General features: G+C 39.7%; 3 protein-coding genes and 2 long non-coding RNA genes across 6 annotated transcripts; all 5 read left to right on the top strand.

Moving 5' to 3' along the window:
• Window positions 1–32,070: 32,070 nt before the first annotated feature.
• LOC133981126 (uncharacterized) lies at window positions 32,071–32,447 on the top strand. The gene is made up of 3 exons (XR_009925198.1): window positions 32,071–32,137; window positions 32,255–32,279; window positions 32,390–32,447. It is a non-coding gene; the product is annotated as an uncharacterized LOC133981126 (long non-coding RNA).
• A 110-nt stretch (window positions 32,448–32,557) lies between these two features.
• Window positions 32,558–33,759, top strand: LOC133981125 (uncharacterized). The gene is made up of 3 exons (XR_009925197.1): window positions 32,558–32,571; window positions 32,673–32,785; window positions 33,563–33,759. It is a non-coding gene; the product is annotated as an uncharacterized LOC133981125 (long non-coding RNA).
• Window positions 33,760–39,989: 6,230 nt separating this feature from the next.
• Window positions 39,990–43,131, top strand: spa17 (sperm autoantigenic protein 17). Of its 2 annotated transcripts, none has more exons than XM_062419527.1 (3): window positions 39,990–40,057; window positions 41,486–41,687; window positions 43,076–43,131. In XM_062419527.1, exons 1-3 carry the CDS (start codon window positions 40,043–40,045, stop codon window positions 43,129–43,131), a joined length of 273 nt encoding a protein of 90 aa, XP_062275511.1. In that variant the 5' UTR covers window positions 39,990–40,042. The 2 variants fall into 2 exon arrangements, with proteins under 2 accessions (XP_062275511.1, XP_062275512.1); XM_062419528.1 differs by having other exon boundaries at window positions 41,486–41,641; window positions 43,076–43,110.
• A 4,260-nt stretch (window positions 43,132–47,391) lies between these two features.
• Window positions 47,392–53,430, top strand: hepacama (hepatic and glial cell adhesion molecule a). The gene is made up of 7 exons (XM_062419803.1): window positions 47,392–47,488; window positions 49,994–50,368; window positions 50,642–50,923; window positions 52,009–52,099; window positions 52,364–52,431; window positions 52,605–52,675; window positions 53,018–53,430. Exons 1-7 carry the CDS (start codon window positions 47,392–47,394, stop codon window positions 53,378–53,380), a joined length of 1,347 nt encoding a protein of 448 aa, XP_062275787.1. The 3' UTR covers window positions 53,381–53,430.
• Window positions 53,431–57,386: 3,956 nt separating this feature from the next.
• pde9ac (phosphodiesterase 9ac) lies at window positions 57,387–65,096 on the top strand. Its single transcript, XM_062419156.1, has 18 exons — window positions 57,387–57,455; window positions 59,149–59,219; window positions 59,926–60,003; window positions 60,381–60,424; window positions 60,586–60,640; window positions 60,895–60,965; window positions 61,163–61,250; window positions 61,370–61,451; window positions 61,539–61,613; window positions 61,785–61,871; window positions 61,959–62,063; window positions 62,195–62,277; window positions 62,539–62,695; window positions 62,885–62,998; window positions 63,394–63,498; window positions 63,649–63,777; window positions 63,865–63,960; window positions 65,046–65,096. The coding sequence occupies exons 1-18, from the start codon at window positions 57,387–57,389 to the stop codon at window positions 65,094–65,096; spliced, it is 1,560 nt and encodes a 519-aa protein (XP_062275140.1).
• Window positions 65,097–72,089: the final 6,993 nt, after the last annotated feature.

The raw sequence follows: 72,089 nt of genomic DNA, 5'->3' as shown, positions 1-72,089 counted from the left end.
TGACTTTGCCTAAATATCTATTTGTGAGATCTATTAATTTGATTTTTAAAAAAATTAAATAAATATTAGATCAAGATACATAGACTAAAGTGTAGTCTATGTAGGTACAACAACAGTAGCTCAATTTGAAGAGATATTGTTCAATATCCACCTGAATGTTCCTTTGGGGCATGGATTTGGTATAGAAGTCCCCTCAGAACAAAAGAAACCAGGAGGGCATGGGAATCCAGTCAGACTGTCTGATGGTGAGGGTTCAGAGGCTCCTCCAACACAAACAAACCCTGCAGCACATGGGCCACTGGGGAAAGACCTCCCTTTAAAGGAATATCATTCAGGCAAGGTTTTATCACTCAAATAACAGAGCAGCCATTTACCTCTAATATTTTCTGGATTGTACTTCTAAACTGTAACCGTCTGCATGATGGTTATCTGTGAGCAACACAGAACAAGTAACTGATAAGGGTAAAAAACTGTAGATGTATTGTACCTGCTCCTTTGCAGTACATCCCAGGGTCGCACTGTGTGCACTGCAGTTCATCAACCAACCCTGTCGTATTTCTGTAGGTTCCAGCTGGACAGGGATGTTGATTTGCTGATCCACTGGGACAATAAAATCCTCTCTCACATGGATGCGGATGTATCGACCCTGATGTACATATAAAACAAGAAAAAGAACATTTTTCATTTTGGTTGCATACAAAAACCAACCCTTACCTTAATGTTGAGTATATTTATGTCCCCAGCTGCTATATGTTTTTTCAACACATCAGTTTTACCTTGATATTCACAATAGAAACCAGCAGGGCATGTCTCACAGCGGTCCTGGCCTTGTCTGAGCTGGTAGCTACCTGGGAGGCAGGCTGTCTGTCTGACACTGCCCTGAAGCAATAGTTAAAGTGATTTTATTAGACTTTATATATGTGGAACAACATGCATCGTCAGGCATTGACACTGTCAAGCAAACAGGAGGAAAACAACAATTGATTCATGGAATGCAGCAATGCACTTGTCATGACAGAACAAAAGCCAAGGAGGAAGGCATCACATAGAACATTCGACAATGATGACTGACAATAGCTTGAAGTCTCATAATGCATGGCTGACCTTCTCACAATAATGTCCCACTGAGCAGACATGTTGTTGTGGTCTCTCAAAGCTCTGTCCCTCAGGACAGTAGTAGCCTTCTGCACACTGGCCACTTGGCTCAGTTATGCCTCTCTGGTGGCAGTAATGACCTGGAGGACATAGCTGGCAATCCTCAACTGCAGATCCACCAAGGGAACCTGACAGCCAACAATATACATCAATTAGAAATACATTAATTCAATTATAAGCATTTATATTTCTTTAATTGTTTTGTGATTTACTGTATACAAATAACTTGTTGACGTACAAAATCACTGTGTAATCACTGAACACATCATAACTTAACATAATGAAGTCATTAAAATAGATAACAATGTTAATTCAATGCAAAGTATAAACCTGTTCCCTCATCAGTTTCTAATTCATAACCATACAACGGAGCTATAGCACGTTTTAATAGGATTCTGGTTGTCTGCCGCGAGACAAGAATACAATTACACGATTAAACCACTTTGTGACTGAAATTATTCATAAGCGCCCAAGGGCAAGAAAAGGCTTCAATGGAAGTTTTCATATTTCTCTGCATCACTGAACTGCAAAGATAGACACCAGTTCATGTAAGAACATAAGCGGGAAAAACTGTCAATTGGTGCAACAAAGAGGATTACGTGTTGTAATTCAGTGTTTAGTATTGTGTCTGATTACTCACTCATCATTAATTTGAGACCAAAAAAGGGAAGGGGATTACTGACTTGTCCCAAACTGTCTTTCTTTCCAAAGGGAGAGAAATATAGAATACGTAGCATACACTTTTCTTTTGATAATTAAATTATCAATATACAAGATTCTATGAATTTAGCAGTTCCAGCTAAATCAACTAAGTCAACATCTTACTTTTTATTGTTCCAAGTGGGCAGGGCAGAGGGAGAAGGGTTCCGAGTGGGCAGTAATGCCCTGCAGGGCAAGAGGTGGAATGAGGGTCTAAAGAACCTATAGGACAGTAGTATCCTGCTGCACAGGGTCCTGCTGGGGCATCTAGACCAGCTTGGTTACAGTAAGACCCGGCTTCACAAAGATGGGGGTAGGCAGAACCCAATGGACAATAGAAACCTGAAAAATAGCCACCAAGTATAACTGAAATAAATAAACTACAGAGAGCAAAAGTCCAATAAATAGGATTGCTGGTATTAGGCACACACTCCCTCTAGAGAAACAGGATTTTCTCAAAGTCGGAACTGTCCATTCCCACACTCTTATTTTCTGCTTCTTCTATTTACAGTTAAACCATCAGATTTTTTTCAAGGTTTCCAGAGGGCAGTAATTACTTCGCTGAAAGAATTCAAATCGGTTCCTTGCTGGTCTGACATTGGCCATTTCATTTCAGTGCAGCTATTTTATCCACACTACCACCCAACCATCTCCAGCTCCTCTCCAGTTCCAAGAGTTTTGTCTGCAGGATGAATTCTAATTGGATAACATCTAGACTCCGAAAAACCTATTCTGTGCTAAAACTAAAACTAAGCATGGATGAAAAACATGACATTCATTTTTCAAACCATATTCAAATCATTATTTGTGAAAACAAAGTGGAAGAAAACCAAGGTGAAGTGATGTCAAAGCTAGACTATACTGCACACACTAGGCAGATCAGATAAAATCAGTCATATGTCACAGCAGTTACAGTAAGTGGAATTACCGTTTCATAGCATTGCAAGGAAAATAACGTGCACCATGCCTTAGGGGATGAACAAGTATTGCATAAGTGCATAAGTTCACTGTCAGGATTTACCCACCCTTGGGGCATATATCTCCTCTGAAGGTGGTACATGCATAATGTGGACTCTTGAGACATGGCAGCGAGTGAGTCACAATATGGTCTGAATCTGCCTGCGGCGCCGTGACCACTTCGATCCGGCTTGCGTATCTCCCTATAATAGAACATGGCACATAAAGCATGAAAGAAGTCTAAATTAATATCTTTGTCTCACAGACAGGAAACCAAAGTCTACATGCTCATTTAACAGTTTTGACTGTGAAGGGAACAACATCTTTTTAAATGTAACATTGTAAGCCAATGATTAATTGTAGAATATGATAGGGGAAGGTCAAACTGAAAAGCCACTGCTTTTTGGGGCATTTATCAAGACATGTAAGGCTTTGCACTCTGGTTGAATAGCTGGAAAACAATTGATGTACTGCCCTTTCAAAGGACCCATCTATTGTGTTATTACAGACTGGAGAAACCCATATTTTACCAGAATTACTGGAGTCACTGAAGCAGGACAGATTGTACATCCAGAAGGCAGCATCTGTCTTTGTGGTATAAAACTCCAGTATTTCATGAAGACAGCTGAACATAGAGGGGGTGGCTCGCGGTGTGGGGCTATCTGCACCACCAGAGCAGAAGAAACCTGCAAAACACAGACCTACCACAAAAGGTTTGCAAGCATGCTCATATTATACAATTATATGTGATTTCATCATGATAATCAGCCATTAACTTTCATTTAGATTTGGGTAATGTGACTTGTATGGCTCCTGAACCTATATTTAGTGCCGGTGTACAGCTGAAGCAGGAAATGCTGTAGACTTTACACAATAAGCCCTATATATTCAATGAGCAATGATAAGCCTGGAAGTTGTTGACTAATTGGAAACCTGGTGTAATCCCCCACCTGTGGGCTGTGAGGCTCCAGGACTGAGGCAGTATTTCCCCGGTGGGCAGGGGTGGCAGTGAGAGGAGGAGGAAGCTCCAGCCTCAGGGATGAAGCTGCCAACTGGACAGGGTTTGGGCGACCCACTACCCTGAGGACAGAAGTGTCCCATGGGACAAACACCTCCATAAAGCTGGGAGACAGGAGAGGGCTCAGTGGATCCCAGGGAACAAAAATGCCCTGTAGTAGACAATGTGGTTAGACATCTCACAGAGAACACCTTTATTATGTGGTATTCGGTATGATATTCAGAAGGAAGTGTGGCTTGATACTGAACACACATACAAGAAAGGAAAATACACTTTTATAGCACAATTGTCTGGCATGCTTTCCCATGATGACAGGGGCCTGTCAGACCTGGGCTACAGGGTCCAGAAGGCTCTGTAAGAGCAGTGCTGTTACAGAAAGAGCCAGAGGGGCAGGGGGAACAGTCACTGAGGGACATCCTGCCGGCTGACGGACTCACAGCACCCGCTGGACATGGAGATGGCACAGATGAACCTTCCGTACAGTAAAAACCTGGGCAAGGTGAGGTGTCTCATTTTATAATAAGCTCCACTTCACCTTTATTTCTTTGTGTATAGTTTGTAGTACATAAATATGAGTGCATGGATGTTTTTTTTTTAATTACCTGGTGGGCAGGTGTTACACATGGACTGTCCAGATGAAGACTGAAAAGTGCCAGGGCTACAGATGGTCGGCTCAGCACTACCATGTGGGCACGCATGGCCAGGCGGGCATTGGCATCCTGTCACACCATAAGATAAGCAATCAAGACTTTTCAAACTCTGGTCTGGTGCCCCCGTGTTTACAATATAAACATGAGTGATGTGCATTTGAAATGTAGTGCTACTATAATTTATCCACATAAGTTCATTTAGAGGGCCATTATCCATGAAAGCAAGCATGGCTGCTGTATTTCACCATGTTCAGTGTGGTACCATGGAAACAAAGCAATAAGGAAGAAAGTGACTCGTCCTGTTTGAAAATCCTGTGGGAGGCAAGGAGAAGAGAAAGCAGGCTCAGCAGCAGGTGCCCTGACTCTGACAGCAATGAACAGGAGACTATTAATAGCTTCTGGGCCATTTCATGCTCAAATTAGCAAAATGTCTTCCTGATAAAAGGCGAAAAGGTGACGAGGATGCCTATCACAGAAACTCCAGGTGAGCATGTAATATAGGAAAAGGAAAGAAAGAAAACCCCATTTGAGGCATAAAATAATCTCCATGATACATGTAGATGTACAGTTTGTTAAGTAATTAACGAGTTCTGCTACACGCTACTAGTCACACTAAAGTGCCAACTACTAAGTTATTGAATATATTGTTGGCTAATTGGCATGCAACCTGGGTGATGGGTAATTTACAAGATAAGTTTACTTCACTTCTTTAAAAACAATTTTCTTTTTGTCTATAGTATTCTGTCCATTCCCCAATTAAGTACAGTACTACTGTCTTTTACAGTGACTAACATACTACTGGAAAACCAAATATACTGGATGATATCAGACACTAATTGAAAAAAAAGAAAGTGCAAAGACTACAGTAGTTAAACCTGAGCTGACCCCCGATGATGTATACTGTACCTGGCTGATGTCCAGACACTGATTTTGGTGGACAGAACCACCCGGGGGGACAGAGGAGGTCAGCAGAGGTCTGAGCCCACAAGGGGCAGTAAAAACCCGGGTAACAAGCTTCACAGTCTGCCTCAGACTCAGCCCCAAACCTCCCCAGGAAAGTGCCTACATGGAGGAGACAAATTATCAGGCGAATAAAAATAAATTCTCACACACACACACACACACACACACACACACACACACACACACACACACACACACACACACACACACACACACACACACACACACACACACACACACACACACACACAGAAGAAAATAACATGGCATAACAGTGTCTTGTGCACACACCATAGATTGTTCCATTTATTCACTTGGTTAAGTAGCTATCTGACCATTATGACAGTTTTATTGGGCTCCCATTAGGTTTTACTACCTCCTGTAAAGTTCTGGATACATTAAGCCAATATACTGTACCTCTGGGGGCTTTATGGCACTGTACAATACCTTTGGAAGCAATGTAATAAAAAACAGGTCATGCACATAGTTCTCTAGGGGAAATGACAGGGGCTTATATACTTTCGCTGCTACTACTACTTGGCACCAGGTTTATGGTACATTACAACAGAAATTCTTTAAGACCTCTCTGGATATGTTGGTTTGGTACCTGGAGGACAGGGGATTGGCCTTTCACTCCCTTTAGGACAATACTGGCCTGCAGGACATACATCACCATGGAACTGACCCGGGGTTGAAACACCAGGAAGTGGGGATGGTGATTTGGTATCTCCTGTAACTGAGACAATAGACCTTTATTGGATGTCATTACTCATTAGATAAGTGAGTGAACTAAAAGGCCAGAGCCATTTTCTGCAATTCCACAGAGAAAAAACTGCTAAAAAAAAAAACCGCAGTGGGGACTGGCAATTGTTTAGTGGTGACCTCTCCAACACAATGGAGTCAAAACCCATGAAAAGGTTAAATAAAAACAAAGGTACAGAGAGAAAAAATGGCGAACAGCACAGTATTTTATAAGCTCATGACACATTTACCACAAGTCTGTATATTACAAATACCATTTCTAAAACAACGCTTAATGCATGTTTCCTTGCTTCGATTAACACCACATTGAGGACAAGTAGAGGAAACCTGTTACCATTGATATTACTCCAAGGTGTGGCAGTTTTGGATCCCTCTGTACAATAGAAGCCTGGGTTGCAGTGACCAGATGGGGAGGAGAGGCCGGCCTCTGTACAGTAATGGCCTGACAAACATGGCTGACATTCTTCTATAGACATAGCCCCTGGAACACCAAAATAGAACTTACAAGTTTGATTAAAATTATTCTATATGGTATTCAATAATGTTAAAGTGAAGTTGTTTGTTTTCAGTAAGTGTTTTCTGATGAAGAAGGGTAGAAGTATTTACAAAGATTCACATCATCAATACTTTCTTTAATTCAGCCTATTATGTTCAAATGTCACCAGCAGTGTATCTGTGTAATGATTCTATGTTATATGTCACCATCTATGGAGCTGAAGGTGCCTGCAGGGCAGGGGACCATATAGCTGGTACCCTGGGGGCAGTAGAACCCTGCAGAGCAGGGGCCTCCTGTTGGTCCTTCCTCTGGCTGGGCAGAAACAGAACCGCGGATACAGAGGTAACTAGTGGCAGATAGATGATGAAGACAGAGAAGATTTGGAAGGGGGATGTGGGAAGTGATAAATGAGAAAGACAGAGGGAGAGACAGAGCATGAGGGACATTTAATTATAGACAAGGGAGTCAGAATTAAACAGAAACAGGATGTCATATCTTTCTTTGTCTGTCTGTGAGCATGAAATACGTGTTTGGTTTGCCTGTGTTTACCCTGGAGAGCAGTCCCCAGTGGGAGCAGCCAGTCCAGAGGAACAGCAGTATCTCCCTGGAGGGCAGAGCTCACAGCTCGACTTATTGAACAACCCCATCTGCCTGCTAAAGGCGCCAGCTGGGCATGGGAATGCTACACCAGACTGCGTTCCTGTAGATAAATAGTGTTTAATATCTACAGATGGTCCAGAACTAAACATCACAGAACAGTTAAAGACCATCCTTATCTTGATTATCCTCTATAATGGTCATTTGAATAATTAGACAGGCATTTACTGTAACAGCCACTGGTTCGGAAATTCACACCTAACACTATTCAACAACATATCCCATGCAATACAATACATAATTAGTTAATTAATCAATGTATTTAAGTGAGCAACCTAACTTGTGTCCCACTTCTAGTCTGGTAACATTGTATGTTTGTTATGCAAGATAGTGTTGCAATGACTGCACTATTGTATCTTACCTGGTGGGCAATAGTGTCCTTTAGGACACAGCATCGGAGTGTGAGTCCCCGACACATGTCCAGTATCAGCATCATCTGAGCCAGCACAGTAAAATCCTGCTGGGCATTTAAGACACTCTGCCTGTAGAAGGGTAATTTTCTGGATATCAATTTTTCTACACAGTACATACACAAAATTATGACTACAGATGTTCACTAATATATACAAACACAACAGAGATAAAAGCTATATTATAAACAATATACAGTACACAAAGATGTTAGAAGAGATGGGCATGCTAGAACACAATCTCTTTGCTTTCAGCAGAGCCATAACTCAACCCCATCCCCTATGGCAGCATCATGGTAACTGTGGGGTAATTTGTAATGTTTTATATAGTAGGTGTTCCTTGCCTTTGTGACTGCAGGACAGCTCTGCATATTACTTACCTGCCTAGGTAAATTCTGGTAGGTCCCTGGCAAGCAGGGTTCCTGTCTATGAGCTCCAGATGGGCACATGTTTCCAGGTGAACAGGGAATTGAGGCTTGAAGGCTTCCATTTTCTTTGCCTGGACAGTAAGAGCCAGCTGGACACATTTGAGAAGGGAAAGAGAGCCCTCTGGTGACACACACAAAGCCTGCAAAACAAAAGGGACACTGTTAAGCAGTCACAGATATTTTGTGAAGGGATTATGTCTAAATAAATCAAGTTACGTAATGGGAACTTTACCCCGTGACAGATGACACAGACACACAAAAATGAATGAACAATTGTGGTAAATTAGTGCCAACCTGGGTGACAAGGCAGGCAGTCAAAGAGATGACTGTTCCTGGTTTTGTTACTGTAATGTCCTATGGGACAGGGCAAAGGTACAGAGGAGCCCTTGGGACAGTAATGACCTTCAGGACACCTGTCACCTGTCATCCCTCCATCCTCGGGTGTGGGGGACCAAGTCCCAGACAGGCAGTAGTACCCGGCACCACACTTGCCTGATGCAACAGCCATCCCAGGGGATGCACAGAATGAACCTGGTTTGTAAAAACAGTGAAATTGGGTGTAAAGGAAAAGCAGGATCCCTGTTAGGATACAGTATATCATTATAATGCTCACCTTGATCATTAATCATAATTCAAAATCATAATTACCATTGATGGTCAAGTTCATTTTAACCCTGGAGTCAACTACTTAACCTCAGAGAATTTCATAATCATTAACAGTAAATGGTATGAGACCTGGAGGGCAGGGCCAGCAGTCCTGGGGTTTTGTCATCCGAGTGTGTGGGTTGATAGTTCCAGCTGGACATAGGTACTGGTGTTTGGACCAGGTCCCAGAAGGGCAGTAATGACCCACTGGACACTCATAACTCTCTGTCAGAGAGCCATTACTACTGCCAGGACAATAAAAACTATCCAGAGAAAACAAGAATGGAATAATTTACTTCTTGGCTGCTGGTGATGGCAGTGATGCATGGACGTATTTGTGTTTGTGCATGTATACATATGTGTGTACAATGCAAGGGGGAAATTGTTCATGTATGTAAACATCAAAAACATTTACTGTATGTATATTTACAGTTCTTTCATAATCCCCAGTTTAAATGTGCAAATGTGTATATGTTTACGGTGACTGTGTGTCTCCCTGATAAGCAAGTTTACCCCTTGGGACAGATGCTGCAGCTGGCTCGGCCGTCTTCAGTGCTTATGGTTCCCAGGGGGCACTGCTGAGGAGCCACAGAGCCCTCAGAACAGTAATAACCTAGTTGTGTTGAAGACAAGAGTCATGAAAGAGATGCACACTCAACCGCACGCACACAAACACGCACAATCCACAGGGGAAAGGGTTCGATTTCCAGTGTCAACAACAAAGCAGCTGCTTACAGTATGTTTAGCCCTATTAACTTAAAAGTGTATTTTGTTTACCTTTTCAGTAAGCTGTCTAAGGGCGTATGTAAGTTCTAAACATAATTATGGGCTTTTGTGCTACAGCTTTTGGCTGCTATTTACTCTCTCAACAATGGCTACCTGATTACATTAACCCCATGTGCTTTATTGATTGTCTCACTTTTTGTGTTTCCTTGGACACATTTGTCCACTTAAAAATCAAAACACAGATGTCTAAGTTATGCTGAGAGATCTGATCACCTTTTGGGCATGGTCCTCCACGGCTGTCCCTCAAAGAAGGGTCAGGACGATCTACACCCCCCAGACAGAAAAAGCCTTCCCAGCATTTTCCTAAAGGCGCTAAGAGACCCACGACACTGCAATAGTAACCAGGGAGACACGGCTGGCAATCCTCCTGAGAGGGGAAAGGAGAGAGACAGAGAGAGATACAGAGGAAGGAAGAGGGGGAGAGGAGCAAATGCAGATAAAGAGACTGTAAGACAATTGAAAAAGAGTGCCTCATTGCAACATTGATCTGGGATTAGATATTGACTGTCTGAAAGACACAGTGAAAGCTACTGTATATATTGTAGAGGTGGTGTAGCGGTGACAAGTGTCCAAAAATATGCTGTATCAAGAGACCGAAAGTGTTCAATATTAAATAACCAGGACATTCTGATGAATAATCATATGAATAAATAGACAAAATATATAACGAAATTGTCAAGCAATCCAATCCAATATTTAAAGTCAGCTCATTATTTTGAAATGTTATTTCATACTGCTTATTTTCCCATTTACATCAGTTTGTATTTCAGAATGTAATTCTTCCTAAATCTATTGTAAATGATTGTTTTATATTTCCTAATGACACTCTTTGTCAATCAAGGGAAAAAAGACAGAGCTAGTTAGGGAGTTGTGATTATGTGACAAGCTGTTGCATTGGTCTGCATGAATATATATTTTGCTTGTATATATTCCATAATTATATATTTCATGTCTTGTTTATTAATTAAATATTGAACACTGTGGGGCTCAATAATGCTGCACAAAACATCTTTAATTATGCAGGGGAAACAAATAGAACATGTAGTTGTTAATGTTTGTTTAATCCATAAACTAATTTCACAATTCACAGGAAAAAAACACTAAATAAATGTTTAAAGTTTCAATCAAAATTCGACCCTTGTGGAGATTTAAAGGAAAAGGCTTCTCTCTCAATCATAGCCTTGGAGACATGTGAGTGTGATATTAAGTCAAAGCGACCTGGGAGACTAATTTGGTGAGGTTAGAGAATGTTCCACGTGGACAGGGCAGAGGATGGACGGTGGCCCGGGGGCAGTAATGACCAGCAGGACATGGCCCTCCCTCTCCTGGTGAGAGACAAAGAGAACAAGGCTGCCATTTGTCAACCACCTCAAAATAGGATCACTGCTGGAGAATCAAAATAGTTACAAGGCCCAAGAGCTGACAAATCCCTGTTCTGACATACAAATAAGAAAAAATGAGACTACACTGTATTTCCTGCATGTGTGGTAAAGATGTTTGTTTACCTGCAGTCTGAGAGAGAGGTTGTGGAGAAGTGTTTCCATGTGAGCAGTAATATCCTTCTTGACATGGTCCAGTGACAGCTGTGCCATTTCTGGAAGAGCAGTAATGGCCGCCGTCACACTGCCTGCACTGAGAGATAGACCAGTAGCCAGGGTCAGGACCGTAAGTTCCCTCTGGACATCCTCTCAAGTCAAACCCAGTTCCTTCAGGGCAGTAGAAACCTGTAGGCCACAAAACAAACACGAAAAAACATAAATATGAAGCATACAAAAACTTGATTTAATTATTGGGTAGATCAGCTACAGTACATCAAAAATCAGCTATTTCATTGATCACTGTCATATATTTATGTGTATTTTTTTTTTTTTTTTTTACTCAAAACAGTGATCTTTCATCATGGATATTTTATGATAATATCAGACAATTAGCATACAACTGAAAAAATATTTTGACAGCAGTTATCAGAGCATAAACGGCCAACCACAAACCTGCAGGACACAAGTACAAAGAGCCAGTCACACAGTACCAGCCTGGCATACAGGGCTCACACTGAGTAGCATGTGTAACAGCTACATATGTCCCTGGATCACAGGGCAAAGGTTGAACAGTTCCTTCTGGGCAGTAATAACCCTCAGGACAAGGTCCCCCTGTAATTCCGTCAGTAGGGGTGGATGTGACAGCTCCCTCCACACAGTAATATCTGCATATGAAACACAAGAGCATTAAAACTCATACACACATATTATGAGTGCAAGGGCAAGTGATGGCTAGTTTTACAACATGGGATGATAAAATTGCTGGGAAACACTCTTAACTCCTTTATTACAATCTGGTGTACCCTTTACTGCAGCGTCCAGTAGGTGTGGTTAGGCCAGTAAAGTGACAGTAAAATCCCCCAAGGCAGGATTTGCAGTCTCTCTGGCTACGCAGGCCTGAGCTATTTGACCAGCTTCCTTCAGGGCAGGCCAAAGGAGCTGTGGTTCCTGTAAAGACGACAAAAGCACCAACTCACAATTCAAGTTTTCATAAAACAATTAAAAGATAACAGGAACAATGCAGTTATTGGTTTTGGCTATACAATATTCTATTACAATGGGGAACATTTCTGTGTAAGCAGAATTTAAGTGAGGCACTCTTTTAAAGTACACACTGCTGCATGCACTTTTGAGCAATTTAGGACAAGGCAGAGTTTACCCTAAAGCAGTATTTTTAAAGCATGGGTCAGTGCCCCAAGTCAGAGAGAAAAAGTGTACAAATGAATCAAAAGAAAAAAGATAAATGTTGTCAGAACTTCCTGTAGGCCACCAAATGGTAATTAGCATGAATAAAACATTGTAGCCTAAGAATGTAATAGGGTAGAATTTCAGTGGCCTCACACAGTATAAATGTGTGACATTTGACTCTGTATCAGTGTTGGATTACAAAAAAAAATATTTGGAAAATGTGGACCCCCCACTTAAGCTTCAGCAGTACAGCAGCACTGAACCAGCTGCTGGTGAGTGATTGCTTATCAAGAGAAAATAAGCCAGTAACCTGAGGGGCAGTATTGACCAGTTGGACACAAGGAACCTGAGAGTCCATCCAGTGGGCTGGGAGAGGATGCTGCTTTTCTGCACCAATATCCAGCATGGCATGGTCCTATGAATAAGAGAAATTTACATCACACTATCATCATGCATATCACCATTTATAGTTCTTCATGATACAGACTACCACTTGTGGGTTTAAACAACTGCATCATCTGAATTACAAAATATAGTTTCTCACTTACTTACTTACTTACTTACTTACTTACTTACTTACTTACTTACTTACTTACTTACTTAATTACTTAATTACTTATTTACTTACTTCCAATGTAAATAGCTTTGGAGTTTGCCTAGCTTTTGAGATATTTCTCTCTGAAATACGTATCTCAAAACCTGGACAGAAACAGTTGGACCAAAACTGTCTGCACAATTAGTAATAACTTATAATTTGGATGAACTGCCCAATTAAATATGCAAAAGACACAACAGAGCCTCATTCTGAACCTTAAATCCTTCAAATAACTTTGCTAGCAATATATAGTAAATATCAAAAGCAGAGTGTGGAAGCTTTCTTGTTGGAATTACAATATAATGTTTCAAGTAAAGTACAATACAGACAGCACAAGACACATGGGGATATGAGAGAAGAGAAGAGAAGAGAAGAGAAGAGAAGAGAAGAGAAGAGAAGAGAAGAGAAGAGAAGAGAAGAGAAGAGAAGAGAAGAGAAGAGAAGAGAAGAGAAGAGAAGAGAGAAGAGAAGAGAAGAGAAGAGAAGAGAAGAGAAGAGAAGAGAAGAGAAGAGAAGAGAAGAGAAGAGAAGAGAAGAGAAGAGAAGAGAAGAGAAGAGAAGAGAAGAGAAGAGAAGAGAAGAGAAGAGAAAAGAGAAGAGAAGAGAAGAGAAGTCTTTCTTTCTCACCTGCTGGCTCTGACAGTCCCACAGAAGGACAGTAATGACCAGCAGTGCATGGCATGCAGCCTGCTAGGCTGTGTGTGCGCTGTCTTGGGTTAAAGGAGCCTACAGGGCAGGGGTGTTGGTTAGGTAGGGTTGTACCTGCAGGGCAGTAATGTCCTTTAGGGCAGGGTCTCAACAAAGAGGCATTAGCTGGACCCAGTCTCAGATCACAGTAGTAACCTTGACAGAAGAGAGTTGCGTAAATGTCAGTATGGGAAAGTACTGAAGACATGGTGATGTGAAATGAATGCACATATCTGCAGAATACTTCACACACACATATTTGAACAATCAACTTTAATAAATAAAACCCTTGCTGGGTTGCTTGAGAGCTATTTTCATTACAGTCTGTTCAGCAAAACAGAAATGGCACAAGACTAAATAACAATGTTAAAGTAAAAAGAGTGAAGAGGTCTCCTACCTGCCTGACAGACAGAACAGGCAGCCTGTTTTTCTCTGTCCTGGTAGGTTCCTGAAGGGCAGGGCTCTGGGGTTTCACTAGCCTGTGGGCAGAAGTGGCCACGAGGGCAAGGCAGAGCCGTAGCCACAGTCTGACCAGGAGGGCACCAATAGCCTATGGAGGTAACAAGAGACATTATATAGTAGAGTAGCGTTGAGCAGGTGGTTAACTTACCATTAAAGTACAATTTCAGTCGATCAGTATGAAAGGATGGAAAAAATGTTGGAGTAGAATAAAACAATGTATCAAACACACATACGTTTATTAAAGAGACATTTCCCAGAAACTTAAGTTTTATAATACCTGTGGCCCATGTCACAATGTATGGACTTACCTTGGCTGCAAGGTCCAGTTGGAGCCTCAAGACCTGCTTCCCTGCAGTAGAAACCTGCAGTACAGGGCTGACAGCCAGCCTCACTTGTTACACCTGGCACTGCAGAGAAAGTACCAGCTGGACACAACTCTGGCTCTCCTGATCCCTCCACTGCAGGGTGAGAAATAGTTTGAATGATCAGTCATTCATTCATTGATTTTGCATGCAAATACCCATTCAAGCTTATAAAGTAATGTAGCTTATACCAGGATATATCAGGCAGGAAGTGTTGAAACTCTCTACACAGGTTGACAGTTAATCAACAGGCAAACACAAATAGGCACATTATGACTCATGCTCATACCCATGGGTAATTTACGGGTGTCCAATCCACCTGGGATATAAATATAGCCACTTTGGAGTCTCAAGTCCACCTAATTTACATGGCTTTAGGCTGTAAGAAACATTGCAGAATAAAGAAAAAAACCCAATGCAATGCAAAAGGCTGGGACCAACTTGCTATAAAAAAACACATCCAATCAATACCAACAACCCACCATTTGAATGTAAGATAAAATCCAATGAGACTTTCAAGGATATATAATTCATGGTATTTTAAAAGGCAATAAAATAAAAACCCACCCTTTCAGATTCAATCATAATTAAAGCCGCAAGCGGCGATGGCGGGCCCTCGCTCACCCATGCCACCGCGGGGCCTGAGGCATGGCGGGGCTGTGGCGTGAAGCAGAAAGTGAGAAAAAACCTGGAAGGAGGCCAAAAATGCAATGTTTCGTTCATCCAGTAGGGGGCAGTCACAGGTAGTTACACATATGGTCTGGTGTGTTCAGGACGGCCACTCATCAGTCATGTGAAATTTGGAGTGAATTGGACAAAGCATGAAGGAGTTATGAGAGGTTGATGGTTCATCCACCAGGGGAGTAATGGGATGCATGCAGGTGTGTTCAGGGTCAGTCCCTCATCACACATGTGAAGTTTCGTGGAAATCGGACAATGTTGATGCAAAAAATGGCACTTCCTGTTTCCACTAGGGGGCGACATGAGCGACACCCCTATCAGATGGAAGAGGTCTCCACCCTGGACCTGTGTATCAATTTTCATGATGATACGTGTTCAATAAAGCCATCAAAAAGCCAAACGTATTTTCATGGCGAGGAATTGATGGTAGCCACGCCCCCACAGGGACGCCATTACTCGTAGCTTCACAGTGTTCATAATGTAACTTCACCAACTGGTTCTGCATGTTTTAGAAGTGGAATGAAGTTGATGGGGTCAACTATGTATTTTTCATGAATTTAAGTTCACTTCCTGTTACCACCGGGGGGCGCTATGAGTTACGTGGGAAGTTAATATATCGGGACGTTCAGGGCGGAGCCATCATCATGTCCAGCAAGTTTGAAGCTGATTGGATGAAGTATGTGGGCGTGAGAGCCACTCTTATGTACATGGCGAGCACGCCAAAGTTAGTTGAGCCCTGGCAGACACGCCCTTTGACCTACGGATGCGCAGAGCACAACTTAAGCTCAGCTAGGTCTGGAGATGTTGCGTACCTAATTTGAACTTGATCGGGCGAACACTGTGGGAGGAGTTAATTTTAGGCGGGAAAAATCAAAACCAAAATGGCCGACTTCCTGTTGGGTTGAGGTCATGAGGTCAAGAGGCTTTTTTGCATATGTGGGTATAATACATATGTGTACCGAATTTTGTGAGCATAGGACAAAGTTAGCAAAATTCCCTATGGGCATTTTTGGACTTTGTAGGGGGCGCTATTCCGCCATTCTGCGTCGACCATGTGCGACCACCCAAAAATATCGAATTTCGGATAAGGCCGGACGTCCGTGCAAAAGTATAAGCATTTTCGCATTTGGGAAAGGGGCGAAATTGGGGCACGAAATGTCGGAAGAATAATAATAATAATAATAAACATTACAATTTCAATAGGGCTTTCGCCAGGCGACTTGCAGTCGCCGCTCGGGCCCTAATAAACATTACAATTTCAATAGGGCTTTCGCCAGGCGACTTGCAGTCGCCGCTCGGGCCCTAATTACTTATTTGATGGACTGGCTTATGCTCATACTCATTATATGACTCCGATGCATCATGGTGTAGTGAGGCTTCTGTCAGAAGAACTGATATGTCTCACTGGATTTCCATTTGGTCTGTGAAAACTGGTGATTCAGTTTTGAGGGGCGGAAGCTTAAATGTGCTGCTGCTATTCCAGATGAGATTGTTTTACTAAACTCAATTATCGGTTTAAAATTAAGCATTGTGTCAGGCATCTGTGGACTCAATGTACTGTCTCTCTCACCAAGGGCTCTACTATATGACTATTAATAGGTTTATAAACTGTGTTGGCAAGTCAATGATACAACCATCCCAAAGCAGTAAAGCAGGGCTTACCACAGTATGTCCCAGGTGGACAGAGGCTGCCTGTTTCTCCATCTGTTGGTCTGGCCTCAGTGGCTCCACCTACACAATAATACCCAGCAGAGCAAGCACCCATCGGTAGAGCCAAACCTGATGAGCAGCAAAAGTAAACGTATTATTTGCGTATTATATATCAAATAATCCTTTATTTATGTTGACTAAAACTGATTTCCTTTCATGCAGAATAATGTATGTGCCCTTAAAAGGACTGGAATTAAATTGCCCCAAAGTTGTCTTTACACTTACACTTTGTGCTTACATTTGTTATATATTTAATCAATAAAAACTCCCAATAAAAACAGATAGTATGATGTGGATTTGTATGGCTTTACATGTATACTGACTACATCAAAGGGAAATTTTATAACCACCTCAAAAGATGCTTTCTTTCCCAAATCTTATGCCAAAAAATATTACATTTTATATGTTTACTTGTGTGTACCACAATGTCTATGATTATAAGTGTACAAATACCTGAAATGTTGCAGAAGGTTCCAGGTAGACAGTGCATGGGCTCTGAGCTACCAAGGGGGCAGTAAAAGCCAACCTGACAGCGCCCCCCTGTGGAGGTAGCTGGACAAAGACAGTTGGCATTTGTGTAATTGTCCAGGTCAAAGGGCTGTGAGTTCCAAGCTGCTGACACACAGAACCAACCTGAGAGGAACAAATTCAGTAAGAGGCAGAGAGGGGCACACATTATATGTTTTGACTGCTGTCTGTCTCTGTGAAATACAAACACTCTGTCTGCTGACATATGCAACAATACATAGCAAGGTGAGAGAAAGAGATGAGTCACTGAAGAAAAAAAACAAAATAAACCATGCAGCAATGTTTTTGTTTGTTTTTTAACATTTGTGTGCATTATGTGGTTGGCATGTGGAGTCAGGCTGTTAATGCATATGTAAATCATTATTTTAAAGCTGTCGTTGTTGTTGAAACTGGTGTTGAGCTGTGATGTCTTGTTATTAAAGTATACTTTTGGTTCAGTACTTTGCAAGTCCTTCAGACTACTTTGGAATGGCTTGCTGGCCCTTAAAGACATATAAGCTGACATAGAGTACAAAGTCCTGACACTGAGAAAATAGGCTGTATGGTTGCTGTGATTGTATCCTTGGTAGAGATAAACAAAAACACTATTACTGACCAGCCTTGCATTTTCCAGACACTTTGGTCAGCCTTTCCTTCTCACAGTAGTGCCCTGGAGGACAAGGCAGGCAGCTGTCCAGACTCTGAGTCATGGGCTCTGGGTTGTAGTACCCACGAGGACAGGGAAACTGGGTGGCATGCCTAGTACCTATGTACAAAATACAGTTCAACTTCAAATAATTGCCATATGAGATATTGGTGTTATTAATACTGAAAAACATCTACTGTGATGTACAGAAAAAACTCTAAATATATCCATTTAGAGTTATCTAGACTATAAATACAATTTAGAAGTATAATCCTATCTTCTTTAGAGGCGATGTTGAGTTTATACTGTGTTAGGTTGTTCAATGAACTCACAAAGAAACAAAAATATGACTGATAGTGCTTTGGGGCTGAGTTTACCATCAGGGCAGTAGAATCCAGGAGGACAGCGGAAGTTGGTGAAGTTTCCAGTCCTTTCTGGGCAGTAGTAGCCAGCAGGGCAGCGGGAACAGGCTGACTGGCCTGTGAGGTTGGTGTAAGTTCCAGCTGGGCAGGGCACTGGGCTAGCACTACCCACTTGGCAGTAATGAGCTGGTGGGCAAAGACCTCCTGCAGAGCCTGGAGAGAGAAAACCAATTAGATGTGGTAAATCATGGAGATTATTAATGCTAAGCCCTTAATGTGATGAATCCAGTGATGAATCTTGATATATTTAGTAATCAGTAATTCAACAAAACACCCTCACATGTTCAGATTTCCTGAATTTATCAGCATCTGTTTCTCTGATGCTAATTCAAAAGATTTATTGCCAAACAGACTATATTAGTTCTGCATTCTGGTATTTAATTTATGTATGAACTACCTTAATGTTAAATGATTGATTAATTAAGGATTAAATAATTGTGCTGATATTTGAAGATGGAACCACATTACCCTGCAGACAAGATTAATGAAGCAAATCACTTTGACATTATCCCAAGCACATATGACTTCTCATAATAACATAAATAGTCATCAATTTGCCATCATCATAATTTCTACCTGTGGTTGCTGTGTCTCCCCCTGGACAGTAAAATCCTGTCTGACACAGTCCAGATGGATGGCTCAGACCTGCAGTGCTACAGAACTGACCCGGTGGACACTGATTACAGCTGGATATGTCTGTCAGATGAAGACTGCAACCATACAGATATCAACACACAAACACAAAGAATTACATGGTCAAACAAAAGGGTTTAGCTGCTAAAAAATGTGTTTGTGTAATACTGAAATCCACTTAACCTGTTGGAGTATGTTCCTGCTGGACATGGCAATGGGCGGCTGGTGCCCTCAGGACAGTAGTTTCCCTTTGGACACGCTCCTCCCACTCCTGTGCTGAAGTTGCCATCTGGATTCTGAAAGTTTACACCTTGAGAAGTTCCACATTTTAGTTAGATTTAGATATCTAATCCAAGTTAGCAGCAAACAGGTCTTTTTGAATGGTAAATGGTAATGTATTCATCAAAGTCTTGCTAGTGTCATACTACATATAGTGTACCTGCTATGCAGTAATAACCAGCCTGACATGGCCCAGTGGGTTCAAACAGACCCCAGTCCTCACAGTAAAACCCTGTTAGAACAACACAACAAATTGAAAACATCACTGGAGTTAGAAAAACACAAAGGCTTGATCAGCATAAAATATTCCTCCTGCAGTTAATTAAATATCATAAAATATTCTCTTAACAAAGTGATGGATTGCTTTTCATTTAAATTAGTAACTTCCCACACCTATAGGCAGAAAATGAGAATGTATTACTTATATAAAACCAAATTCTACTTACTAAACATTTAATGGCAGGATTTCCAGTGAAGAAATTAAGACAACCATGTGACAATACTCTCACCTGCTGGACATATGAGGCACTGCTCCACTTGGCTGAGGCCAAACTTGGGGCTGTATGTGCCTGGAGGACAGGGCAGAATGCCCTCGACACCGCCACTGAGACAGTAGTGTCCAGCTGGACAGTGCTGGATATCTTCTCCTGATAGACAGTAGGTCCCTGAGGGGCAGTCATCACATGCTTCTGCCCCTTCATCCGAGAAATAATGGAATAATGAAAGGAATGCAGACGTTTAAATCCTGATACTTTATAACTTATGTCATTTCATCAGATGAATTTTCTATACCTGCAGTGTTCGAGTAAGTCCCGTCAGGGCAGAGTGCAGGAGAGGCTGAGCCCATGGGACAGAAGTGTCCAACTAGACAAATGTTCCCTGTCACACCATCTGAGGGCTTTGGGGACACTGCCCCTCCTGAACAGTAGTACCCTATAAATCAGTGTGTATATATACATTTTACCAACCTAAAACACTTGAGCAATGACCATGTACAAAAAAAAAGTGTGCTTTTTTTTCCTTATTGCACTGTTTGTGCTTTAAATCAATTGATATGCTATATGGACAAAAAAAAGGAAGGAAATACATCTTCACCTACAAAAACATAAGTTTAAATTACTTCATTGAAATTTTATGAATAATTATCTTTACTGACTGCTTAAAAACATGAAACAACATCAAATCTGCTTTCTTTCATTGTTGCAGATAATTTATTCCCACACCTGCACCACAGATTCCCGAGGGCTGGCTGAGCCCAGTACTGTTGCAGTAGAGTCCAGGAGGGCAGGGCCAGCAGGAGGAAAGGTTTTGATTTCCTATAGTATTACTCCAGGTTCCTATAGGGCAGGGATGCTGTTGAGGGAACTTGGTCCCCCGTGGACAAATATAGCCTGCAGGACACACACCGCCAGAGGCTGCAGCCACCTGTGGGAATGTTGAAGTAATCATCAGAATACCACAAAGCTGGACGATTTTCACTTTCAGTTAAAATTAAAACTGTAGGCAGTTTGAGCTGGTAGCTGTCATTCATTTCCCACGCACTATCAGCCGCTTATCCAAAAACACTTATGAAGAGCAAATTATATTAATTTAATTAATGGCAACTTGCACTAAACATGCCTCTAAATAAATATTCATATCAAATGGCAGGAAACATTTTAGCAGTTAAAGTGTGTGGGAAATTAATGGCTGCAATAACCTAGAAAGCAAAAGATATAAATTTCCACCTCATTAGTTGCTTCATATTTTCCAGGTTGGCACCCTGTTTCATATAATGTAACATGCTATCAAAAACAGACTTGCCTCACTTGAGCAAAACGACAAATTATAAGCATAAATCATCAACAACCACATAGGAGACAAAACATTCAACTATCATGATATATCATTTGGTAATTCATGTGGTAAATGTGTCAGGCATTGAAGACTATAACATATATTTAGAGATGGAACAAAAATAAACACTTTGGTCATTTTAACATCCACACATAGTTGTAAATTAAATTAATGTTAAATTCATTACAATACTTGAGATATTCATGACTAGGTTATGTCAGTATCTGTCAGTATCTGTCCATAACCTTGGCTACTGGACAGATGCCTAGGTCTATACTTTAGATAAAGAGATTGAACATATGCCATTGGAGTAAAAAAATGTAGTTGTACCCTCCAAAACACAGTGCAGAAAATCAGAATGAACTGTGACTGAATGTAATGTGTCTGTTTCAATTGCAAACTATTCAGATTTTCAAAATCTAGTTATCAAAGTTGTCCCTCTTTATGTCTTACTGGAGATGCAGTGGCGGCTCCAGAGGTGCAGTAGTGTCCAGCGTCACACAGACCCTGAGGGTCAGAAAGACCGGCTCTGCTGCAAAACCAACCTGCCTCACAAGGTCGACAGTGCTGCACAGCATCGTTTCCAGACTGGTCAGAGTATGTGCCCTGAATAATCACAAGGTTTCATATTACAATACATTACCCAAATGCAATTAAAAATGCAGAAATAAGGGATTCAACTAATGTGACTGACTTACAAGACAGAGAAGTAGATTGAAGCACAACAATAAACAGCTGAATAAACATTCACACAAAAACACAAATACTGACTGGAGGACAGGGGCGAGCAACAGAGGACCCTGGAGGACAATAGTTTCCTGTGGGACACAGTGGAGGCTGAGACAAGCCTGTCTGGTTACACAGCCTGCCTCCTTGACACTCCACACATGACTGTGCACCTCGGTGCTGTGTAGGATTTATAGACAAGGGAATAACCTTGAATAAGCACTTATCTCATTCACTAATTTTAACAGTATACTTTAAACAACTTGGTATTCTGTATTGATTTTTTCCTACCGGTTGGACAGTGCCAAGAGGACAGAGCTCTGCCCTGACTGCTCCTTTCCAGGAATAATAACCCTCCTCTGCTTCATTCTGAATTGGTGAAGCTGAGCCACCAGTACAATAGTACCCAGGAAAACAAGGACCTGAAGGTGAGGTGTTGTTGAAGCCTAAACAATAGAAACTGACAGGGAGAGAAACATATTGGATATTTTACATTCTCCTCTTATATAAATCAACTGATATCAAAATATTTACATTAAAGAGAAGAATAGTGAGTTGTGTGAGTGACACTACCCTGGGGGACAGCTGACACAATCCTGAGCCCTGCTGAGGCCAGTGCTGTCGCCGAATGTACCAGGGGGGCAAGGAAAGGGAGTTGAAGAAGCTAGAGGGCAGTAACTTCCTGCTGGACACAGACCTCCTGTCGACCCATCAACTGGAGTCTGGACATCGTCACAGTATATTCATGTAAAAACAAGCCAAATTGTACTCCATGGTTAGGTAATTTCATCCCTGAAACAGTTTTCCAAATAAGAGAATGTAACACAAATTAAGAGTGTTGTGAGTTTCATCAGGTATAAACTGGCTTAGTGTCTTGGTAAATGTGACATGTAAGAAATTATTTTTCTATTACAGTCATGGATGTAGAGATTTGCTCTAATCTTTTTGAATGATTACTTATTGACAAAGCTCTTTGAGAGGACATCACTATTGATGACTAAATGTCTTTATACAAGATATATTAATGTAGCATTTCCATACTGCAGACTTGGCTCCCTCTCTACAGTAGAAGCGCTCCTCGCAGCTTCCAGAGGGCTCTTTGAGTCCCACGCCAGTGCAATAATGGCCTCCACCACAAGGGGAGCACTCAGACCCATCACTGAGAGCAGAGCGTGAGGAATAGGTTCCCTCAGGACAAGGCTCGGGAGAGAAAGTGCCCTCTGGACAGTAAAAGCCCTACCAATTGAGCGACAGACAAGGGGAGATAAGGGGACAAAGAAAAACAGAATGTTATTATCTGAGATCTCACATAGATAGTGGCACATACAAAAAATTAAAATACACTTTCTCATCTATAGGCAACAAAATAGTTTTTCAAAATGTTGGACATTCCTACCTGAGGGCAGACTAAGGGTGTGTAAGTTCCTGGTCTGTCACAGTAATATCTGGATGGACATAAAACACACACCTCTCCACTGTGGCCAGCTGTGATGTTCCTGTATTGTCCCACCTGACAAGGGTAGGTATATGGGTATCCAGTCCCTAGGGGGCAATAGTGCCCATCTGGACACAGCCCTGTCTGAAACATTACATAAGTATCTTCACCTACAATCAAAAAAACACAATATTTGTAGTACTACATTTGTTCTGTATCTCAAATACTGCACATCTCATTCATTTAGGATCTTACAGGTCTGGTAATAGGCTGCTCCTGAGGCTGCTGAGAGTAACAGTACTCCCCCTCAGTACACTGGAGGCATTCACTGACTTTTCGCAGACCAAGAAATTCACTGTAGGTACCATTGGGGCAAGGAATGGGGTTGGGATCCTATAAGAGATTGCAATCAGCGCTACAGACGCTTGAAAAGCAAACCACATAACTAAAGAAAATCTCCCTCTGCTGTATATATTGTTCCGTAACTCACAATGCCTCCTCCAGGGCAGTAGAATCCACGAGGGCAGAGGGTGGCCGAGCGCTGAGGGTCTCTGGCCAAACCCTGAGAGCAGAGAAAGCCTGGTGGGCACACCATGACACTTAACATGGCTTCCTCACTAGTGGTCTCATTACTGCAGTAGTGGCCTTGCAGGCACGGAGAACACTCCACAGAGCCTTCGTCCTACACACAAGAAGACGTTCGAATTCAGAAGATACAGAGAGTTAAAGTTAAAGATATCAACCAGTATGGGGGAGGGACACGATGAAATATAAATTCAAAACACAAGTGAGAGGAGGATCTAACTTGGAAGATGATGGAAAAACACTGATACTTATTCAATATTGAGAGCAAAAGACAAACTATAATAAAAATTTGACTTCAGCTGCTTCTCTGGCTGACATTTACAGATGTACATACATGGTGAGTAATGTAAGACGATATCAATGTGGGCGGAAAATGCTAATCTAAAAATAGGACAATCAGAATGGCTTATGGAAGGACGAGACCAAAAACACCAGCTCTGGTTTCCACTGGTTCTGTCGGTCGACCAGTCACAGTGGGCTGTGTTATAGATGGGACCTTACAGAGTAGCTGCCAGCTCCACACACTCTGGGGTTGACAGTGGCTGAGTGGGGACAAAAATAGCCAGCAGGGCAAGCGGAGCAGTCCTCCAGCCTCTGACCTCCTTTCAGATGGCGAAAAGTGGAACTAGAGAAAGAACAGAGTGTAAATACTAAATCATACTTATTACACCAGCTTAATCCTTCATTTTACCACATATTGCAAGTTTCCTTATTACAATCATCTTCATTCTTCAACATAATTTTCAAATCTTCCTTCTGTTATTTATGCAATTACTGCTTACGGCTGGCAGGGTGAAGGTTTAGAGGTGCCCTCATGACAGAATGAGCCTTCAGGACAAACCCGGCATTCCTCTCTTTTCCTGTTGCCCATTTGGATGCTGTAGGTGCCCACAGGACAAGGAAACTGGGTGCCATATGCTGTCCCTGGTGATGCAACATCAACAAAGTTATACCCACACGAATGACTCATGATTATATCTATTTAAGAGAAAAATAAATGTTATACCAATAGCTTTACTAAATAATATTTAACAGTTTGCATTGTTGTTCAGCATTGAACAAATGTATTAATGTAATATAAATACTACCTATGTGTCACACTCATGTGTACCTTCAGGACAGTAGTGTCCAGAGCTGCATCGGCCTGATGGAGAACCTGACCCAGCCAAACAGTACCAGCCCTGTGGACATGGCCAGCACTCGTTTTCAGCTTGTAATCCACTTTGACCACTCCAAGTCCCCACATGACACTTATACTGGGTAGGGAACATAGTTCCAGGTGGACAATAATGCCCTGCAAAGCAGAAGAGTGGTGGTCTCTGAGCACCACCAGTTCCTGTTCAAACAAAAAAAAAGTGCTTGAATATGGGGATCAATCAAGTATCACTATATACTGATATAATGTGCCTATATTTTTTGTAGGAGGGCTTGGACTATTGGGTTTTAGAACATGTTTACAACCAAGGAAGTTTTAAGAAAGAATGCTATTATTAATGCAGATGTAGTAATATACAAGATAGAGGTGTTTATAATTCCTGTAATTTGTATTCAAATAATTAAATTAATGTGTATAATTTGACTATAAAGCAGCTTTTAAGTTATTTAGGAAGAAGACAAATTGAAGCTACATCACCATGGTAACCAAAGTTCCCTTCAATATTTTGACTCATATCACAAAATATATTCCATGGTATATCATCCAACTCCACTATGCATCATAGCTATATTCATTTATTCAGATTTTATGAAATGTCAAATGGTGTTTTTGAAAGCCTGCTGAATAAACATGTATATACACCTCGAAGGCAGGCATATCTTGCTGGACACTGCTGACACTGTGAGCGGTCAGTGAGATCAGTGCGGTTGCTCAGTGTCCCTGGTGGGCAAGCATTGGTTGGGGCATTGGGTTTAGAGGAACCAGGTGGACACACAAACCTATCAGAATTCAAGATCACAAATCAAAATTATAGCGATTACACAGAGAAAAAAAACCTACAAAATCGGAGCGTCTATGACTTCATTTAAATCAGATTTAATGGAGGTTTAAAGTATCACGGACAGTAAGTGTAGTCTGAGAAGTTTACCTACCCTTGCATACAGTCAACATCAGGGGCTCTCAGAGCTACCTGTGTGCACGCTTTTCCTGCATAGCACTCTCTGCAATCAGCCAACTCATCCTGACCCTCTAAAGGGTTGAAGGAGCCTGGTGGACAGGGTACAGGGTCACTTGTCCCCTCAGGACAGTAGAAACCAGCCGGGCACTTAAGACAGTCCTTCACACCTGGAAGAAATAGTTTACAGAACAAATATACTGTTGTCACTCTAAGACTGATGCAGGTTTATTCAGTACACAGTAATCGAACATCATTTACAATATTTGATATGGCTCATTTTAACTCTAATTGTAAAAAAAATAAAAAGGAAAAGTTATGTATGCTGTATGTTAAAAGCATTTGAAGGAATCAACTGGACTGTTATGTCATCTACCACTATTATAAAATGCAGCACATAGTTAGATTTCCCCTTCACAGTCATCCATCCCTTTTTTCTACACTGTTCTCCAGCTCCAGCTTACCGCCACAGTTTTTGTTGAATTAAATTCACTCTCTCTTTGACATTTTAGTACCCATCTATCACAATTCTTCATCCGTATATTCGGATTAATCTTGTAAACTAAACAACACATATTTTATATTTTCAGAGCTTCGCTATGATTGACTGCTATAGCACCATATTAGTTTTAGATGAGCTCATCCATTGGTTTGTGAACCCACATTTTGAGGTCTTGAGTTTGGCATTTTGACCATCGACATCATCCAGAAGAGACTGAAATTACCATAATTATATTTGGACAGAGGGTGGAGCTGAACCTAATGCTAGCTGCTGGCTTGGTTAGCACGGTGCAATTACAGTCTATGTATTAAAGCTAAAGAAAAACTGGCTTAAGACCTTTTTTTTTTTAAATGTAAAAACTGAACATATGACTCCTTAGAGGATCTTTTAGTACAACCAACAAGATTTATTAAGGGATCAAAATAGTTAACTTCCTTGAACTGAAAACACACTGAAATAGCGACAAGGTAACGCCATGTTTACGTAAAGGTAACCTAACCAACGTTATCGCCATGGTAGTGATTTGTCAATCACAACATAGCCACACCCTAAGCATTACCATGCTTTATCATCAAATTTAACATCATGCTGCATTGAAGGAGAACATAGCGATTGAGAACATAAACTGTTTACTGAGGTAATAAATCAAGTGAGAAGTAGGCTCATAGACTTCCTTGGTGGAGTCGCCCCCTGATGGCCATTAGAGAGAATACATACTTAATACTTGATACTTAAGGCACTTCTGCATTATTTTCACTTTTCAGACCCCGAACTGCCCACTTGTTCCAAAATGATAATTTAACTGGAAATAAATGGCAAATGAATGGCAGAGGTTCCTGTCCAGAAAGAAATCAATAACTGACAAAACTTTAACTAATAAGTGGTAAGTACAAAACAGTCATAATATAGGATACAAACTCCTTACTTATTGCTCCCTGATGAGGGGTGAAGGTGCCTCGAGGACATATCACTTCGTCCAAGGTGCCAGCAGGGCAGTATCTCCCTCGAGCACAGGGTAGGCCAAGACCTGAAGAGCCTGTCACACACACACACACACACACACACACACACACACACACACACACACACACACACACACACACACACACACACACACACACACACACACACACACACACACACATACAATATATTTACTTTTGTGTTTGGCTTCATTTCATGTTCTTTATCATTATTGCTGTAATTTCTTTAGTATTTTAGTATTTCATGTTGTCCCATTGAAGGTGTTAGTGCTAAGACTTACCTGCAGGACAGAAGCGTCCTTCAGTACATCTCTTGCAGGCTGCCCTACTTGTCTGACCCAGTTGTTCCCCTGCTGTACCAGCAGGGCAAGGTGACCCATGCAGGGTGGCGGTGCCCTCTTCACAGTAATAGCCCTGTGGGCACAGGAACTGGGAGGTGGGCCTCTGAGAGCTGCCTTCCAGACAGTAAAACCCTAGAGAAAAGTATTTATAGATGCGGTCATACGAATTAGTATTAACAGGATATAATATATGTTAAGGACATGTAAAACAATTAGCTTAATTAAATTGGCCTATTAAACTTATCTAAGTCTATTGGTATACATACTTATGGTATGATATGATTTTGATATGTTTTGACTTGAAGCTCCAAGAATAACTATAGAATGAAAAGGTTTATTCTACCTGCGGGGCAGATTGTACAGTCTCTCAGCCTCTGCAGGCCTTCTTTGGGGCCATAAGTTCCTGCTGGACAGGGTACAGCTAAACCTCCCACACAGTAATGACCTGGGTGAGGAAAAAACATGTTCAAAAATGCATACTGGGCTTCTTCCAGGAGGAACAGAAACTGTAACATACATGGCAATACTTTGTTATAAACACTAACCTATTGAACATACAACACAGGCTATTGCTTCCCTTGAGTCTTTGTATGTCCCTGGTCGACAGGTGATAGGCTGGCTGGACCTGTAGACTGGTTCCCCCAAACGGGGGGGCACAGCTCCCCCACACAGTAAGGAATTGTCATTACATTTATGGCAGAATGTCTGGCCTGATGTGGAAGACCAACCAGGAGGACAGGGGAGTGGCTGTGACATCTCCCTTTCTGGACAGTAACATCCTGTGGCAGGCAAAGGACTCAGTTTTACTTGTTGGGGGACCTTTTAATCACAACCGTTTTATTTCAAATGTACACATACATGAAATGTGTTCAGTCTTTTATACCTGCAGGACACTGAAGACACTGAATAGTGCACACAGTAGAATAGAAGCCCGGGGGACAGTCATTACACTCATTGCGATCTAAGTTGGGCTCTTTGCCAGGCCCACACTATGAGGCATAACATACAAGACAAGGGGAAAAGCATACAATTTGTTTTTCTTCTTCTTACTGTTGCATTGTTTGAGGTTAGATTTGAGAAATTCTGCCCTTATGTTACCTTATGAGGGAAACCAGAGGTGCAGATAGAGTCTACAGGGCAGGTCATACACTGGATTACCCCTTCTGGAGAATGCTGTCCTGGGGGGCATAAGGAGAGTGTCGCATTGCCTGGATCACAGGAAAAACCTGCAGGACACAGCCTACAGTCCACTCTGTCCTCTGAACTGATCAGACCTGGGAAACAAGGCTTCATCATACAGAAATGAACAATAACTACCTGTTACACAGCATTGAGCACAGTATTTGAGGTTAACAGCAAATAACTAATATTGTGTTGATCACATTACAAATATCTTGCCATATATAATGCTCAGTGGCTCTCAAACTGTTTCCTCACGTGGAAAACACGTGAGGAGTGGAGAGAAAGTCATAGAGATATTTTTCACAGCAGGCAATTTAACCTTTCAAACACAGGTGGAACTGACAAGATCATTAAGTGCTGCATTACATTGCAATAACTGCTGTCATTACAGTTATTAGTTCCACCTGTTCTCTTCCTGCTATGATAATCCAAGAAGTCCGCTGTGTACAGTTAGTGTGCGTATTGCTAGAATGTTAAAGGAAATATGATTTTTTTCCTCTTTCAAAAGAGGCTATGACAGAAAAAGTTTAGAAACCACTGTGATGTGTGATGATGCATTTTGTCACAGTGCTCTATTACCTTGCAGTCACTGATACTGCTTTTCCCTGTATAGGGGTTGAATGTTCCTGTTGGGCATCTATGAGGCGCAGATACATTGCCAGGGCAACTATGAAACAGGTGAATGAAATAGGAACATATTCATTTATTATTTATTAATATATACTGTATATGTACTATATATATATATATAAACATATTTCTTTTCGAATTTCAATGTCAGAATGTTTTAAAATACTTAAATATGATTCCTCTGGAGCGAAAATTGTGTCTTTATTTATACTAAAATAAGTTTTCACCATATTTCTTTGTAAAACTATACAGGTAAATAATTTCAATTATTCATCGATGACTTACAAATGACCAGTGGGGCACTCTAAACAAAGCTGGTGGGAGAAGTATGTTCCTTCTGGACACAGATCAATGTTGTTCTCTTCAATGATAGGGAGGTCCACACTTGCTTCGAAAGATTCTTAGACAGATACATTAATTTAAGGAAGTCTGACATGAATCAATATGTTTGACTGTCTTAAATTAGCTTAATGGGTTAAAAAAAACATATATGTATAACTTTTAATAGTTATTGTTCTTACCTGAGGCAAATCCAGAATGTATCCGCAGCAAAAAATTAAATGCAGCTGAAAAACAGAAAAGATGCATGACTTTCCAATCTCTAATCAAGTCTATATAATTTTGGTTATTTTATACGTTCATTTAGAACTGTTTGGTCTGAGCCTTCATGGCTGATTGTGTAAAGGCATGAAAGTGAGAGGCCCTCAGTCAGTGAAAGTGTAACAAGAGCAATGAAATGTGATTCCCAGGCGATTGCTCTAGCCGATAATGGTGTGCAATGATGTTCTGTAACTGTACCCTCCACTTACATAATGTATGAGCATGTGCTAAAGCTAACCTAGATATTGTCTCTGTTAGTGGATTGTTTCAATTATTTATGTTACCAGTGTAATTCATTTAGAGGTTATAAAGAGGGAAAAATATGAAAAAGATTGGGAAAACCAAATATATTCCAAGAATAATTCAAATTAATTCAGAGGATGACATCAAATGTTTAATCACAATAACACCTTTTTTTCTCCTTCAAATTATTTAAAAATGAATGTCAGACACATCCTGCTGTTTGAGCAATGAGTGAGCAACAATGGTGCTTTGCAATATTAATGCTTGAGTACAATTATATTTTGTATGCTTTTGTCCTTCACATTCTCAACTGAACTTTGCTTTGCAGGAAGTTGGTTGCAATGAATGGAAAGTTATGAATTATTTTTTGACAGCTCTACATTCTGTTATATGCCACTTCCTGTACCCCTACAAAGGGTTGGAACATATGTGTGGGTATTTCAGTGCTTTTCTGCACAGGTGCAAGCGTTTGCAAACTCCTGCAGGAACTTATTTGACTGCATGTTTTAAGGTAGCTGCTCTCAAGAAAATTGTGTGCAACAATGATGATCTCAGTTCACTTCACATTGCTCTTTCTTTGGATGATCCAGGGTAAGGCAAACAGTATATATTCTTTTCAAATGGACCTAACTTTAAATCATACTTTGTATTTGATAATATTATGGTCTTTCTGTAAAGTAAACAAAAAAATCCTCTCCTTGCAGATTTTGTGAGCTGTGTAAGTATGAAGACGCACTTTGATTTGGTGACTGTAGCGTTAGGGGACCCTCTTACATTAAACTGCAGCTACAATTGCTCCACTGGATTTGTTCGTGGCTGTTGGAGCAAAGCATCAGACAACTCTGGCTGTCTCGGGGAAATCAGCAAAAGCAGCTATTGCACAGTATCTCTTCATCTATTGAATGTGTCCACTGAAGACCTCAAATATAACTACTCGTGCTACACAGAAGCTACAGATCATCCTCAGCTTCAACAAAAAGTCAAGCGTGTTGTGTCATTGCATGTTGAAGGTAAAGAAACTTTATTACATGAAAATCAGTGTGACATATGTCTTGATTTTGATAACTCTTAAGAAAACAAATCTATAGTAATACAAAGCTATAAGTAAATAAATGTTACAAAGCCAGAAACAGATTTCATTTGAATGAAAATGCTTTTTTCCAGCTCTAACAACTGCCCGAAACTGGACAGTTACCCCAGAGACTGAAACTACAAATTGTGAGTGTCAATATAAAATATTTCTTAACTACACATTATTATCTGTATATTACACATTATTTTTTATATACTTTGATCTACATTTCTCAGCATGTGTTCCTGCTAAGCCAAAAGATTCAAGTGGAGGTAAGATCACGCTTTGAATAAGTGCAGAATATGAAATGAATTAACGTACATTATGTATGACTACATTTTATATAATCATGTACATCTATTTATGGAACTGAGAAATATGATTTGCCCTTTCAGTTCAGTGCACTCTATGTTAATGCTGTCTTTTCCGTGTTAACAGGAGAATTTACTGGAATTAAGGTTTTGGCAACAGTTACTGTTTCTGTGGCCGTGGTGCTTGCAGCATTGGCTGTGTACCTATGTCTGAACCGGAGCAAACAGAGCTGGAATGGTAAAGGTGATTATTAGAATATTACTTTAAACACTAGTCTGCAATAAAAACTCTGATGATGAAAATATGAAAATACACAGTATTTTTTCTTTAAGTCATTATGTGTCATCTCACACCTTCCAGGGGAGACTGTTGTTTCCAGATCACGGTGAGTATAATTGAAGAATTAATGTTTAACAAATCATCGTCAATGATCTTTGACAATCTGTTTTTGAAAAAAAAGATCTTGGTTTATTTCTTTATTCATTACCGTTTTAGCTCACCACTACATTCTCACAAGATCTTCTCACCAGTGAAGGGTAAACAGTTATCATAACATATTAAATATCATGTGCAAGAATTAGTCCTCCAAATGCAGTTCTGCCATTTATACTCTTCATTCTTTATAGGTTCATTGTCAACACAAAGTGAAAGAGTGACTTTGAGGATTCCTACACCAGGTAAGATCATTTTCTGGATTAGCAGTACCTCCACGCTCTTTAAGTGACAAAGCATCACATACAAATTCTGACAATTACTGTAAATAATTCCTTTGACCCAGACAATGAGAGTGACACTGAGGTTCCATATGCTGACATAATGATCACTGTCCGAGGTGTCAGTACGCCAGAGCTCACTCAGGTTGGGTACTTGACTCCTGGAGACCAAAACGAGGTAAGGGATGAGACTGCAATGAAAACCCCTTCTTTATTCCTGGCACATGTTTTAGTCAAGACCTCCTTTAAATATAATGACTGTACCAAGTCTGGCCCATAATCTGTAAATCTTTACACTAATAGCAGGAATAACAGACACAATGTCCCATTTACAGCTCTTTATTGTACTAAAGTGGCTTCTCAAACCTATGCCCAAGTTATAAACTACATACAGGCTTTTCAAACACATCCCTACATCACTGCAACAGGGCAACAGGCTCTTGTTACCCGAGCACAACTTGCATGTTACTATAATGTTCTTGCTCTTATTTCCTCCCATAAAATCTAAATAATGTGAATGTTTCCACGACATAAATGCTGTCCCATCTTCCTCGCATAGCTGCTGTACACGTGCAGTGATATAACCGGAGTACGTGCCTGCCTGTAACGTGCTTAAGTAATTATCCTACTTGTTCCTTACTTATTTTTAGGTCTTTACACAACCTATGGGTATATACTCCAGATATCTGTTTGTTTGATATCCATCAGTGAGGGTAGACTAAATATTAGTAACGCCTAGTAAATGTGAAACACAAAACAATTCAAGGGCAGTGTTGAAGAAACGCCTTTCTGTGAGTGTTTTCACAAAAACGTGTGAAAGATTTATTGCAGAGATGATGTACTTGACTAGGGTTAGGGTTAGGGTTAGAAAGACTGAGGATAATGTTGAAGAGCACTTAGGGTTTTTTATTTCTAACTCAGCTACTCCATGGTTTTGTCTTTGCTTCCCCTGTAGTGGTGTGGAGATGAATTAAGGTCTCACCTACAGGCCTCACGCTCAGCTGACAGACTGCACGTCCCTCAGCCCAGAGAGGTGAGCCGCAAGATGAGCACCAACTCTGAGTATGCCGTCATCACATATGCCTGACTGCTGCTGCTGCTGCTGCTGGAAAAAAGCTAGAAATAAAGGAGTAGGGTGGATTAGGATAATGTGGGACATTGACTAATGTGGGACAACTTTTTCTATTCAGTTATTCTAAAGCTAACTAGTACATGCAAGCTGTGTAAATTATATTGTTTATCATTACACATGCAAACATACAGGCTACTAGTTTTTTTTTAACTATCTGATGCAGAAAGCAAAACAACATTTAGGCCGACAAAATTAAATGACTAAATACATACGAACATTTCAAAAAGTTTTGGCAAATAAGGCTGCTTTGTATAAATCAATGTATTTCTGAACTAGTGTCCCAGGTTACAATATCTACTAATTTTTAAATGATTTGACACAAGGAACATTAATATATGTGCCATTTTCCTTATGAGTACAACATCTAAAAAAAATGTCTTCTGATTTAACAAGGAAACATCTCAGGGATTTCATAATGATATTAGGTGTTGATATAATGTATTGGATTCATATGTAAAAATGATGAACAAGTCAGAATTGCAAAAAAGTGTCCCACATTACCCTAATCCACCTAATCCACCCTAAATCAGCTAGTGTTGTAAATATGCTATTAAACGCTGTCTGTGTCTCTCTAAAAGTACTGCGAAATTTGTATTTTTGATTTTTTTGTTGCTTTGTGTACCTTTTCTGTGTTTAATAAAAAGAGTATGTATAATCGTGTTATGTGTAAATGAGTGTGAGTTTTTCTGACATTTGAGCCTAGTCACTGCCCGTAGTTAGATCCGTTGCCTAGAAACAGATAGCAACAACAACACATCAGCCTGCTGGTCGCCAAAAAACGTCTAGGTAGGTACAAGTTATTAGTTACACACATGTTTAAATCGTAATATAGGCGCAGTTGATAAAATGCCGACTAGCTACTGTCATTTTCAAAAAATGAATTAACCTTAGTGTATGTTTCGATCTCCTCCTGGTCGACAGCTGTCACAGCAGTATCCTAAAAAGAAAACAAACAAACAAACATGTCAGTGCCTTTCTCCAACAATAACCTGAGGGTCCCGAGAGGGTTTGGTACCATCCTGGAAAGGCTGACAAGAGAAATTTTACGAGACCAGCCTGATGACATTCCTACATATGCTGCACAGTACTTCAATGTCCTTCTTACACAAAGAGAAGGTAATTCATATATGTATAAATTATATGTGATAAAAATGTAATGACGTGCAATTAACTGCAGTCAGTGTTACTTGAGAGATAAATCAATTTTTTCTTCTTCTTTTTTTTTTTTTTTTGGCTTGCAGATAGTGGCATGGACCCAGCTGAGTGGGCTGCCAAACTGGAAGATAGATTTTATAACAACCATGCATTCAAGGTTAGTTGGGCGCCAGATCAACCTATATAGTCTGTATTGTAATTCATTTAACCTTACACTCCCACCATACCTATAGGATTAAATATCCTCTCTGTTTTCTATCCTTTTTTTTTAGTTATTTACCATTACACTGTTGTTTTTGTTATTTTTTCCAACAGGGTAGTCCTGAAAAAGAGCCGGCAGAGCTGACCATTTCCAAGTGAGTGTCACCTTATGTGCTATCAACAGGCGAGGACAGGGACAGGATGGACATGAGGGAGAGGATAGAGGAAAGTGAAGAAGAAGAGTTATTAGTTAAGAAGAGATTAAAATAAAATATTGTTTTAGGTTGGGGTTTTTTCATGTTTATTTAAATGTTTCAGCAGATATAATTTGGTATGAGATATTATGTAGCTATGGCTATGTTTGCCTTGAATAGTGATATTACGCCATAAAAATTGGGAAAAGATACAGAATCTTAATCACATCATTTTACCATAGCATATCAAATGAAAACCTGTAGTGAATTTAGACATACATGCTTTGTCCTAACCACATGGAAAATGTACTTTCTAAATGCTAGAAAAATAATCATTATACATTTGTTAAAATACAGTGTTCAGAATATTTTAGCAGATACCAATTTAGTTTACAATATTAATAGAACAGTCCAATGTAATGCTTCAGTTTTTCAGACAAGTCACTGAGAATAAACTCTGAAGCAAAAATATGCTATGGAATAGTAAAGTAGTAAAGAAAGTCAGATCACTTTTGAAAGCTTTGTCAGGTTTACAGTGTCAAGGATAAGAACGAAAGACAGGACTAAAAGACAAGAGACCACCAGCTGCAGTAAGACACCCACAGGTTCTCAAAGAGCCCCCAAAAGGCATTACGATCTTGTATTGTTTTGAAGAAGCACCACATCTTTTCACATACATTTTCTCGATGTCATATTGAACATTTCTCACTTCATGTCTTTCATTATGACTGGTACTTTTTTAGAGAAAAATTATACGACTCCCAAACTGAAGATGAAGCCAGTCATTCAGCAGAGGCCTCAATTCTCTCCACTAAACAAATTGATGTATCTGAAGAGCTTGATTTAATGGGAAGTACACAAGAAGAAGAAGTGGAAAAGGATCTTTCAAAAGCAGATTTGATCAGCAGAGTCCCAGTTACAGATGTACAGTCAGATGAATGGAATGGGACAGATGAGGACAAAGATCCAACATTAACTACACTTGATCGAGTTGACGGCGCAGCTAATGAAAAAGATAACACTGTTCCAGACCGAGATATACCTCTGTCTGAGTTAGAGCCTGCTGATTTGTCGTCATTTGGTGGGATTTCAAATGTAGATGTGTGTGCACAGGAGCTGGGACCTGCAGAAGAAGAGAGAGGTGTAATACTTCATGAAAAAAGGATCTTAGTTGATAACAATGAAATTGAAGACTCAGAGGGAGAGGAGAGCACTAAAATTGAAGAAGCAGAGAAAGTCTTTCCATATTCTGGGCTCGCTAACGTGAATGTGTGTGCTACAGAGCTTGGAGAAATGGAGATAACAATGGAACAAGCCATGGTTGATGATGAAGAAACTGTCGTACAGTCATCACTATCTCAATCTGAAACACTTGAGGATAATCAACATGAAGCTGAACATCAGTCTGATAAAACAAAGGAGAAGGGAGGAACAGAGACTGAGGTTTTCTCTGGGGAAATACATGAAACATTAGATTATATGGAGGGCAGTTTGGACGGCGGTGCTATACCAAAGGAAGACTCTTTGGTAGAGATTAGCTTTGAAGATGTTCCAGAGGCTCAGCAGAATATTGAGGTCAAGGAAAAACAGCCAGTAGAAGAGGTCTTACATGCTGAGATATCAGAGATGTGGAAACATGAAGAGTTCAGTGAGGATGCTGCAGTGGTGAGAGACCAAAATATATCTGGTGCACAAAACTTCGATGAACCTGAAATAGAGGATGCACTAAAGGTAGTTAACACCGGAAAGGAAGAAATAGAAAGTCAGCAAGATGCATTTAATATGAAGGAAAAGGTGGGAGCAAATGACTCTGATTTAAATGACAGCAATGATGATGATGATTATGATGATGATGATGATGATGATGATGATGATGATGATGATAGTGATGATGAAAAGGAAGACAGTGTTAAAAACATATCCTCACATCAGCCCACCACTGAGGCAGACGAAGAGAGCCCAGAGAATGAAACCAATTATGAAATCGAGGATAACGAGAGGATAAGTGGAGGAGAATTTGACCAGAATGAGGATTCAAAAAAACAGACAGAGTCAAATGACCCTGACGTCAAAGAAGATAAAACGGCAGACGCAGCTGGAGAAGACACAGAAGGTCACAGTGAGATGAAGGATAAAGAAATTAATGACGGCAATGCAGAAAATAAGTCATCACAAGTCACCCAGCCAAATATATCAAAAGCTGGAATAGAGGCAGAGAGTGAAACTTTACAGGCAAGTGCACAACAACATCTTCCAGAGGAGAATGAAGAGAGAACGCTTGTAAAGTCACAGCAAGAGGATACTGAGGAAGGAAAGGAGGTCATGTCAGAGGAGGCAACGTCAGAAGCAGAGGAACTTGTGGAAGAAGGAAAAAATGAATCTGAAGCACAAGAGAGGAGTGACGCAATGTGCATCAGCCCCACTCTCAGTGCAGATCAAGAGGCTGCTGACCACCAAGGAGAGCAGAGGCCACATATGTCTGAAACAGCAGAGCCTGAAGGCCAAAGAAGTGACAAGGTACTATTTGATAAATCTTCTTTAAAAAAAAAGTTCATATTAAAGAACCTATTTTACATCATATCTAGCTACACCTCTTTATGTGTTGTAAAATTACAGGTAAACATTTTGAGATAAGGAAGTACCCCAGATAGTTAATCATTTATGGCCATAACTTTTATGATTATAATTTAATAGAGGCTCACCACATCTCTACAGCCTCCACATTCATCAGCATTAATAAATGTTAAATGTTCACAGTGTCTTAGACAGAAGTGTCTTTCGCTAGGATACAGTATGCTGTGCTCCCATTTCTGTCTCAGGTAGCCCATATAAATAAACTCTTCAAGGACGAGTCTGATCAACAGTGGCCTTCACTTTTTTTCCCCCAGGTATCTCTAGGGGTAGGTTATTGAAGATATCTCCAAAATAGTTCATTTTCTGGATGACGTTATTCTAATAAACTTTGAATGACAGTCATGATAAAAAATTGTCTCAACCAAAAATGTACAGAAATTATGGTCCTGGAGTCAATTCCAGCATATTCTGTCTTAGTGTTTGAGATGCTGTTTGAGGCCTTTTCTCTGCTGCATGGTCATAAAACTGTAATACGGTGCTTTTGTTAGCACCAGATCCACTCTCCTCGTGGGAGCCGCCACAGCCTCCGCAGATTGAAACTTGATTCAGTAATCTATCATCATAAAAGACAGACTGAATAATATGTCTTATGAATTAGGCCTTTAACATTTTACCGCAGTTAGACCTGTCTAATTTGTCTGGACCAACAAGGCTCCAAACGTGGAGGGAGTGTAGGAAGGGGCACTAAGAATGTTACCATGGTAACCTCTCACCATCCTGCTCTCTCTCAGTGTCGTCATGGACTTAATAGGAGATGGTGATGCTGATAGTTGCTAGGCACCATCTGTATCAGTAATCTACCTTTAATAGCAGTTTCTAAAAGACTGATAAAACAAAGAAAAACAGCACTTTCTGTATTTCTTAAATAAAGTAACATTTGTATGTAATCTTTTGCAGAATTTGTTTCAGCTGAAACAGAACTACAACAAACCTGTACACTATATAGGCCATCTAATTTAGCAGTAACCTAGCTGTTCCAGTCTTTTTTTTATTTAATTTTTTATGCCTACACCTCACTGCTTTCAGTTGCCAACAAATACATTTCTATACTCTAATCATCTACAGAGAACATGTAGATGATTCGTCTAATATGAGCAGTCTAACTACATAATGATCGATCACAGTAAATTTAATTACACAGTGGATATCATTCGTACAAATGAACAAAGTGAACTGATTGATAAACAAGTCATCTCAGTGAAATTAGGCGTGATGATAAGTTAACATATTGTCTGAACGGTTAGTAAACCAGCAGGAGAGTGTTAATGTCAGAGATATAATTCAGATAAATGGATGTTTTCTGTTTCTCTCCCTCTCCGTCTTGTCTCTGAGGCTGGCAGAGGAGTGTGGGCGGCCATACCAGCTGGGATCAGAGGGATGGAGAGGGTTGTTAGCTCGCTCTGCCTCTAATAAATTTATAACACCTCGTAGTGTAAAACAGTCCAAGATGCTTGCACTGTTTTATTTTTCACCCTATTAGTAGAATTTGAAAGTCAGCAATTGTTGTTTTATTACCATCTGGATTTGAAATAGTTTTTCTATATTGGTTGTCTGTTTTCATTTATGTTCAGTTTTTTATTGTAACACTGCAAGCGTATGATTTTTTTTAATGCTCAGTGCATGTGGTAGTCACTTTTTGTGTTTGTATTTAATACCCAGACTAAATACTTCCATTATTCTCACCTGTGTCAGTATTGTCAAACTTTAAATCATTACATAACCCTATGTCAGTTACTTTTCCTCAGACTGTGCTCAGTGTTTGTTGAAAAATAAGGTCATTTAAAGGTCTGTAAAAGTAAAAATGTGAACACAGTAGGTCAGCAACCTTAATGAGACTGAAAAGATGGAACACACACTGTCATGTTTGTAGGAGGTCTCTCGTTCCCTCCCTCCCTCTTTCTCTCTTCCTCTCTCTGACTGTATGTCTCTCTCTCTCTCACTCTGTGCGTGAGCGGGTGTTACTGAACATACAGTGATTGTTAGTAAGACCCAGTGAGGCATCTGTATTATACCAGAGACTCATTTAAAGAGAGCTTCCTTGGTCCAACTAGAAAACGAGGCACACAAGGCATACTAGGTCAGCTCACCTGAAGACTGAAGTCATCTCTGAGAGTAAGACATGGACTGTCACAATGTAAGTAGAAGCTTCAGATTAACTTTTTTAATAGATCCATTTTTTTCAGTTTGGGGAGTAGACACACATACAATTGGGTAATACACTTAGTTACTAATGATATTTACAAGTGTTTGGTTTCCTTCAAACTACATCCTGCCGTGTGTGTTATTGTTTGTATACCTTTTCTAGAGTAGAATTTACTATGCTAACTATTTGTATATTTATAACTCACAAATGATTCATTTCTCACAGAAAAAAACTCACAGAAACTTCTTGTTTAATAGTGAATGAGTTTCATGCTGTTTTCATGATAAGTGGATAATATTACACAAGATTTGCTTTAGAATATTTGTATGGACTCTGAGGCAATAGCCACAATAGAAAATCCCTGAGGTGTATAGACATCAAAATCCAGTCCTGAATCTGTGAGCAGTCAGACAGAGAGGCTAATGAATGCTGCCTGAACAGGTGGGTGGTCACACTCCTACACTGGAGGGGTTTCACTGGAGACATGATGCACAGCTTCACCAAGGTAGTGGGATGACAGTGGGCTCGTTCTGTGGGCTGCCTTTGTGTGAAATGTCAATCTGTTTCTATAAGCAATGCACGGGGTGTAGCTGATGTGTGTACACCACAGAATTTGAATTGGGGTTTACATAACTTGTCTACACCCTTGGCACCTTTCTGCTGACCCTTTATGACCAGCCAGAAATTCTCTTCCGCCCAACCCCATGTTTCCTTTGGGACAGTGAATGCCGTACTTCCAGTGACTGGATAAGCTGCTGGTATTGACTGCAGCAGCCTTTTCGCTGGGTCAACTTTTTCAGCCCAATCTGCAGAGCAAGTTTTCCTTGACAGACATTTTAAACCTCACCGTTTATTAATGATACCGTTAGTTTTAAAGACTTTCCTTGACTAAAAATATATTTTCACTTTTCACTGCGTCTTAACAGTAAATTAAAGTTTCTTTGTGTAATAAATAATGATCTTACAATCATTGGCGATTGATCAGTTTGGGAATCCATGTGTCTTATAGAGAGAGCCTTTTCCATGTTCTATCCTAAATGACACAACAAACAATAGTAATTCATTACAAAATAGGCTGACTCAGACATGTTTTTGTCAGTAGGAGTGTTATACAGTATATGACAAGAGGAGAAAGGGAGAGAAAAATGGGAGGCAAAGTGGGTTATTGACCTCCTGAGTGCACCATTGAAGTCATGAAATAAGGGAGAGCCACTCAGCAACAAGCGCACAACCCTCACTGTCAAAAAAGAAAGCGCTGTAGCATACAGTTAATGTTACAAAATATATAATAGCAGTGATAAGATGATATTTTCTTACAAATGTTCCAGGAAGAAAACGTCCTCATTTGACCATCCCTCTTGTACTATCCTATCCTATCCTATGTTGTAATGAACCACTATTTTTTGGTTCTGTCACCAGGAGGAGTGCAGCCGGCCCCAGGAGGAGGAGGACATCATGGACATTCCCCTGGATGACCCAGAGGCCAACAGGGCTGCTGCCAAGATCCAGGCTGGCTTCCGTGGTCACATGACCCGTAAGAAGATGAAGCCGGAGGACAAAGCAGAAGGGGAGGAGGTGAGCAGCACTGGGGATGTGCTCAACGGCAGCCAGGGGGACACAGGTCAGTGGTGTAGAACCAGGGGATAAGAGTAGGTCCCATAATGCCGTTAAAGAGGACATTATGGCTAGTGACGATAAGGATGGTAACAGAGTCTCTTATCATGAGCTGAAACCACAGTAGGTAATATGAGGTAAGTGAGATAAGGGACATGAGCTGCATCATTGACCGTAAACAGAGTCTCATGAGACATGGAGTTTAAAGCAAGTAAACATTCAAAATAATGTAAGGCATAGATCAAATGAAAGTATGTTCTGCATGTTGTTGGTTGAGCATTAGTTCTCGTTTTAAGATGTTAGAAAAGTGACCTTTTCTCAGAGCACAGCACTGACAGCACAAATCAATTTACCATTTTACATAGTAGAAAAAGAAACCAATTAAAAGCTATACATTATTAAATGCACTTATCAGAGCCCCTTATGAGTTACCCTATGTGTGATTAATGTAATACATAACTGAGTGACTCATGTAATTACTCCATAGAGTCTCCAGCAACAGATGATTGAATCGTTCAATTATGTCTTTTGTTAAAAGGGTTATAAATGAATCTGCTTGTAGATGTGCTGTTAAATCACTAGAAGATAAGAGTAATTAGAGTTGATTTTACTCGGAAACAAAATTACATTCTCACAATTTTTTTTTTTACTGGTCAAAAATAATTTTCTGTGTTCTCCCGAGAGCATAAACTATTCCAACAGAACGTTGAGTTCTGATTTTATGCTTATACAATCGTCTCCGCAAAGTGAAAATGCTTAAAGACAATAAGGTCATTACAGTAAAGCTATAAATAAACTCATAGGACTCATTAACCATACATTTACATCAGTTATCCACTCAAATCAGATTTCTTTTCCTCTATCCCTCAAAATTTCACCTTTTCCTGTAAGACAAGCCACATTTTCTCTGAGTATGCGGCTGACACAAGGGATCTACGTCAATGATTCTTCCTAACCCAGTTGCTGTCTGCCTAGCATCCTCATGTAGGAGATGTATTTATAGCTCCAGGTGCATTAAGTATATACTTCATCGGGCCAAGCAGAATTAATGGAACTGTCGGACTGGAACCCAGCATTCTGAGCACCTCCCATTTGAAGAGACCCCGTTTCATAACATAAGTGGGTTTTGGAGCTCATTGGTTATGTCTGCTGCCACCTCTTACAGATAATCAAGTTCTCAGCATCACACAATGATGTAAAACTACATTCTAAAAAATTTATATTTGCATAATGGCAAGTTTTGCCTCCTTTGAAAATGAATTCTCCATAAGTAGCAACTCAATACCAATACCGTCAATTTTTTTTAGTTTTTTTTTTAACAATGCATCCACCCACAAGTAACCTTAAAAACTCCCTTGACGTGCTTAACTCCACCTTGCCAATTTCTGTTTTTAGAGACAGGAGGATCGGGGGCAGTAGAGGGAGACGACACATCTGTGCCAGAGCAGTGACGCCCCTGTCCTGACCTGGATGAAGAGAAAAGAGGTTGAAACCAGGTAGCAAGAAAGATGGCTGGCATAAGCTGGCTGGGCTGGCTAAAAGGCACACCTTTTTACCCCCTGGGAGTCATTTTCCTTTCAACACAAATTAGCAGTAGAAAATGAGCAGACAGTTTTGAGGGTGTGTTATGTGAATTTTGTAAACTTTAACACTTCTGCATGTCCAGCAGTCTCATCAGTACGGATGTCTTTGACCCAGAATTTGCAACTCACTGCATGTACTTGTGAAACTTCTGGTAGTGTGCTAGTTTTTAGATGATGATCTGTGAATGTGAAAATGAATGTCCTCTAAATGCTAAACAGGGCCTATTTTGGATGGATCAGTTCATACCATCTGTGTATAAATCGTGTGTGCTGATGCATTACACTTTGGGTAATTAGTGGCTTAAATGTTATTTTGCATTGTTTTTTGATGTGCTTGTATCATGACTATCATTTACCTATATTACTTGCTTACAAAATGATTAAAACATCAAAAAAGAAGCAGCTATGTATGTTCTATTTATTCTAAGTTATCTTGTTCAGATTGCAAATGCTTTGATTATCTTTTTGATCACATGATAAATAAGTTCTCTTTTCACCTTTTTGAACATTTTCTATAAATCTGATCTTCCAGAACAGTAAGCATGCAGTAATTACACTTTTTTTTCCCAAATGCATTTGGTACAGCTTTATCTTATGAGACACATGTTCAATATGCTCTGTTGTTGTGTTGGTGGGTTTGACTTTTGTTAAATCAGGTGTATGAAATTCCATTGTCAGATTTTGCAGAGCCTTCATGCTTGAAAAGTAATTGAAAAGTACCTTGCTGAACTTTGCTGTAGAGTCATGGCATTACACTAATAAATCCACCTTAAATATATGGTGAAATGTCTCTTTTAAACTTTATTAATTCAACATAAGAATCATTTTGTTTCAAACTGTACCTTTTATGTCACCACATCTGTTTCTAAATTAAGTGGTGAAGTTGAGTTTTTTCTTTTTTACGACATTACATCAGCTGAACCTGTTCATGTTCTTCTATAACTACAACATAAGTGCGTTGCTGATTGGCCAGAGCAGGTTTCCATGAAGCTGAAACAATGCTTTGTCTCCTGTGTGGCTCTCAAACAAGGAATTTCTTAAATAATTCATAAACATAAACATGTGCATTTGTAATATGTACAACTGCCAGTTACACTTTACAAATTAATTAAGTTTTTCCACAATAATTATAGCCATAAAATGGGCTAGTTAGATAATTAGATTGTGCACAGTTACAAAGCCTCAAGGCATGAAGCTATAAGATGTATGGTGTCAATAGGTGCATTTTCAAAAACACCCACGCCATTGAGTAATGTGTACCTGTAGAATATTTCGCAATACACAGCCTACCTTTATTGCAATATAATAATATAATAATATTAAATCACAAAAGAATAAGATCATTTTGCTTCATTTGCTGGGGCAGTCTTGTTCACTTTATGAGAAACAGGCTCGAGCATCTTCAGTCTCCCAGTGCTCCCACTCAGCCCACCCACACACATCTGAGCCATACAGCACACTGCACAAACCCAAACTGCACATGCATTCACACACAGGAAAAAAACACAACTCATACTTTAGTACACAGATCCCACTCAAGTCACTCACTCTAACTCTTGTGCACACACACACACAGATATGGGATGTCGGTTGTGTCACCAGCTGTAGAGATAGGACAACCAACATGAGTCTCAGTGGTTTTGCAGAGTGCAAAGCACTTCCTTCTCAGGCTGACATCCCTCCTCCGCCACGCTCTCATACACATCCTCTATGGGTTTTATATGGACCTATTCTCTCTTCTCTCCTACTCAGTCCCAGAGGTGCCATGGCCACGTTCTCCTGTCTCTTTAATGACTGTGGGTGAACAATCAATATTATGCACACCTCCAAACATAGCACAACACCCACTTGGTGCTGTAGATTGAATTCTGAGAATAAGGGAAAAGACAGGTTTTCAAAAAATGAGCCTGAAAAGTGTGTTGGTTCAGGTCTTAAATAGCTGCTCATATGTGTCATGTGAGCACATTTGTAAAGCACAAGGTAGCTTTTTCAAAGTACCATAGTAAAGCAAAGAATAATTGTCTGCCCACTCCTTTTTTGTGGACTATTTTAGGAGAAGATCATCTGAAAGATCTGCTTGGTTAGTTTATTCTCTTTCTCAGAAAGCTTGTCAGTGAGGAAAGATCTCTGTACTCTCCTGGGTGGTAATTAGAGATGCATGAGCCAGGACAAACAACAGGGGGCGCAATTATCTGCTTTTGAGTGGTTATTCCTGTGGCCTCACCATCTTAGAAAATACAGTGTTTTTTTTAATTGCTATGTAGGTTGCACAACTTGGTAGAGATAAGAGGATAGAAGTGAGTCGTCTTTAATGTCACCCCTGTAAAAAAAACACTATCAGTAACACTGTAAAATCATTGATTTACATTTAGAAGATGTGATATCAGCTTCACACTGCAGCCACATTTTTTTCACATCTTGATTGTGCCCATCTACTTGTAAACCTGCACTGTGTGAACCATGCAGGATGACATCAGTCTTTTTATGGGCTAAATGTGACAATCATTCCTGTCATAATACATGTACACAGGCCCTGTCTGTGCTCCCTCTCCAATCCTTTATTGACTGGAAAGTGTACCCCTTGATTTAGAGTGTGTTAGAGGATGAGAGGAAGAGGGAGGTGCTTCTTTTACAGAGGGCAGAGGTGGAGGGGAGAGGTTTGGCTTTGATGGCCGACTACACAGGAGTCCTGGGAGAGTGGCAGCTGCTCCCACATTCTTGGAGCTTTCTATCAACCGTGCTTCCTCCTCTGCATAAACCCTCCTTTTGTAGTCAAACAAAATGCTCAAAAAAAAAATCAACACAAAAGACTTTCCCAAAGTGGGAGACATGACTTATAATGCAATTGACTCATCAGTGTATACAAGCTAATGCCTTTATCTGTAAAAACAGTACAAATGACTGATGACTGATGCAGATATTACGCATACTCATGTCATGTCTAAAATACTGACAGTGACAGTCTAAGTATGTGGGATATTTGAAGCCTGTGGTAGATTGGCAGTCAGGAGAAATATGTGTAGCACTAGAGTTTACTAAATTCAACTCAACATACTGTATTTTGACTCCTCGCTGTCAGACTTCTTGTCTTACTCTTGAAGAGCATGTTTTCCTTTTCTTTTACATATTTTGACTCATGTGGTTTACTGTTTTCTTCACATGCATATTGAATAGTAAAAGGCCAGGAAGCAAAAATAGCAATAGTTTTGCAATAAAAGCCACAACTTTATTGTCAAAATGTAATTTCTCCACCATCAGTTTACTGCATTAATGTAGCTTCTACACCACCTAGAGGTCAAACTGGGTATAACAACTTTCCTTTCATTTGTTTCCTCCTATTTGTTGCGTTTATTATCATGCACCTCTCATACAGATATGATACCATGCAGTACATACCTGACAGGTACTGTACCCTCCAGCAGCAAAATGCCTCAGGGCTATATGTGTGGGTCAACAGCAGGGTTGGTTGCCAAGTGACAGATTGTGGTTTTATTGTGAGCCTCCAATCCAGAGAAGAGTTTGCATAATGTGACAAAGGTGGGCCAAAGAGGGGGGAAGTGAGTTGTTTTTCAAACTCAGACATTTTAAGTGGGCTCCTCTTAGAGCCGCTGTTTTGGCTGAAGTTGTTCTTCCCAGCAGGAAGTTTTGCAAAGTAGCTCAACTCAATATTGCATTCAACTCCTTTATTACTTACAGTGAGACTATACTTAGAGTGTAAAAAAGACAGAACTTATTTTACAGGAGTCTTAAGAAATAAACAAACACTTTAAGTGTTTAAATAACTGCCAAAAAAAGCAAAGATTTTTCTTTGAGCCCCTTTTTTTGAAAGGCAATGTAGAGAAGAAGAGAGGAGCTCATCTACACTATGTCTCTGTCTCACATGAACCACACACACACACACACACACACACACACACACACACACACACACACACACACACACACACACAGTTGGCTGTTGTTGGCTCTGACTGGGGTGCTGTGAGGAGAGTGGGGCTCAGTGTGACCAGGCAGAGGCCAGTGTTGCAGGCAGGCAGGCAGTGGTGAGAGTGTTGATTCGTAGAGACGTGCCCAGGGTGGATAAACCATGCTCACTAAGTGGGAGAAAGACTCTGCCCAAGACACAAGATGAAGGTAGAGAGGAAGACCTCCTCTACAGGCGACAGTTTTACTGACATTCCTCCACTACTGACGCTCTTTGGCCTCCTCCTCCTTCTCTTCACAGGTAAGTCCAAACATTTTTTGCTTTCAAAGAAGTCAGAGGATAAAGGATCTCACTGAGACTGTGCCATGTTTCAAATGAATGGCAGAAAGCATGTTGATTTTTTCTTTAATTGTGAAATTCTGACAAGTTGGTAACATATAAAGACAAAGTCAGGATGGGCCTGTTCATTTACTCTCATTTCAATTAACCTATTTTTTGTCTTAACATTTTTGTCTTATTTTACAATCTTGGGTGACAGTCTTTGTTTAAACTGGCTTTAGAAAAAACTCTGTGTCACTTAAAAGCCATATCAAAAGTAACATCCTTACTGTTTGTCTAGTAAAGTTAATCCAGGTTTGTCGCAGATTTTTCTTTTCTTGTCCTTCCATACCACTTGCTGGTTGCACAATGGATTAGTTCATGTGTGGTGCTCTAAACTGGGCCCCCATCACATGCTCAAAGGAGCCTGGAGTGGCCATTGTAGGTATGTAAGAACGAGGACATGCAGGTTAAGTGTGATGATATCAAGTTTTGTGAAGAGCTGTTGAAAAGGACATGGCCTGCTTTTTGTACTAAGGAAGCTCTGGATGAGTTTGTGGGTGAGAAAAAGCGATGTCAAACATTAAGAACTTGGTGATTTTGGTTTAATATGTGTGACTGGATTCTGTGATCCGTACCAAGGGCCCAGTTTAACCAACCAGGCCAGTTTTGGTAGAATCACTGGATTCTGTGTCTATCTCCAACTTCACCAATGACAAAGAGTATTTCTCTCCCTCTCTTTCGCTCTCTTTCTCACCCTCTCTCACTCTTTTCAAGGGAGGAAACTAGTTCCAACAATCATGCCCTTTGTCTTATCGCCTTGGCAACCCCTGTCAGGCGGACCAAATGGTTACCACGGCAATGAGGCGATGCCCTGCTAACTGCCTCTCCTCTATCCCTCTCTCCTCTCCTCTCTCTCTCTCTCTCTCTCTCTCTCTCTCTCTCTCTCTCTCTCTCTCTCTCTCTCTCTCTCTCTCTCTCTCTCTCTGTCTGTCTCTCTCTCTCTCTCTCTCTCCCTCTCTCTCCTCTCTCTCTCTGTCTCTCTCTCTCTCTCTCTCTCTCTCTCTCTCTCTCTCTCTCTCTGTCTCTCTCTCTCTCTCTCTCTCTCTCTCTCTCTCTCTCTCTCTCTCTCTCTCTCTCTCTCTCTCTCTCTCTCTCTCTCTCTTCTCTCTCTCTCTCTCTCTCTCTCTCTCCCTCCCTCTCATCTAGGTTGTTCTTGAGGCCCAACAGTAGGATGCCTCTCACAGGCCCACAGCCAATGTTTAGACCTCCATGTGTCCAGCGGCACAGAGAGTTATAGGAACCTCTACTGTGAACATAATAGCTTCGCTGTGTTTGGTTTCCAAGACATGGCTCCACCATAAAGGATAAAATGTGGCTCAGACTGTAATACCTCATCCCTGCATCCCTATGGGAGGTAGAGGATAATTGAGGAGCACAAATTTCAAAATTAGTGTATTAGTTGTTCGCTACGGGGGGTCAAAAGGAATTCCTGGGGGGAGTTTGTGAAAAGCAGATTAGTGATCAAGACGTGACTAGCCATCATGGGCCCAAGTGAACACTATGCGGGTGCATAGCATACAGTGAGCTGACTAATTGCTGTATTAAAGCAAAAACTTGCAAAATTTATGATCATTAAGTCTGCATCAAAAATAAAAAAATAACATCTTGGACAAAGGAATAAATCATGAAGTCCCTTTGTGACAGCACAAAGGCAACAAATTAAATATTGTAAAATGCAGCAATGTCATATTGGAAAAATAACCTATAGGACTTTTTCACAGGTAACATTTTACATTGGGAAAAGCAAAGTTATAAATAGTAATATATACATAGCTGTCCTGGCTTACTAGTTCACAGTAATAGAACAGAGTTATTTTAATGTTATTAGTGACACCTGTGCTTTTCCTACCACAGTATCATAAGCTAAAATGCTGCTTTAAATGTTTTAGCAAGTTTACCAAGTACCAATTATACCAAAATTACTGATAAAATTATTTCAATGTTTTAAGTGGTCACATTAACATACTGTTGGGGAATTTCAAATGTTTGTGTCATGTTCACAGATTTCTAAAAACTAATTCTTAAAATTAACTACAGCATACAAATATATAAGATAGAATAAAAGGCAATCCACCATTTCCATGTAGTGGTGGGAAAGACAACGTCTCACAAATGAGACGTATTCAACTAAAATGAAAGTATTTCAAAATGTATGAATGTACTCACTTTTTACATCTGGTGTGCGCCATGCACCCATGTCTATTTGCTATACTCAGATTTTTCATATATGTTTGTCATAGCAACAATAGTAGTAATTAGTGTAGCAGTAATTAGTGTGTTTCTGTCCTCTACTGTTTCATTTTGCATGAACTGTTTATTCCTCTTATCTGTGCTCACTGAAGCATCGAAGGCTGTACAGGGGCTGCCCTTTGTTTACTCTGTAACACTCTACTATTCCTGTACTTCTCTCTATCTGCTCCTTAGCTCACTGCCTCTTTGCCATTTTTCCAGGTGAGGTGTCAGGGGTCAATGTGACCAGCCAAACACAGTTGGTGAGGGGCACGGTGGGAAAAGAGGCCCTGTTGTCAGTCAGCTACTCCAGCAGCAGCTCCGACAAGCCTGTAATTAAGTGGCAGCTCAAGAGGGACAAAGAGAAACCTATCACTGTTGTGCAGTCCATAGGAACCGACATCATAGGGAACCTGAGGCCAGAGTATCGCAACCGGATCTTGGTGTTTGAGAATGGCTCGCTGCTGCTTCACAACCTGCAGCTGTCAGACGAAGGGGCATACGAAGTGGAGATTTCCATCACAGATGACACCTTCACTGGAGAGCACTATATTGAGCTCACTGTGGATGGTAAGCAGAATTACTCACTTTTCAAAATATCTGAGCAATCGGAGCAGGACACTGAGGAGGAGTTACCAGCTAACAGAAAATCAATTCAAATTGAAAATACATTATCTTGTCAAGAACACGATACAGAGTGATTCACAGTGTTGGTGGTATTCTTTTTAAGAAATCTTACAACCACATTTATTTATCAGTTGTTCTTATAAAACTAAAAGTCAGTCTCTAATATATTTTAATTTCAATCTGAAGCCCCCCATGTATTTATCCTGTCATTCTTAGTTCCTGTGTCCAAACCTTACATCCAGATGATGGCTTCATCTGTCCTGGAATACAGCGAGCATTTCAACCTGCACTGTTCCCACGATAATGGCACAAAGCCCATCTACAATTGGCTGAAGGGAGGCACGGTGCTGACCAATGACTCACGCCTGCAGCTTTCACATGACCAAAAGGTGCTGACCATCACGCGTGTTTTGATGTCAGACGATGACATTTACGCCTGCACAGTGGACAACCCCATCAGCAGCATGAGGAGCATGGCTGTCAGGCTCACTGTCTACAGTAGGTGGCATGTTACACCGGTAGGATCTCAAGTTATGATATAAGTTTATGTTTGAGCTGGAGAGATAATGGTAAACATCAGATTGTTTTTGGGAATTACAATCTCCTTGCTCTATGCCAACCAAGCTGATAATGAAAACAGCAATCCATTTCCAGTAGCAAGAAAAAAACAATTATCATTTCGTAGTCAAGCATGTCTGCCTCTCTGACATTGTTGTTTACAACAAGTGCAAATCTAGGCTATTAGTACAGCGGAGTTGGCTGAGAGAAGTTGTTACTGGGCGCCAGTATACAGCCACACGTCAAGCAGGGGGAGAGAGAGGGAGAGATAGTTTAATCCAATGAATGGACAGTTATTTATGAGGAGGGAGCAGAAAAAGAAAGCAGGTGGGGAGGATGCTTTGCCTCAGTGGATCTCAGTAATCCTGACTTCATTATTGCTGTACTGTGATGTGCTGCCTGCGCTCAGACTGCTCTCTGTTCCCTCTGCACACAGCACAAAGTCTCAAAGTGACTACACTAATGTGCTACTTCACTGCACTTGAATAAGATTTCACCAACAGTGTAGAAAAAAATGTAATGTTAATTTTGGGTAATGCATATTCTGGCCACGTTTCATTAAAAGCTTACAGTTTAAAAGAAAAATAGGATCTTCCAATATAACCGATTTCTTGCCTTGAAAACAGAAAACAAACTTTACTTTTCCACTGTCAAAAATGTGAAAAAGTTAGTGATGCAGAGGCTGGAGAGAGTGAATCATCTAGTCCATCTAGTGTTGGCTTTTTGAGCAGTTACCTGAGCCTCTTTAAAAGCAGTGGATAATGTGCCGGACATGAGTGACGTGTTAACACAGATCTCTCAATCTTTTCTTTTTTTTCTTTTCTTTTCTTTTCTTTCTTTCTTTCTTTCTTTCTTTCTTTCTTTCTTTCTTTCTTTCTTTCTTTCTTTCTTTCTTTCTTTCTTTCTTTCTTTCTTTCTTTCTTTCTTTCTTTCTTTCTTTCTTTCTTTCTTTCTTTCTTTCTTTCTTTCTTTCTTTCTTTCTTTCTTTCTCTTTCTTGCCATCTCTCTGTATCACTCTTGTTTAGGACGGAGCTCGCTATACATCATCCTGTCCACCGGGGGCATATTCCTCCTAATCACCCTGGTGACAGTGTGTGCCTGTTGGAAACCATCCAAGTGAGAGCCACTCTTTCTTCTCTTTCCTCTCTCTCTCTCTCTCTCTCTCTCTCTCTCTCTCTCTCTCTCTCTCTCTCTCTCTCTCTCTCTCTCTCTCTCTCTCTCTCTCATTGGCTTTGATATTGCACTTGAGGATGTGCCTAGAATCTTAAGTAGCTCAACAGTGTCACTGTACTCCACTGGAAAAGTGATCAACACAGTGACCTGGAGCTTTACTAAAACCTCAAGATTTCAATGTGCTTTAATCTGTTTTTCCTTCTATAGAAAGAAACATAGACCTGTCCCCCAAAGAGCTCCCATCTATCTGGAGCAGAGTGAAAATGGCCACGATGGTGAGCAACAGTGTTCTTGATCACACACACACACACACACACACACACACACACACACACACACACACACACACACACACACACACCGAACACACACACATTATATTGATAGTTTTTATATGTATATATGTTTCAAATATTCCATGCTTTTAAAATGTTATAATTTTTTGTAGTTGATGTTGTCCCCAAACCATCCACACTTGGCCGAAGGAGTCCCATGCCACTGTATGTTCTCAATGAAGATGTAAGTGATTATTGGGTGATTAATCCTTAATTGAGCTTTCAGAGAGCAAAGGGATGTTACCTTGAACAAGAGAACATAACATGATTCATGATTTCAATTAATGTTAATGAATGTAAATAATCCAAGGTTACATTTTATATGTATGTATATAATTTGTATGTAAAGAATTTTTAAAATGTTGAAATTTCCATTTTCGTATATTTGGATTGTTGTAGAAAGCTTTGCAGCAATGAAAAACATGCCCCAGTCCACATGTTTACAAAAAATTGTGGCTTCATCTATCTTAAATAAAACACAACAGCTGATAATGACTCTAACATGTATCACATCATCTTATTTCAGGAGACCCTTGAGCGTTTGGAAGAGTGTTCTGGCAATACCTTCAGTCAATCAGAAATGAGCATCCCTGCTACCTATGCACCAGTCCTACCCCCCTCTTCCAACAGAACTGAGCGGCCCATCTGGACCGCCCCACGCAGGTACCCACGTAGCCCCTCTCCACTGGCACAACCTCTCACACAACCCCTTCCAGGTCCTCCCCTACGCCCTGTCGGCTCTCCTGCTCACTCTCCTGGTTCATCTCCACGCAGTTTCAGCCCGATACGAAAGATTCGTCCACCAGTGGGCATCCCAACTAGCCACATGCCCGTAGAGGCAGATTGTGTAGAGCCCAGCGATCAGACTCACTGTCCACCCCAGCAGTGACGACCGCATGTTTCTCAGCATTCCTGGGAAATAGGCTTTCATTCTGTGATATGTAAAGTACATGTATAGTTTGTTTTATCCTGCCATGAGGATAATGGATTTGATGCACTAGGATAAGAGATGAGCCCACTTTCAGCTAACTCCATTGTCCATTATCTATTTCTCCATGGCTATGCACAGTATTTCTGTAGTCTTTTGATGATATCCTGTGATATGAAAAAGTATTTCCTGTCCACCATCATATGGTATATTATGTATATGATGCTGAGACAGTGAACAATTTCCAGCTCTGGTATATATATTGATGTATTGTGAATTTTACTGGGAACTTTTATAAGTGCCTGTACATATGTAAGTTTTAAGGGGTTGGGATGTTTTGCCCTGTTTCCCTTTCAACAATTAAACCCCAAACTGTACTGTCTTTGTTAGGTCATTATATAACTGAAGGTAATAAAAAATCAAATAGTTGGTATCATGTGTGTTATCAGTGTTGTAATATTCTCCACCACAGCTTCAACTACATGCGTTTATTTATTCATTCTGTTTGTTACTACAATTTTACTATTGTTATATTGCACACACACCAAACATCAAAGTCATTATGTGTTAAATGAGTCCTGTCTTGTACAAGCGTAATTCCTTTTTAGTCCATTAGGTGTCACCCATACATCTTCTTTTGATACTGTACTTCAGTGAATGCTGGTCACGAAGTAGTTCAAAAAGGGTGGATTTAACCTCTAAATAAATGTTTACCTTAACCACTTTTCCGTAACTTTTAATGAACCATAAGAATAAAATAATGTGTAGCAGTTGAGATATGACATTTTGTTGCACCATGATGAGTTTTATGCTTGGATGTCATATTACCATTAAGTCCTTTTGCTTCACCTAAACAAAGCATAATGACAAAGTAGATATTCAGTTACCTAATATTAAAAGGTCAATGAGGTTACCTAATGTGGACTAATCAACTTCAACAGGAGACTTTAAATCAATTATGTGTGGTCATAGACTTAATATCTATAATCAATCTTAACTTAAAATGGGCCGTGCAATCATGTAGTCTCCACTCAGTTTACTATGAATAGAAGCATTCTTGATTGTGGACAAACTGTTTCATAATATGTCCAAATGAGTTTACAGTAGATGGCAGCGGTATCCACATATAGGGGTAATAATCACTTAATATGTGGTTTATTTTATCATCAGAGCATTGCATATTATTCTGTCCACTGCTAAAAAAAACAGTAAGCATGGAATAAAAAGATTAAAGATTAAAGGATGTTCTGAACTATATTCAGTTATAAGCTTGTGAGGGCGGCAGTATGCACAAACAGACAAAGTGGCCTGGTGCATCACTATTATCAGGATAATGTGTTCTCTTCAGATGTCCAGCTGCACATCTTTTGTCATGAAAATCTGCATGGTTTCATTTAGTGCTTTTATCCTGAAATGTATCTTCGGTTGCTGAAGGTGTGATGAGTCTTGCGGTTTCATAAGCAATCAGATCCACCTGTTTTGATCTGGGGTTCGTGCTCTTTGTTCTGTTTGAAACACTTTGGTACACAGCCTCATGAATACACATACACGCACACAAAAGGCACAGGCTAGCAAGCGCACAAACATGTGCATAATCACTTGTAGCTAACAGTAAACGGGAATGAAATGTCCTCAGATAATGAAAGAGGACCATTCTTATTGATTGCTTTGGAAATTGCTTTTAACGTATTTTGATCTCACATTTTGTGTATTAGTCACAAAGTTTTTCCAATTGTGCTCCACATCCAATGTGGTAGAGGAGTTTGGTAACGCTAAGGGTAATTAGACTCTGGGGAGAAGGATCGTGTGTGTGCAAGCAGCACTGGGTGTATGTGTGTGTGTTCATGTGGGGAGTGAGGTATGAGTTGAATAGAGATGTTGTATGATGCTCTACATCTCTAATTAATTACCTCCTCTTCCTGCCTGGTAGAGCCTTCTCACTAATGTCCTTGTTCACACTAGCCTGCTGATGTGAAATTCCCAGTAGAGGAGGGTGACTTTATTGTTGGAAAGCTCTTATCTAGGCTTTGTGTTTGTGTGTGTATGTGTCTAGGCCATAGCAGAAGCAGATAATTAATTCCCTTGTACAGCACGTTTTAGTGTAGCAGGTAGAAGGACAAAACAGTGTTTGTCATCAATGCGGTACCAGCTTTCTACAGCTGCTGGAAGTTACTTGTCATTTTTCCTGAAATTCCTTAACTTATAACACTCTACATTTACTTAATGTACTATGTGCTCAATTTATTTATTATTGTCATTCTGTTTTTCCGATTGCCTACTCTTTACATTAACCTATAGCATGTCTGTCTATCATGCACCAGAGACTCCTCTGTTGGTCTACTTGAAATTTCTCCTTTTATTCCCTTTAAAAGGCTTTTGTATGTGTGTGTGTGTGTGTGTGTGTGTGTGTGTGTGTGTGTGTGTGTGTGTGTGTGTGTGTGTGTGTGTGTGTGTGTGTGTGTGTGTGTGTGTGTGTGTGTGTGTGTGTGTGTGTCCTTTGAGCCATATGAGCCAAGTTTATAATTTGGGGCAATATAAATTAAATTGACATTAAATTAAATACATAAGTCCCTAACATTGACTGAAATCATAAAAGGAAATGTTATTAGGCCATGTGCTTTGATATATTTATTTTACTCCCCACATGATCAATTAGGAATTACTGCTAAAAATAAAACACACTCTGAAATCTTTTCAAGTGCTCTGCTGAACTCATCTGACCAAACCATCTGTTAGACCTGTTCTCAACAATGAGTGGATGAGTGGACTGGGGATGGTAAGCCAAACACACACAGATATCAAAAACACAAATGTTTCTCAGATTAACTTAAAACACAGCCACACACACACACACACACACATATATACATATATATATATATATAGAGGCTACAAGTGGCTACTCCCCCTGATAAGGTATGATTTTCCATCTTTGACTAGTCTAATCAGTGTTTTGCTCCTGCACTACATGCCTTTTGGACCAATAATAGTAGCTGTTTTCAACAGACCACAGGTATAATATAATTGCCCTTCTCTGGCTTTAATCAGATAACAGTGTAGTAAACAATTTTTTTGATAAAGCCCCACAGACACATAATGCTTGTGTGTTTCAGATACAGTGAATCAGACTATGTATATAAGTGGTTTGTGACCGCAGGTAAAAACCCTGTGCCACTTAAGACATTAGGGTTGACTTATTTTTCACCATAGTAACAGTCCCTTGGCAACCAGTAAGAGTGCCAGTTATATTCATAGTACTTGATACCCCTCTGGCTCCCTCACACATACCCTACCTCACCTTCTCCATCGCTCACAGCCTCTCTCTCTGTAGCCGTAGCTTCCCTTTGCATGCTGTGTTTTGGGTCCGTGTGTGTCTGCATATGAGTTTGCTCCATCCTCAGCATCTGGGACATTACCGCCAGTCTCCACAGGGGAAGTTGCATTGCTGATACTGTGAGTATAGCAGATGTGCTGTTGCTTTTTGTGAATTATTTTGACTGAGAGTTTTTAACCTTACTACATGCATATTTTTTTTCAATTTTATTCAAACTAAATCTTCTGGAAATTTGCTGTGGACTGTGTAAAGTGTATGCAAATAGACATTTTTTCATCATGTTTTATACATGAGTTTAAGATGCTCTTTGGTAACACGTATGCCTCTTTGATTTAGTTGTTTCTTTCATCTGAAGATGAAACATACATAAAAAATTATGTAATTTCAAATATATTGACAGATAACTTAGGATGCTCACCTGTCGCTGATGTTTCATTCTTTTCTCAAGTCTTTTTTTTGGGAATTTAATTAGGAATTAGTGTAATGTATTTAGGAAATGTGTTATCCTCCACTCATTTTTTACCTTGTGTATCCTCAGAAAAACACCCTGGGTGTCGGCTCTTCAAGTTTTTTTTTATCAGGGATCCGAACCAGAATCACTACGGGCGTGGAAGTGAGGAGAGGGAGGTCAACATGGGCTCCAGCTCCTCCTCCTATGCCCCAAAAACCATTTATTTGGATGTGGATGGGAAGGTACAAAAGGTGGGTACAATTATAGTGAAAAGTTTTAATTCATTATTTATTTATTTTATTGTTTTGATTTGCCAAAATAAGGTTCATTCCCCTTTTCTATTAGAAAAATGCAGTGTGACATTACACATTTTAGTAATGTCTTCTCTGCTGTGTCAGATCAGCTGGTTTTGAGAAAAAAAAAAGAAATTTTTTTACAGAATCAAATTTCTTGGCAGTAAAAACTGCAGATATGCAGTCATGTACAGACTTCAATTATGTGATTACAAAGACATAGAAATAGCCTGTAAAATGTGTTATAAAATTAGATATAAATGCATACAATGAATATATAAGAAACACACCTGATGAAAATAGGTGATTTCTTTTCTTTTAATCACAACTGTGTTTGCATATGGATTAAGTATCAAACTGTTGATGTCAAGCTGTAAAACAATTGACATAAATGTAAAAAGGAATGCAAACATAAATAAAACATCACAATTCACACATCACAATTCAGTAAATTCAAATGATTTTCTTTTTCATTTTGAAACAGTAAATTCAGAAATTCACAGCATTAGAAAATATTAAACACATCTTTTAATAACTTAAACGATGGCATTTAAATAATTCAATGTTTAATTTACCTTCTTGACTCACACTTGCTGGTACTCCCAGAGGACCAACCTCACCTGACGAAGTGCTAAAATTAGCCTGTGATGCAGAGCAGTTTGCTTTACAGGTGTTTCTGACAGAACCAAACACCTGTTGCTGTCAACAGCTTACACACCAGCATTCATTTCTGCTACCTTATAGCTCTGTGGTACATAATGTAGGTGAAAATATGGATTTAGATGTCTTTTTGTCTTCACATTTATGTTTCCAGAAGCCTCAATTAAGTTAAACAGAAAAAGTACAACATACAGTATAACACAGCTTTTTAGATCATACCGACAACATAGCAGCAGCCGAGGGATCATTTAAACAGTCATGACAAATGGTTTCTTGCTCGAGTTTCATGTTTCAGCGTTCCAAACATACTGAGGTACAGATAAATGAAACATTTGCTGATCTGGTGATGTAGAGTGCTTCAAGTAGAGAGCTGGCAATGACACATGTCTGTTCAAGAGCCCCACGCCTGAGGCTGAATGTTTGTCTGCTACACCTGCTGGCTTCAAGATGTAAGGTTGCAGTTCTTGCACAGGGTATATGCATACACCCCTTTTCTATATGTGTGCATATGCTGTAGTGAGTCTCGTAATATAGAGTGATTTGTTTTTGCATGACAGCCATGGATAATGTTGCTATCTTCTCTCAAACTCCAGCTGTCCACTTCTTTCACATTGTTCTCTCTGCTGACTTGACCTCATTCAATCATTTATTCAACAGACCGAACCTACCTTAACATTCCTGTGTGACTTTTTCGCTTAAAAGATATATGAAATTTGATCATCTTCCTTCCTTGTCAGAACACTGAGGCCTTATATCAAAACCACAGCAGCTGTTCGTGTCCAGGTGTGCCTTTGAAAACCTTATACACTGAATCTGCTGTGTCCCATTTGAGGAACAGACCACAGAACAAGCTTTCTCCTAGATGTGTGAATTTGATTTGTATTAAATATCACTGCTACATGCTCAATTGTTTGTGTCTGCATTAATACAAAAAGGAGAACCAATAGAATTTACCTGATGAACCAATAAAAGAACTGTGTGTCTCTCACAGGTGGTGTTCAGTCGGCACTGCAGTCCCTGCGACATCAAGGAGCTTCTATGTTCCTCATCCAACATTCCCAGGTCTGTTTCACCTGCTTTTAGATTTAATCTTCAGATATTCATCATTATTTGCTCACTTGTTTGTTTGTTGCTCATTTATTTCATTCATGTGGACAGTCAGTTCCCATTGCTCCCTATCTCTTGTCTCTGGGCATGATTGCCAAAAAACAAAGTAAGATTATTTCCTGGCACGTTAACCCATGATAGATCAAGACAGAAAAGCTTTTGGAGTAGATCCACACAGTAAGGGAATATTTGAATGTACTTATGAGTCAGACACTTTGCATTAGGCATGCACATCAAAGCAGACGATAAATGATAAAAGCAACATGTAGTCCTCATCTGCCTTTTTTCATCCTTCGTTTGGGTTAGGGTTAGGGTTAAAAAAGTTATCCCACTTAGGGTGTTATTACTAATCTAATCAAATCAAAGCAAATGTATTTATAGAGCACATTTAAAACAACGACCGTTGACCAAAGTGCTGTACAATCAATAACATAAAAGCAACACAGCAAGAACACAAGCTGGTGCTCTCACTTACCTGTTTTTTGTAACTTTTATAACATAAATGTTGATCACTTCTGTTTCACTCTAATAATATCAAACATGATTTAAACATTAAGAAAAAACTCAATAAAGACGTTACAATTTAAAATATAATATGAAAGAGTCAAGGGGACTGAATTCAACTTAGTTTTTGTGTCTCCTTATCATCATCTTACCACAGGAACACTGCCATCATGATGGTGGATCCAGAAGGTGCCTTGGTCTCCATAGATCCCACCATGCCCACCAACTCTCCAAAGTAACCCAGCATCATTGTGATATTGTATTAATATTTTAATCTATGATTACATGTCACTCATGTCATCTTTTTTTGTTTTGTTAAATCTATGCTTCCTTTCAGAGGCTCTTTTGACAAACAGTCTTAAGATGAGAATGAAAGTTCATTCTTGACATTGGACACAGTGACAAAACAATAAGATCTGGTGCTTTCACTCATATCTACAGAACAGCTACTAAATAATCTTGAGATTGTTTTGTTAACTCTGTAAATGTATAACGGTTTATAAACTCAGTAGAATTCAACTGTTAAACTGTAATTCTTTGCAAAAAAGTAATATAAGCAAACTGCTCTGTTGAGAATTAAGAAGAATAATTGCACATCTGGTCTCCTCACAGCTCTCTGTACAAAGTCGTCCCCCTGTCTACTGGTCAACTTGGAGGTAAAGTGTCTACAACAGCTTTGACTAGCTGACAAGCACACATACATTCATGTATCAACAACACATCTACTGTGAAAGTAATGATTAGCTTTGAAAATACCAAACATGACAGCGTGATTGCTGTTCACAATGATTTACCAGGTATGTATTTATGTCTGCAGAGAAGGAGGACATGTTTCAGAACGTGTTGTCCCAGGTGGCTGAGCAGTTCAGCAGGTAACACCTCAGTTGTTTATGTTATGCTATGGATGAAGCCTGCCCTTCCCCACCCTCACACATACCTCACACTCATACCTGACACTGGTGCCTTTCAAACACACCAGTCCAGTCATAATACATGCTGCAACCCATGGAGGCAAGTTAAATCAGACAACAACAAGTTCTTTCACCTACTGTCATTTATGTTCTAGTTTGGTTTTGTCATTTAGACCCAATGAACCATATGAAATATCATTTGTTTCCTATCACAGGGCCTTTCGCATCAATGAGCTGAAGACGGAGGTCACCAACAGGCTAGCCATGCTGGAGAAGAGAGTGGAACGTAAGACGCACACTTTATGTCATCTGTCTAAAGGGATCATATGGGGAAAAAAATATTTAAATGCGATAAACCTAAGATATCAATAAACAGGAAATAATTCAAGTGCAGGCACATTCCCAAATTAAAAGTAAGGGTTTCTAACACACCTTCACCTACGTCAAATGTAAGCCAAATGGTGATATTCCTTGTTGTTTCAGTGGAAGGCCTAAAGGTGGTGGAGATTGAGAAGTGTAAAAATGATCTAAAGAAGTTACGAGATGAGATGACTTCACGAGGCGGTGGCAGGTGAAATGAAGATCAAGTTCGACATTAGGCTACTATACTTTTACTTCTGATTTCAATAGAAACCCAATCATGTAATATCAATTCAAAGTTCACAATGTCTTCTTTCCTTTTGACTTAAGAGTAAACTGCCCCTGCAAATACAACTTCTCAGATGATGGGAAGAAGGTCACTCCTCGAAGAGATGTCCCCAATTATCCAAAGGTATGTCTGTCTCCTTTTTTTTTTACTATTTAAGCTCATTTCTGAATATCTAAAGGTGACTTTATCTATTTGGCTTGACATCCACAGTACACACTGTCTCAGGAGACGATTGAGGCACTGAAGAAGCCAACGTTTGATGTTTGGCACTGGGAACACAATGAGGTTTGTTGACTTCAGCTATTTCTATTCCAATTCATCCAACTGACATTTATCTGACCTGTCTTTATGGACTACAAACATGTATATTTTTGTGATTTTTATGTCTATATTAGCATTGTTGGGGTTTTTTGCATATTCAAACTGAATGTGCTTTCTCTTCCTTTGTGGCTGCAGATGCTGAGCTGTCTGGAGTATATGTACCATGACTTGGGACTGGTGAAAGAATTCAACATGAACCCCATCACACTAAAACGTTGGCTGGTAAAGTCAAAGAGAGCAGAAGCATCACACATGTTTGTTTTCTAATCTGTACTTCACAGTTAATAAATCTTTTTTTCCGTCCTCTAGTTGGCCATTCAGGAGAACTACCGAAACAACCCTTTCCACAACTTCCGTCACTGCTTCTGCGTGAGTCAGATGATGTATGGCATGATTCACCTCTGCAACCTACAGGTGAGGTGTATGTTTGTGGGTAGGATATCAAGTGAATCATCTACCATTCAACATACACTTTTACAAAATTATGTAACATTGGGCATTTTGCATTTTGTAATGCTACTCCTTTGATCAATACTGTTATCTAGGAGAAGCTGACTCTCACAGATATGGGCATTTTAATGACAGCTGCAGTGTGTCATGACCTGGACCACCCCGGCTACAACAACACGTAAGACTCGCTATTCTGTCTGTAGGGGTGTCGAAAGATAGAGCGTTGACCCCAGTATGTTTTGACATCTTTTACATAACACTGTTGTCAATGAACTGTGAAACTAGTTCAGCATGGTGAGAGTTTAGGTATGAAAACACACCGATTTAGATGATCATGTTGGAGTCTTGGCAGGTGAGAACCTCTCTTATCGAGGAAACCGTGAGAATATATCCATTCATCTTAAGTCCATCTGTTTCATCCATGTCATCGATCTATCAGTTACCAAATCAATGCCCGCACAGAGCTGGCGGTGCGATACAACGACATCTCTCCACTGGAGAACCATCACTGTGCTGTGGCCTTCCAGATCCTCTCTCTTCCTGAGTGCAATATCTTTGCAAATGTGGATCCTGAGGCATTCAAACAGATTCGACAGGTGAAAAATGCATGTAAAAGTCTCGCTAGTGAGCAGGAAAGGCAGAATTAATTCAGATTTATGACAAACACATTACGTTCAATTGTAATTTGACTTTCTTGTCACACTTATCTAAAGGCTATTTAACTTAAAATCTAAACCAGTTTTCATGCAAACCATTAGACTTTGACTTTTCTTTTATGTCTCCAGGCAATTATCACCCTCATTCTGGCCACTGACATGGCCAGACACGGGGAGATTCTGGACTCCTTTAAGCAAAAAGTGGACAACTTTGACTTCACCAATGAAGAGCATGTGACATGTGTATGTATACTTTGTGCCTGACAAGATCACATTACATCTCCAGCTGACACCAGCTGTTTACTGTACTGTGCTATACATTTGACCTCAGCAAAAGAAGGAATTTACCCTTTTGAGTGTGTTACAATGAGCAGAAGCCACAGGGATTGTATTAGCGTAATTGAGAAAGTGGTTACAGAAATACAGTGGAAAATGTGGAAATGAATCCATTTCTCCTTTATATTCTGTTATGTGTATGTGTGTGTGTGTGTGTGTGTGTGTGTGTGTGTGTGTGTGTGTGTGTGTGTGTGTGTGTGTGTGTGTGTGTGTGTGTGTGTGTGTGTGTGTGTGTGTGTGTGTGTGTGTGTGGTGGTGTTTTTTTTGTTGTTTTTTTTACATGTGTGTGTTTGTGTTTTCAGCTGAAGATGGTTTTGATCAAGTGCTGTGATATTTCCAACGAAGTCAGGCCAACTGAGGTAGCCGAGCCATGGGTGGACTGTCTATTGGAGGAGTACTTCATGCAGGTGACCTCATCCTAAACATTCACTTTATGCCTAAATCCATGATCTTCCTCCATGAAGTCAACTCAAGTTTAAGGATTCTTTACATTGTAAGCAACGATAAGTGAAACTTACTGCATCAAATGATAATATTTCCCCTTCTATGGTTCCCAGAGTGACAGGGAGAAGTCTGAGGGTCTCCCTGTAGCCCCCTTCATGGACAGAGATAAAGTCACCAAACCCACTGCTCAGATTGGATTTATCAAGTTTGTCCTCATCCCAATGTTTGAAACTGTCATGAAGGTAGGACCAGCTGTCAACCGATGTGTGCCTTTATGAACACTTGATTTAAAGTGTATGTCCTTTAAACACTGTGGTGTTTTCCGACAGCTTTTCCCTCAGATTGAAGAGATCATGGTTCAGCCTTTGAGAGACTCTCGTGACCACTATGAGGAGCTGAAACAGATAGACGATGCCATGACAGAGGTAGAACCTATTATTTTCATCTATCTATCTATCTATCTATCTATCTATCTATCTATCTATCTATCTATCTATCTATCTATCTATCTATCTATCTATCTATCTATCTATCTATCTATCTATCTATCTATCTATCTATCTATCTATCTATCTATCTATCTATCTATCTATTTATCTATCTATCTATCTATCTATCTATCTATCTATCTATCTATCTATCTATCTATCTATCTATCTATCTATCTATGGGGGAAATGCACGGTCAAGCTACCTTTTTTCAAGAGATGACAGATGAGTTGGAATAAATCACCTGTCACTAGTCATATATTCTCTATGATACTATAGAAAACAGAACACTGTGAACACTAAACATAGATGTGTCACAATGTGCAATTTGGCAACATAAATAATGTTTTTAAAAAACTGAAATTAAACTGAAATTATCACAATATTGCTTTTTGTTATTGTGGCACTATAGGATACAGTGAACAAGGCTAAAATAAAGACAGGTTTAAGCCTGCAAATACTTGCAGATAGTTATAAATAGGAATAATAAGCATAAATAGGAAAAAAGTGACAGAAAAAAAGTGTCAAAAGCCAAAAGTAACACTCCTTTATGGTTGCAAACAAGCATTTTTGCGTGGGTGGACACACCAAATTTAATTTAATTTGGAGGAGACTTCAACCCTAGCATTTAAGGTGCTTAATCAAAGGGTAAAGGGTTAAAGCAATAGCAGTAACAGGATGCCTGCAATGAGAAGGAGGTATTTAGTCAACAGATCCAAGCTAATTGTCATCTAAGCTTTTCACCTGGAGCTACCAAACCCTATGAATGATCGGTCTTGCAATTTCACATGGGTGGGGTCACACACACACACACACACACACACACACACACACACACACACACACACGCACGCACACATTCACACACTCACAAACACACACACACACACACACACACACACACACACGCACACACACACACACATACACACACACACACACACATACAGTGCATGGACACACATGCATACACACCCATCAAACCACTTGCTAACATAAAGGTGTGTCTTTTGTTCAATGAGGCACAGAAGAAAAAAACTGAAAATATGTCATTAGGCGGGAAGAAGAAGTAAGCTCTGCAGTGAGTGAGTGCAGTGGTATCTGTGTAAGTAAAAGCAAGTAACCCCTTGGCTGTGCTTTAGTGTTTAGTGCTCTCTGTCTCTGCCGCTCTCTCTGGAACCTCCAAAGCAAATCTTCTCTGTACTGAACTCTATCTACAAAAGCCAGACCTTTAGGAATGTGCACCATATTCATCACTTTGGGTTTGAATTTTAAGTTAAGAGGTTCCTATCGATTCACTCAAAAAAAAGGAAAAAACAACTGAGTAATCCCTTCAGGAAGCTCAAGCTAAATTGGTTTGGCATAAGAAATTCTTGGCAAGTTTATTTAGTAATGTTACAAAGAAAGAAAGATGGAAATGTTTTTGTAGGTAAAAGAAATCCTACAAAAATGACTAAAGTTATTTAAACTAACTAATACCTGACTTAAATAGTATCCTTCAAAAGATTAATATTGCAGTTGTCATTATAAGTTTGACTGTCACTGCCGAAATACTGAAAACAAAGTGATGAAAAAGTTGCTCATTCGATCCATCTTAAACACAATGTGACCTTTCTTTTTTTTTGACAATGACAAGATAACAATTGAATTTAAATTATAACATGTTGTCCTTTCTTTTTCCATTTCACATTGAACCTTTCCACAGAACTAGAATGAAGTTGCCACTAGACTCGGGGTGAGATTTGACTTTCCGCAGAGGGAAGCCAATTCTAACTCACAGCTCTAGGGCAACTTCAGTCGAACAGCCTTATTCTGTGGTGGACAATCTTTTGGTGGTCAGGCATGGTTTGTGCTGATCTAGGCACAACTCTCTGTCAATGAGTTGTTCTTTAAACCTAGTTTTAGTCTCAGCTTTCCACCTTAAAGCCTGTCTGTTTCTCTCCGCCTAATTGAAGCTCTTGTTTTATTGCAGGATTCTTCTTTTGTGATCAAACTCAGGAAAGACGTTACAAAACATGAATGAGGCCTTGGTGAAGACATTCTGCGCTGCATTGTGAAGATGACAGATGGAGAGATGGAACAGGAGGAAGAGAAAAGAGACTGCTTGGCTACATACTGAACTAAACTTAGGCATCAAGGTGGCATATCTTGAACTTTGACTTAGACTTTTGCACTGGATGTAACAGAGAGGGGACCTGGCGACCTCCCTGTATATTTATAGTGTTTCTGTTGTTTCTCTCTATTCATTTTTATTTTCAATTCATAGTACTGCAAGAGCTTAAAAGACCGGTTTCGCTGACAACAAATTTCAAGTAAAACATTATTTTTGAGACTGATGACCATGCATTTTTAAAGACACAATTGCTGGACTATAAGTATAAAGACCTAAAGGGATCAGGAAAATGGTTTGCATAAACAGTAAATGATGATTTTTCCCCCCACAAAATATTTCCAGTAGAAAAATATATTATGTCAAAGTGATTTGTTTTCACCTCTCCGTAGCAATAAATATGTTTGATTGACATGGTGCATGGTGACATTGTGAGAGTGTTTTCCAAAGAAGCTTTTCTTCACAACAAATAAGTTGTTCAGTAAATAATTTTACATATAGTCTCTAAAAAGCCACATAGAGGCATATGTTTCCCAAATTGTAAGTTCCAAGTATGTTTCACAATTCATTCTGTAAGTGTTTTTACATCTGAAAATATATGTAGAACTGTGCTTTATATGTCTGTTCATCTGTCACATCTTTACACATTAAGTTTAGTTAACACACAGTATCTATCCACTGTCACTTTGAAAATAGAGCACATTTAAGAACAATAAATGTTAACCAATGTTCTTTAAAAATAAGTTAAAGTAAACCTGGTGTTGTGCCCTATAATACAACTAATGGATATAAATTAACCCTTTTTTTATGCTTTGCATTTTTCCACATTTCATATTAATCATATTACTGCTAATTATAAGTATGCTGTCAATGAACAACGGCCATAACACACCACAGCAAGTCACTATTTAAATAAATGTGGTAACATATAAAGACCAGAATTTTGTACGTTTGATTCCCTTTAACTAATCATTACTTAACCAAGCAAAATTGGTAGTATCAACACCACATTGTACCTGAATCTTAATTCAGAGTAATTTCTGTTCTGACGTAACTGTAAATCTTTCTTCATCCTTTTTAAAATCCTGGATAGATGCTTTACTCGAGCCCATGTGAAAGGCTGGGTCATAATATGTTGTGAAAACATTCCAGTTATTCATGTCCCATCATCCTGATTCAGACACATTTTATTGCCGCATTTCAGACTAGAGGGCTAGAATACAGTCAACATGTGTTGAAATATGAATAGTTATCCAGTTGTGTATCACCCAAAGGTGCCACTTATCTCAACCCGCACTACGCCCATCTCTATCACCCGTTTCCCTCTCAGCCATATCAGAGCTGGGTGGTTTTCCTCCAGCTATTCCAGTGTTTTTATCACTGTGTTTTTTGGCTATAATTACTCCAGAGTGATTATTGCCTAACCTGTTGGCCTCATCTTACACACCACCCACATACAGTAGTTGTGATGAAATTATATTAATAATACAGAATAACTCACACTATGAATCACCAAAGACACTATTTATTCTGCATCTTTTTGTTTAGGTGTGTTCGTGCATTCAAAAGAATTAATTAACTTCAATTTCACTTCTCTAGTTAGGTTTATCTAAGTTTCACCACTTTTTATATATTTATTTATTCACATATTACGGTAATGGTCTGATGGGTTCTTTTGGAATAATGTGATCTTTTGTGTGCATATTTGTCTCCAGCACTACTTGTAAGTTGATGATGTCAAAGCAATAAAAATAAAAAAAAGAACACTCGACCACATGTTGTGATTGCAGTTATAGTACGATGAGAGAAATCTAGGAAGTGGGTAAACATATTTGAGTTCACATGTTGTTTGAATTAATGTAATTACCCATCACCTCCTCCACATACCATGAAAGATTGTATTGACATTAGCCTGCAGGAATGTTCTGATTAAACAACATGTTGTCTAAAGGATTCTGCACTGCACTCTGCTGCAAGGCCAATAATTAAAGCACTGCGAAGTAAAAGGAGTTTCTGAGTGACATGTTGAGGCATGACTTTAATATTTTGTGCTTTTGATTGTCTTGCTTGTTTATGACAAAGAAAGTTTGCTAAAATATTTAATTTAATATCCTCTGTAAATGACTGACATGAAATTGCGTGCAAAACATTTGGATGTTTTCATGATCTGTTCGCATTTCTATCCTACATCAGAAGATTAATCTCTCAGATTGGGAATCCCAGCCTGTAAAGTATGAGTGCAGTACTAATTAAAGTAACTGATATCTAAAACCCTTTGTTCATTGTCTTTGCCTTGATGTGTCACATATTGTTAAACTACCACAAAACTTCTCCAGGCCTGTTTGCTGACGTGAAAGTGAACACTGTATATGTTTCAAAAGCTCATTGATGGGGTTGATGAGTGTTTGATTATTCTTTCATGGGCTTTGCATGACAATTTACCTTGCATGCAAAAGAAAGTATGGTATCTTTTACAGTGACATTTGATCAGGGGTTTGGAACATAATCCATGTTACCTCACAGTCAGTAGTCAAAACTTGGAGATTTATTCACTTATTACTGTACATGAGGTACATGTAAAAGTGGATCTATAGAAATGCTCCCCTATTATTTTTTCTGCATAGAATTTTTTTTTAACAGGAATCAAAGCAAACTAAAACAAAGTGTTTAACTTCGCAGGTATAAAACATTCTTCATAATGTGTTTTTATAATGACCTTACTGGTGTGGTGCAATGTAATTTTCTTTAATAATAATAATAATAATAAGCTCACTTATATAGAATCAGCTAGAGATTACAGACCCAAAAATAAGGAGATAATTTGTTTTTTTGTCAGATTTGACATTTTGGGACTCTAAACAAATGAAGAAAATCTTGTTCAGGTATTTTAATGATGTGTCATTATCCTCAAAATATATGACAATGAAAGGAGACTCTGAGCTGTCTTTTGATGTTCCAGAGAGATATTCGACTTAAAGCCACCATTTATGTAGAAGTTTTGTGTGTTAATATCTTTCAAATTATTCAAACTGGTGCAGTCTGTGTATTACTAGAAGCCATCCATCCCAAAGTTGGATCCATGGGGTCTTTTATGAACCCTACCTGGAAAAGACAAATTTTGAAATTTAAACCCTGAAGTTATAATTTATTATGTTATATTCATTTTATTTTCATCTGATGCCTCTTTTAATTGATTTTCATTCCTATTTTCAACAATTTTTCCTCAGATTCAACTAAGAGTTTGCTCAGGTTTTTTTGATTTAATGAATTAACTTAAAAAAAGCTCAGCCCCTCATTAAAGGCTGTCTGTCAAAAATTATGAGTGTTGTTATTTGCACAGATGCATATTATCCATATGAATTGTGCAGGTACCACCCAGTCAGAGCTTTAACTGGTCTCTCTGATCTTTATTGGTGGCCTACCAATGAAGCCTTATTCTGAGACAAGAGAAAGTGTGGAAACCGAAAGGTAATTTGATACAAGCTTTACTCCCACATTTTATCACAGCTTATCAGGTAAAGACCATGTGAGAAGGATGTACAGTATAAGGGAATGTTGATCAAAACTGATAAAATATTCCACTTGCAAAGCAGCACATAGAAAAAACACACTCACTGTTGTGTCTGCAGTAGTAGAAGTGGATAGTGCTAAATCCAACTCCTTTCTCTCCTTTATTATTTGGAAGGCTTCTTGGAACAATCTCCGAAAAGCTGTGTTCTGCTAAATTCTCATTACATTACTTTCCCAGGTCAGAGCACACCATGGAGAATTCGTCACAGCATGAGCTCTTCCAGGGGTTGAGGTAAAAGGGCATTGTGTGTGTGTGTGTGTGTGTGTGTGTGTGTGTGTGTGTGTGTGTGTGTGTGTGTGTGTGTGTGTGTGTGTGTGTGTGTGTGTGTGTGTGTGTGTGTGTTTGTGTGGTGTCAACAGGCTTTCCAAAACTCCAAAACTGAAGTCTTGCAGCAGGAAGCTGTGGATGATCCATGGCCTAGTTTCATGGGGAACTTGGTAAAATGCAAAACACATGGTGGGGAATAAATTCTAACTGTTGTACTACCTAGCTATCTTATTACCCCACTGTCCATTAATCTGTTCTTCATTACATACAGCTTGTGCCGCAGTTGTTAATGTATTCTGAATGAACTGAGTGTGTAAGCTGATGAATTCTCTGTTACGTGTATGTAAGCACATGCAATTCCCCATTTATCTTTTGTCAAACCACAGATTAGACTGTGGCATCGGCCAGGGGAATGAGTCAGCCACAGAGGCTTTTCCCTGCTGACCAGACAACAGACGTGGCCCAGACTTGCTTCATGTGAGCAAACATGCACGCAGACAAAGCTGCGCTTGTGGGAGAGGCAGTTAAACCATCATGGATGTCGCGTTCCCCTGAATCCGACTTTCATAGGAATGCAGAGTTCCTTGTTTGGTTACTGGACTGTGAGGACACAAGCAAGATTTACTGAAGACAGTTACATCCCTGCAAAGAATGGCATGAAGTCAAAGGTCAGAAGAGAAAGCTAACCCTAAATTCTGGCCCTACATTTTTGTGTCAGCAACTAAAGACTCTGTGACAGACAAAACAAAGAGCAATGTCACACAGTGTAAATCTGGATACCAAAACAAAATTGTTTTTCTTCTCTTTCTGTGTAAAAAAAAACCACTCACCTACTGAAACAGAGGCTCTCTATAATTGTCTCTTTTATTGAACCCCCTCCCCTAAAATCTCCTTGTTAATGTTTTAGGTTTAGTTATAGGAATAAGCCCGTCCAATAACTCAAAAGTTGGATGAAGAGCTACATTTTTTTACAAGCTAAGCAGACCTCACATGCACAGTCACAGGGCCCCGAGACACCTGTGCAACATCCTGATAAAACAAGTCTTAAAATTAATGTTTCCATGAAGCTCTGTCAAGAGAAAATTACTCATTTAAGTGAGAAAAGAAGGCTCTCCACTCTTAAAGAAGTTAATACAATCACTAGAGCTTGTGTTCAAGCTCCCCATGGCTCCCCCATAGTTCACAACCTGACTAATGAATTTTGTCCCGTTTGTTACTTTGAAGACATTTTGAGCTGTAACATATAAATTATACTTCGGAATCCATAATCATGGTGACATTACCCTTTTTGTAGAAGTAGGACTTTAGTAGCAAAGTATTTGACAATTTAGGCATGATATTATCAGTCATTTAAACTGGCAATTGAAACTATGATATCATGCAAGCTTACAATATAAATAATAACAGCTGAAACTACAAAGCGACTTGTCCAAAGTTATTTTTTGAGATCGTTTATGGTTTGGCTCTGTGGCTGATGACTCCCCTAGCGAGATGTTTTTTGGCATCCAATTTCATGTCAAACCATTTCTTTTTTATTTCTGTGACGTTGCGCGCAACAGTCCAGACGGTGTTCACAGCACCGTCATTTTTTCACATTCTTTGGCTTTCTTGGGACCTTTAATTCCACCACTTACACTACTTAATAATATGTTTCTCTTGATCTATTTCTGAGTGCGGGACCTGAATCTTAGAGCTAGTAAAGTTCTTCTTCTTAGTCTTTAGTGGCATTTTCATGAATGGAGCTTCTCTACAACTTGCCGGACACTGGACCTTATATGGCATTTTGAGGGCATCAATTATGCTAATTTACTATTCTTGGGAATGTGTGTTCATTTAGAACAGGTGGGATTCATCATGTTTATGCACGTCATTTACAATTCGAGTATTTGGTGAATCTGACATGGCACACTCATACCGGTCCACCTCACGAATAAAGTAAGAAATTTAAGATAAGAATAAGAAAATGTTCTTGCTTCAGGCCTAATGATGTCTTCTGATGTCTTCTTCTCCTCTTTTATTGGCATAATTTCCTAATGATACCAATAAAAGAGGCAAGTAACTACCAACAGCTGAGATACAGCTTGCGTTTAGAACAGGGCTACATCTGCTCTGGTGATA

The sequence above is a fragment of the Scomber scombrus genome, chromosome 5, assembly GCF_963691925.1.
Source record: "Scomber scombrus chromosome 5, fScoSco1.1, whole genome shotgun sequence".
Lineage (NCBI taxonomy): Eukaryota > Metazoa > Chordata > Actinopteri > Scombriformes > Scombridae > Scomber > Scomber scombrus.
This window is presented reverse-complemented; position numbering and strand designations above follow the sequence as displayed.

Bases quoted from the DNA above. Each gene is read 5' to 3' on its own strand.
- pde9ac (XM_062419156.1), top strand. From the start codon at position 57,387: ATGGGCTCCAGCTCCTCCTCCTATGCCCCAAAAACCATTTATTTGGAT. The intron at 57,456-59,148 runs GTGGGTACAATT...TGTCTCTCACAG, and splicing joins TGGATGGGAAGGTACAAAAG to GTGGTGTTCAGTCGGCACTG. The intron at 60,966-61,162 runs GTAAGACGCACA...TTGTTGTTTCAG, and splicing joins GCTGGAGAAGAGAGTGGAAC to TGGAAGGCCTAAAGGTGGTG.
- hepacama (XM_062419803.1), top strand. From the start codon at position 47,392: ATGAAGGTAGAGAGGAAGACCTCCTCTACAGGCGACAGTTTTACTGAC. The intron at 47,489-49,993 runs GTAAGTCCAAAC...TCTGCTCCTTAG, and splicing joins CCTCCTCCTTCTCTTCACAG to CTCACTGCCTCTTTGCCATT. The intron at 52,432-52,604 runs GTGAGCAACAGT...AATTTTTTGTAG, and splicing joins GAGTGAAAATGGCCACGATG to TTGATGTTGTCCCCAAACCA.
- spa17 (XM_062419527.1), top strand. The intron at 41,688-43,075 runs GTCAGTGGTGTA...TTCTGTTTTTAG, and splicing joins CGGCAGCCAGGGGGACACAG to AGACAGGAGGATCGGGGGCA.